Genomic DNA, 70,414 nt, shown 5'->3' with positions numbered 1-70,414 from the left:
AGCCTCCCAAAGGGCAGACAGGAGCAGTCAGGTAAGAGGCTCTTGTCCTTCCTCCCTTCTAGAAGAGGCTGCAGAGGGCCCCTTCCTCACCGTACTTCTTACCTTCACATCATGACAGCGCCGCAGTCATCACAGTCATCGGGAGTGATTACCTGCATCCAGATAATCACAATCACCATGTGATGAGTATTTTCAGTATGTCACATCCTCTACAGTTACCTCACCCACAGTATCATATTTAATCCCCTGATGATTCAGCAAGGTGGGCACCATTAACCCCATTTTATAGCTGCACCCCTGTATCAGTCAGGGTTCTCTAGTGCCACAGAGCTTAGAATATATGTTATAATATATATGTAACATATTATTATATATTATATATAATTGTATGTGTGTATATTACATATATGTGTATAAGATACATATGTGTATATGTACTTGGAATGACTTTCAAGCTATAGTCCCACAATAAATGGCTAGCTGTGAAATGGAAAACCCAAGAATCTGGTAGCTGCTCAGTCCCGCGAGGCTGAATGTCCCAGCTAGTCTTCTGTATATGTTAGAATCCCAAAGAAGTAGGCTCAGATGCCAGTGAATGAACGGGTGTGCTGGCAAAGGCAGGGCAAACAGGCAAAGGACAAACACACCCCTTCCTTCTTCCTGTGTCCTTCCAGCAGAAGGTGTGGCCCTGACGAAAGGTGAGCCTTCCAGCCTCAAGATCTCGATGGAAGACACGTGTCATCCAGCCTCAAGACCCGGATCAAAGGCCTGCTGCTTTCTTGCCTCAAGAGCTGGATCACAAGTCCGCCCTCCATTTCTGATTACAGTTCATTCCAGAGAGAGCCAAATTGACAACCTCTCTGGCCTCCTCTCACAGATGTCCTGACTCTGCTTCTTCTCCACCCCACCATTGTCCTCCCTCCCAGGAAGGAGATGAGACCCCTCCTCCCAAGACCCGACCCCACCCTGCTCACTACAAGCATTAATACTCAAAGGACAGACGGGAACACGGATAAGAGGTTCTTGCACTGTCTGACTTTCCAGAAGAGCTGGACACTTGACCCTGTTTTGCTTCCCTGCCCTGTTCTTCCTTGCAAGGCTCATCTCCTTTTTGCTCTTTGCAGAAAATGTCAGGATTCTGCTTGCAATTGCCCTGCCTTCAGATTTCAAAACGAATTCTTGTCAGCTGTATGAAGACGCTCCTTCCTGACTTGCTTTCTGCTCAATGCTCGCTACCCTTGAGTTGCTTTAGTTTAGCCTTAGTGACCCTGAGACTTGGGTTTTTCTCAGATCCCTTCATTCCATTCTCTTCACTTCATCAGCGCCAGGGAAAAAGCAGATGAGTTTTGTTCTGCTTGGTTTGTAGGAAGAATCACAGCTGGAGTGGGGTCAAGGGAACATGACAGAAGTGGTTTAGGACATTCATTACTTTATTACTGCTTGCCCCAAATACTCTCGCTTTGTCTCTCTGTCTTTGGATCTTTCTCTCTGTCTCTGTCTCTCTCCTTTCTCTCTCTCTCTCTCTCTCCCTCTCCCTCCCTCTCTCTCTCTCTCTCTCTCTCCCTCTCCCTCTCCCTCTCTCTCTCCCTCTCCCTCCCCCCCCCCCTCTCTCTCACACACACACACACACATTTCTCTTCTCTGGAAAATGCTTGTATTCAAGGTGGCGCAAAAAAGAAACTGTCGACATGACGGCTTCGTGCTATGGTTAAGGTTTTTATTGACGATATGACAGAGAGAACAGCCAGAAGCATCTGGAAGAGTCCAGAGCAAAGAGAGAAAAAGAAGTAGACTGGATGTGACCAGCAGACTGGGCAGAGCCAGGTCGGGAGACGTGAGAATGGGCAGAGGTGGTGAGGTAGGAAGAGATAGAGAACAGAAGGCGGCAGGAGAGAGTAGGGGAACAGTGTGAGTGAGAACCAGAATGTGTGGCTGGGAGGGAAGAAGGGGAAATTTAAAGTAGAGGAGATGATGATAACATGGGCTTTAATGTGGAACAGGTACTTGTGAGCAGGGACCGAAGGAGCCTGGAGACTTGCATGGGCTTCGATGTGCAGTCACAGATACATACCAACAGAGTCCAAAGTCCCTTCTGCAAGAGGTAAGGGAAATGACTCCTTCTGGCAGTTGAGAGCCAGTTTCACAAGTTCCTGAGGAAGGCTGGTTTTTATCCAATCCTCAGAAATCCCCCTACAGTCCGGCGTGAGCTCATTTCTGGATATTTGGACAGCCCGAGAGACCCAACAAATGCTTCTTCCCTGTCCCTGCTCATAAGGCAGAGAAGAAAAGTGTGGGATTCAGTATCGAGCTGAGTTGGAAGTGAATAAGCTGCCCCTTGGAGTTGGAAGTGAACAAGCTGCCCCTTGCCGTTTCTAAACTGGGAGTTTTGGCCCACCAATGGCAGGAATGCCATTAAGTCCATGCTGGCTCAGTCAAGCCCGGAGCCTGACGAGCAATGCATCAGTTGGGAAAGGAGAACTTTTCCCCACTGGTCCCCCTCAAGAGAACCTGCTTTGCAGTTCATCCACTCAGAAGGAAGCCTTTTCTTAACTCCAGCATGCTGCACAACCATGGTTCCTAATAACAAATTATTTCACCTTTTGGTTGGAAGCCAGGCCTTGTGCTGGGCTGGTGTTCCAGAAAGGAAGTGAAAAGGCCACAATTCCTACCCTAGGGCTGCTCAGAAAGGCGCTTGCAGATGGCTGCCTTCCGTCAACGGGTGGAAGGCACCCACCAGAGGTATTTATAGCAAAGCAGGTGGATGAATGAGCTTTAAATCTATGCTCCAAAATAGATGCTAAGGAGGCTGAGGGATGGCTCAGTTTGTAGGCTGCTTGCCTAGTATGTGTGAAACCCTGGGTTCCATCCTTAACGCTGAGTAAAACTGGACATGGGGGTGCGCGGTGCACACTTCCAGCAGGATGGAAATGGGAGGTTCAGAAGTTTAAGGTTATCTTCGGCAGCACATATCAGCCTGGGATATGGGGGGCCCTGTCTTAATAAAGGGGTGTGAAAAGGAAGAGCCTGAAGGACCTGGAGACGGGGGTTCGAGGTCAGAGGAATGAGTTTTAAAATTAAGATTACGGCTCTGCCTCGCCTGGGATCTGGGTTGAAAATGATTTGTGCTAACTGGTTTCTGATTGGCCAGTGGCTCTAATGTGTATTAGTGGGGGCATGGCAGGTCTTCTAGCTTCATTCTGCTATTGTAAAAAGTCCCATGATCAAAAGCAACTTAGGCGACAGGTGGATTTCAACTCTGGGTAGCACTTCACTGTTGAAGAAAGTCAAGGCAGAAAATCAAACAGGAATTTGAAGTAGGCTCCATGGGTGAATGTTTCTTGCTGGCTCACACTCAGCTTGCTTTCTTGTATGGCTTAGGAACACCTACCCGAAGAATGGTACCACCCACTGTGGGCTGGGACCCCCTAAGACTAATAGTCAAGAGAGTACATCACCTCCCCATAGACATGCCCACAGGCCAATCTGATCTGGACAAGACTTCAATTGAGAGTCCCTTTTCAGATGACTCTAGAAGTGTCCAGTTGACAGATAATGCTAACTAGGACACCAGCGTGGTGGCTCACATGTGTGATCTCAGCCACTGGGAGGCAGAGGCAGGAGGGATGCCCCAAGCTGGAGGCCAAGCTGGCTTCCATGAGGCCCTGTCCCAAAAAGTCATGACGAAGAAATAACCGAAGAAACAGCTTAACAGGTGTATGTCGAGTGGATGGGCCAAGGAAGCCGATGTGAAGCCTGGGGCTCAGTGTATGTCGAGTGGATGGGCCAAGGAAGCCGATGTGAAGCCTGGGGCTCATCAGTGCCTAGGTCTGCCCAGGATACCGTGTTGGAAGAAAATCTCTGAAGAGCCCTGTGAAGGGTTTTGCTTAAACCTGGGGTCCCAGGGCACTTCAGGGACTTTCTCCCCTTCCCTTCCCAGGGAAATGACTGGAGCTTAAGAAACCATTGTTGGGTCCAAGGAGTTGGGGGGGGGGTGTCACACAAAGATGAGGAAAGACCACCAAAGTCTACTAAACCAGAAGCAAACTTTATTCCAGGAAAAAGTTTAAAAATTAAAAGAAAATCTCCATGGGGCACAAAAAGCTTATCAGCTAGTTGAGACCACAGTCAGAGATGGATTTGTAAGGTTGTGGCAAAGGACCGCTTTCAAACGCTCCCTTTTTATATTAAGACGCAACAAGCATTAGGCAATAACAAAGGGATTTTTACAATCTTGAGGTGAAACTTAAGACACAAATTGCCCTTCTTTGCAATTTCCATTAACAGAGTTTTTCAGTGAAACTGGTGTTTGTATTTAGTCCATTGTTTTCCCCCGGCATTCCCTGATGGTGTTTACCAAGGCTCTGTCTCCCCCACCCCCACCCCCGCCACTGCCAGTTTCGCATGGCAGGGAGGGGTATGGGAAAAATATAAAACCAAAAAGTCAAAATGCATGCCCATCCCATCATTTAAAAGTTAACTCAGCTCACATCAACTGCTGGTCGTGAGTGACCAGGGAGTTATCTAAAAGCTGATCCTCGGTTTGCAGAACGACCCTGAGTTTGCAGAGCAACCCTAAGTTTGCAGAGGGCCGCTTCAGCCCCACCAATAGAGCTATGGGTTGTAAAGCAGAGTAACCCACTGTTAATCCTTAAGCTGCTGAGAAAGCTGCTGACAGCTTGCTCTTATTCTCCTATGCTTACTTTATATTTATTTATTTCTACTCATTTTGGAATTTACATTTTTATACTCTTATTCTTGGACTCTTCACCATGAGTGGGGAACAGAACTCAGGGTAAGGATAGCTCCTGTTGCTTGTGGAGTGAAGGGAAGAGGCTACCGGGGCAGGAGAGGCAGAGATCGGGGAGCATATAATAATCTCTGCCGCGGGGGAAAAGCTCTCTTCTGTGCAATGAGATTAGAGGTAATTGTAAGACACTGAAATTTGATAAGACCTAGAGAGGCTATCAGGTGAGGGCAGCCAGGACTGGCTGGCTGGTGGGCAGCTGTCCCTCCCCTTCAGCAATGGCAGTCACCTCTCTTATGAGGATTGAACAAATAGTCCTGTCTGGAGTAACATCAGTGCTGCCTATAATGGAGCAACGACGAGAGCTGAGGGATGGGGCGCTGATCTGGTCACCCATAAAACATGAAACTTTTCCCTACCCACTACCCCATCCCTAATGCAGGAGCCCCCAGAGCCTGGACCTGCTTTGGGGGCAGGAGGCTATCCAGAGTGGATAGACTAGAATTAACGTCCTCTCTGTCTATGGGCTGCAGGACCCCAGAGGCCCTGGGAGGATCCAGGAGACTCTATGACTCGGAGGGACAGGACATTTCCTTCAGATCTGCCCCCCCGACATCTTCATTTTCTCTTACCGAGGATATAGTTGTGAGCAACTTACACCATAAAACAGATGGAAACCCAGAAAGCGTTAGTTAAGAAGCACAGGACCATGTGAACACGCTGCGGGACAGCCCACTCAGTTGCAGCAAGTGTTCAAGAAGTGAGGTTGCCAATGGGTCTGATGTGCACTTGTGTGCGAGATAACAAGGGGACCTTAGGAGAGAAAGCACAAGATAATGAGCAGACAACTTCTAGAAAACGTAGCCGGCGCTGAGAGACAAATTTTGAAAGATGTCGCAGATGTGATTCTAGAACAGCTCAAGCAGAGGCATCACCAACAATCTGGGACTCACAGGTTTGGTTCCAAGGGGGTGGGACTATCGGCGCTAAATTCATAGTGTGACCGAAACATCTTACAGCGGGAAAAGGCACATTGAAGAGAAAACGAAGCCAACGGCGCTGAATTTTATTTTGTGTGTTTAGGGTGAGCCTAGTGACCAAGTGGAGCCCAGACTGTATACACATTGGGTCTAAAAAGGCTTTAACAAAAATGTATAGGAAGGCCTGTCACAGTGACATATGCCTATGATCCAAGCACTTGGAATATAGAAGGAGGAAGGGCAGGAGTTCAGGGTCATCCTGGACTACATAGCAAGTTGGAGGCCAGCCTGGGCTATGTGAAGCCTTGTCCCTAAAAATAACGACAAAACTGTATAGGGAGTGCCTTTCCCAACGGTCAGGAATAAGATCACTACCACAGTTTAAAGTCAAATTTGCAGCAAGCTTTAACTAAGTACTGGCCAGGTTGATGGACTCTATGGCCAGGTTCATTGTTAGCTTCCCAGAAAATGGCCCCAAATCAAGTTTTGCAGGTGCTTAAGAAGGCTAAACCAATAATCCGTTACATTTTCCATGAAGTCCAATCAGGGACAAGCACTCATCCTAATGTACTCTCTGCCTGTGCACCTCCTGCCTACGTCCAATCAGGGGCAAGGGTACATCCTGATGCATTTTCTGCCCACTTACCTCCTGTCCACACGTGACTAAGCACATCTGAGTATGTGGGTCAAACAAACTTGTTTAGGGAAGTGCAAATGCGTAGCTTGTTATCCTACATGAACAGCAGCCTCTAGCGTTTCAGGAACTATCCGTTCTCGGGCAAGGGACTTGCAGATCAGAGGCATTTTTGTTTCATGGACCTTTAAGGCATAGTAATTAAAACTTAAAATGTAATTTTGGCTCTCACAGAAGAAAACCAATTAACTTAAAAGCGTGACTGGACGTGGTGGGAAGCAGAGAACAGGGCATGTTGGTGCTCTGAAGCCTTTCTCCTTTCTCAATCTTAATCTATCTGGGCCACATTCAAGGAGGGTCTTCACCCTCTAAAAGCAGAGAAGATGCAGCTAGAGTCACGTCTCGCCAGTGAAAGGGTTTTGTAGCAAAAGAGTATCTTGGCAATTAGGGCCAAGGAATGCCACAAAAATCACGCCACACAGCTGACTTCACGCAAGAGATTTACTCGGGGTGGGAGAGCGCAAAATGGCCGCCTCTGAGAGGGGCTGGAAACAGTAGGCAGACCAGGTAGTGATGGTGGGGTTTAATGAGGGTCTGGAGCATGCGCACAGGGAGAACACAGAGGAAACATGTTGTATGGGTGCGGGCGTTGGCACTGAGTCATTGAAGGCGGGGTGGGAGAGCACCTGGTTCTGGAATGTGGGTAGCTGACCAACAGCTAGTCTCCTAGAGGTTTCTAAATCTGATTAAGTTGACAATGAAGGTAAAATATCACAGCAGGTCAAGGAAAGGAGGCAGTACATGGAGTGTGTGGGGCAGAGTCCATCAACCGTCTTAGCGAGCTTCCTTTAATGAGGTATCATAGGCAAGGTGACTTAAACTTATTTCTTATCATTTATTAACTTATTTCTCATAGTTTTGGAGGCTGGGAAATCTGAGCTCAAAATCAAGGCCAAGGTCCAGTTTGTGGCAGGGATCTGTGAGAGCCAAAATTAAATTCTAGGTTTTAATTACTATGCCTTAGAGATCCATGAAACAAAAATACCTCTGATCTGCAAGCCCCTTGTCCAGAGAGTTCCTGAAATGCTGGCGGCTCTTGTTTATGGGACACAACAAGCCACATGTTTTCACTTCCCTAAACAAGTTTGTTTGCCCCATCTGTATCGGATGTGCTTGATCCCTTGTAGGCAGGAGGTTCACAGGCAGGAAATACATCAGAATGTACCCTTGCCCCTGATTGGATGTAGGCTAGAGGTATATCAGGATGTAAGCTTGCCCTTAATTGGACCTGATGGAAAATGCAATGAATTATGAATTTTCCTTCTTAAGCCGCTGCAAACCGTGATTCCGGGCCATTTCCCAGGAACCTGGTCAAGGCCCATCCACCTGGCCAGTATTTAATTAAAGCTTGCTTCAAATTTGGCTTTAAACTGTGGTAGTGGTCTTATTCTCGATTGGTGGGATTAACAGATCGTCTTTCTGTTGTTAGATTATTCTTTAAAGGATAGCTGTAAAGAAAGAGAGAAGATGGAAAAAAAAAGGCTTGGTCTGACTTTAGGTGGGATTGTGTTTATCATAGCAAAGGGACATCTTCACCACCTGTGTGTGCAGATGACCAATGGGCAGAAAGTACTTCCATAGTCTACAAGGGAAGCTGGGAAGTGTAGTCGTTCAGGTAAAAATTATCAGCTACGACGGGCGGGGAGGGAATGGGTCAAGTTCTGTCTCTACTTACAAGGGTACAGCTACAATCCTGCAGGCCCTGCCTTTCTGCCTTTGGGGCCTAATTACCTCCAACTACCAGTGTATTGGACATTAAGGTCTAAGCAAATAGATATGGGAGGTCGTACAAATAATGCTTCACAGCTTGCGGGCCATAAAACGTCAGCAAGTTAGGGCACGGATCTCTTGATCGGTTATTACTGGTGGATAGAAGAGTGGGAGTCGCTTTCACTTGATAGATATCTGCCTGCACGTGTGCACTGATGCTTGCGTGCTTGTGAGCAGGGTACATGTGTGCTCCTGTGTGGACAGTCTCAGGAGCCAGCCACCCACCTTTTTTTTTTTTTTGAGGCAAAGTCCCACACTGGTCTGAAGCTCTCTCATGGGGCCAGGCTTGCTGGCTCCAGAGCCTTTGGTATCTCCCCGATTCTGCCTCCCCAGCACTGTGATTGCAAGCATCAGCACCATACTCAGTGTTGTTACAACTTATGGGGAGCATGCTTGTATGGCAAGTATTTTGCTGAATGAGCTATCTCCCTGATCCCAGATATTTCTGTCTTAAAATGAACGAATGAATGAATGCATAAATAAATAAATAAATAAATAAATAAATAAATAAATAAATAAGAATCTGCTGGGTGTGGTGGCACACACCTCTAATTCCAGCACTTGGGAAACAGAGGCAGGCAGATCTCTGTAATTCAAGGTCAGCCTGGTATATATAGTGAGTTCCAGGATAGCCAGGATTACAAAGGGCCGTGGTTCTCAACCTTTCTAGTGTTGTGACCCCCAGCCATGAAATTATTTCATTGCTACTTCATAACTGTAATTTTGCTACTGTTATGAATTTAATTAATTTTAATTAATGTATGAATTTCATGTAAATATCTGATATACAGGATATCTGATATGTGACCCCAGTGAAAGGGTTGTTCAATCCCCAAGAAGATTGTGACGCACAGGTTGAGAACTGCTGACATAGAGAGACACTGTCTCAAAAAAAAAAAATTAACGAAAAAATTTTACATGTATTTATTTGTTTGTTATGTGTATGAGGTTTTTTTGTTGTTGTTGTTTGCTCAAATGTGTGTGTATGCCCGCTGCCTGTGGAAGTTGGTCAGAAGAGGGTATGGGATTCCCTGAAATTGGAATTTCATGGTTGTGAGCCGCCATGTGGATACTGGAAACCAAACCGAGTCCTCTATGGCCAGTGCTCTTAATCACTGACCCATCTCTCCAGCCTCCAAATATTTATAGATATCCTGGGTGGGGGGAGGAGGTGAGCATGTTTTATTTCAATAATCAGTAAAATGATTACAGATATGCTCAGAATATTTCTAAACAGGAGAAGGATGCAGATTTGGAGAAACACTGAGTGGCCCCATATATGCTTCCTCTTTACCCTCAGGGCAATGCCGTCTGTGGACACGGTGTCTCAGCAAGGACAGGTCTTTGCTTTCTGTCTGCAGTTCAGGAACACTGTGTTAGACTAAGCATGGAGTCATCTGGCTAGGTATGATTACAGAGGTCGATGGGGGGAGGGTCACTGTAAGACCAAGAGGGCCCCACGTCAGTTGAACTGACATACAGGATAGGGAGGAGAATTTGCTTATAAAGAAATGTGTGTGAATGGTAGGAGATTGTCCTTGCTAGGACATGGGCTGTAGGCAGTGAAGGGATCTGAGGGGTAGGATCAGAGCTGGTCCCCCGGAAGAGCATTGTGGGGGCGGGGACCAGGAGAAACACTAAAAATAGGCAGAACATGTACTTCTTCTCCTTCGGGACTGCACCGTTAATGGAGAGGAGGGAGTCGAGGGTGTCCTGCGTCCTAGCCCACATTGGAAGCAGAGGGGTTCTGGAGGGAGGTATCCTAGCAACCTCTGCGATTGCCTAGCAGGCTTCCCTTAGGGCAGCAGGCAGGGAGCTGGCTGATTCATCCCATTCCTGGGTGCTGGAAAGAAATGGGTGCGAGGGTGGTGGTTCCCAATCTTGGCTGACCGAAGGACTCAACTGAAGAATTTTAAAAAATACTGAATCCTAGCTGGGACCATAGCACAGTGTTTACCATGTAGCCAAGCAGCATGGGCCTGCCTGAAGCATTAGGTTAGATCTCTAGTGTTATAATAAAGCCAAGGATGGTGGCAAATGTCTGTAATCCCAACACTCGGGAGGTGGAGGTAGGAGGATCACACTCAGCTACATACTGAATTTAAGAGCAGCCTGGCAGATGTGTGACTCCAACTCAAAAGGAAAACAGACAAATCAAAAAGGAGGGAGAGACAAGCACCGCAAGTCCTTGCTCCTACCCCAGGCCAGGGCAGACTGAAGAACTTTCCATGGCACCCCACGTGCAGCGTTTGAGCCACTGCCTTAGCATTCTGTCAAACACATCAAGATCTCAGGTGAGCTCCTCCACCTTTCCATGGGGTAGACAGCAGGTCATGGGTTGCTCTTTAGCTGACCCTGAGTTTGGAACGTTTTAGGGGAAGCGACAAGGTCTGCTGCAGCATCCGCAGCGGCCAGCTACTTCTGCCCAGCACTGCCCTGTACTTTCTGCCCTCTCTCCCTGTCCCCCCACCCCACCCCAACCACATCTACCTACTCCCTTTACCCTAGAACGAGAGTGGCAAAGGGGAAAGCATGTGTGTTCACGGTGTCACCTCACTAGGACCCCTTTTAGCAGTGGGGGCATTTGGGGTGCTGGGAAGGACTGTAACCCTGGGATTCATATGCAAAATGGAATGTCTGCATATGCAGAAAAGACATAATTTTTGGTATATCCACTAGAAAACTGGACTCTGTCCCAACACTGTTGGGTAGGCATGAATCATAGAGAGTTGATATTTGTGATAGGTATCCATTGGCTACAATAATTGGACCTGAAACACAGTCCCCCTCCTAAAAGTGAGGCCGCCTACAATTGCTCTCCTTTTCCATTCCATCCAACATCTTCGAGCAGCAACCAAAAAGGTAGAGGCCAGGTCTAACACACAAGAACGGAAGTTAAAGGACAGAAGTTTGGGGACACTAAAGCCGTCTGGTGTGGCTTTAATGAGATCCGTCACTCCGAAGACCCAGACAGGATCCTGTCATTTCTTCCCAGCCCCGTTTTCCTGCCAGCTTGTGAGGGTGGAGTTTAGGAGACCACCAGAGTTCTTCTAGAAACCAACTGGAGTGGGGGTGGGGTGGGGAAAGAGCGACAGTGAACAGTTGAGAGCCACCTGGATGGTCTCCTGCTCACTGGGCTGCTTGAAGAGCAGGGAAGAGGGGAAGGAGGAAGAGGGGGGCGCCTTCCCCCTTCACTAACCAGGATTGTCTGGGGGGCTGGGTCCCGCATGCATCTGATAAGGTTGTTATGTCAGCTGGCACACCTGCCTGGCCATCTGGCACTTCCATTCTGCAGGCAAACCACCCTGGGCCTCCTGTGCCCACCTTCTCAAAGGTCAGGGCTACAGGGGTCCCAAAACACCTGCTGGAGGAAAAAAAAAGAAGGTGCCTCTCGAAGCCCCGGTGTGCAAAGCAACCTTCTAGATCCCCAGGTAACACTTTGGAAATGACATTGTTTTGTCAGATGCGTGTCCCTAGCCGTGAAGTGGTGGGGCAGAGCCTCTCTAAGGCACCCTCCCCAACCCCCAGCAGTTTAAATGTGAGTTGATTCTGCCCTTGTTGAGATAACAGCGTGGGGCTGTAACCGGGAGAGTTTCAATAAGACTCCCCTCTCTCCTGCCCATATCAGATGGAATCAGAGCAGCAGCCCAGGAACCATTAATCATCTGGAAAGCTGGGCTTCTGTAGTTTATCTATGGTACAATCACCACATCCCCTCCTCTGCTGGGCTCTGGAAACCATAGCATTTAGGGAGAGAGCGTGGTACCCATGTTAGCAAATCATATTAGGTTCTGTCCTGCTGCGCATGAGCTGTTAATGTATACATTTAACTGTTTCAATAAAGAGCTAATTTTTCTTACAAAAATCAAGAGGGTCTGTTGTAAATGTGCTGTACCCCAGCTCTGCTGTACCCCAGCCCAGATAATGGCTCTATAGGTTTGTGAGCAGAGAGTTAGGGGGCAGCCACATCATCAGTGAGCAGCTGAGAACATTACAAACACTATATGTTTGTATGTAGTCTTTTTTTTTTTTCATTACTGAGGATCGAACCTCAGGCTTCATACGTGTGAGGCGAGCACTCCACCACTGAGCTCCATCCTCAGTCATTTGAACTGTATGATTAAGCACCCCCTCACCACTTGAGGTCATATGTAGCCCAGGCTGGCTCCAAACTTGCTGGGTAACCAAGGATAAGCCAAGCTTGACTTATCCCCCTTCCTCTACATCTCAAGCACTAGGATTACGGGTGTGTGCCCCCAGGGACAGTTTTATGTGGTGCTGCAGAGAGAATCCAAGGTTTCTAGCATGCAAGGCAAGCATTCTATCGAGGGAACTACATCCCCAGTGCCAGGCCAGAGAGAGCTCCCTTGACCCCTCTGCCATATAAGGAAACAGTGAAGAGGAAGTCGCCTAAGAATAGGAAGCAGCTCTCTCCAGACACCCGGGCAGCCAGCACTTGGATCATGGATTCCCTCACCTGAAGAACTGTGAGAAACAAATTTCTACCGTTGCTCAACCACCCAGTTTGGGGGTATTTCATTATACCTGCCCAAAGAGGCCAGGAGAGTAGGGCAGATCCTGTGCTCTCCCACAACTTATTCATGCCCATTCAGGAACGGAGCCCTGTCAGAAGTGAGGTATCCCGGACCCTTCAGCGCCCCCTCTTCTCAGGCTCACAGGCCTGTGCTGTGTGAACTTTGTAACCTCCACAAGACAGATACTTCCATTAGGAGCCACCAGCGTTTCCAAATACCCCTGGGCTGGGGTCATAGCTCACTTGATCGAGTGCTTGCCTAGTATGCACGAGGTCACTGGGTTCAATGCTCAGTGCCGCAGAAACTGGGCGTTATGAAATGTGATTGTAATCCCAGTGGTCAGGAGGTGGCAGGAGGCTCAAAAGTTCAAGGTCATCCCCAACTACGTGTAGAGTCCAAGGCCATCCTGGCCTATAAGAAACGTTTTGTAAAAAAAATAAAAATAAAATAAAAACACCATCCCTCTTTCCAAGCCTGCATTTCCTTCCTCCCAAATCTCCATGTTGCCCTTTTAATTTCCAAACACTTTAAGCCAATTGTGACTCTCAGCCTCACCAGGAGCCTTGAAAGTCATAGGCCCTTTTCATGGTCCTTCAACCGTGAGCCTCAAAAGCCCCCCTTGCTGGGCCCTGCACTACGTTCTAGCATGGAGGTAGTCTGAAGAGAATTCCAATTTCATCTGTGGGTGGTTTTATGCACAGGGCCTTAAAAAAAGCATGGCTATTATCATGCCAACTCCCAAGTGCCCATTTCAGGACCTTCCTCTGCTCTTCACACTCTTCTCACCCTTCTGCATCCCTCCCTCCACCGGCATTGATTCTGGTTCACACTAATTAGGCCCTCCTTGCACTGTAACAGGAAGAAGAGCTTTGCCATGTTCTTTAAAGAAACCTTGTGAGAGTCGGACCTGCTGGTGGTTGCCAGGCAACCTGGATGATCCTACGATAAAGACAAACTCTTGAGTCTATGTCACAGGGCCAAAAAGCCTAGATAGCAGCTATTGACTATGAGTCTCTACTTCACTAAGAGGTTCGAGAAAGTTCTGGATGGTATTGGCTGCCACTGCTCCACTGTCTTGTCTCTTTCTTTCTTTCTTTCTTTCTTTCTTTCTTTCTTTCTTTCTTCCTTCCTTCCTTCCTTCCTTCCTTCCTTTCTTTCTTTCTTTCTTTCTTTCTTTCCTTCTCTCTTTCTCCCTCCCTCCCTCCCTCTCCCTTCCTCCCTCCCTCTCTCTCCCTCCCTCCCTCCCTCTCTCTCTCTCTCTCTCTCTCTCTGTCCCTCCCTCCCTCTCTTCCTCCCTACCTCCATTCCCTCCTTCTTTTTTTTCTAAGACAGGTTCATGCAGCTCTAGCTGGACTTGAACTCCATATGTGAGATTACACTGTGTGTGACCACTCGGAGTTCCACTATCTTTTTGTATTAATTTTCCTTCGTGTGTGTGTGTGTGTTGAGGGGAAGCCAGCAGATAATCTCGGTATTGTTCCTCGGGAGCTGGCCATTTTGTTTGTTAGCTAAAACAGGGTCTCTCCCTGGCCTGGAGTTAGCTGAATAGGGTAGACTGGCTGGCGTGTGAGTCCCAGAGATTCTTCTGCCTCCCTCAAAACAGCGATTAAAAATACACATCTCCATACCCTGATTTCTTCATGGGTTCTGGGGATTAAACGTGGGTCTTCGAGCTAAGTACTTTACCAACTGAGCTATGCCCTCAGCAGTCTATCTTTTCAAGTGTGTGTGTGTGTGTGTGTGTGTGTGTGTGTGTGCTCCGTGGCATCCCTCTGACTTCGCCTATTCTCTCTATGTATCCCTTCCAGCCTGGCTATAGCCTGTTAAGCCACTGGCCAAAAACAACTTCTTTATTAACCCATAAAAGCAACACATATACAGAAGGACTTCCCACACCAGAGATCCTCCTGCCTCTGCCTCCTGAGTGCTGGGCACCGCCATCTCCTGCTGTCAAAATAATATTATCATTGATAGTAGCATTTGCACTTCTAGGAGACAGAGACTGCCATCCACCAGGATGGTCACATGTCTACTGTTTTACTCTGTGATGGTACAAGAATGATATCCATTCAACAGGAACCACACTTCAATACCCTGGGTGTGATAATTCATGTATGTAATCACAGCTCCTGGGAGGCAGGAGACTCAGGAGTTCAAAGTCATCCTCAGCTACACAGTGAGGGTGGGGCCAACCTGAGCTCTGTGAAATTCTGCCCACCCCCACCCCAAAGGACATCATACTCTGAGTTTTGGATTTTGATCTTTTCCTAGGCTGGTAACGAGAAATATAATCATTTCTTGTGATGCCGAGAAGCTGCAACAGGCCACATCTGCCAGTTAGCCTCCTGCAGACAGGCACAGGGAATCACGCCAAGTCCCCCACTGTGCGCTGTCCTGCTGAGCTAAAGTGGTCAGGAGGTCGGTTGTCTTAGGTGCTTTTTTGACCTATAACGTTTTCAACTTAAAGACAATTTTATCAGACTGTAATCTGTCACAGCCTAGGGGATCCGTGTAATGCATTGCCACACCACTGACACCAAGAGATGGAAATCTCACTGAACACCCACCAAAGGGAAGCTAAGAACTGACCCAGTGGGGTCTGTACTAGGAAAGGCTCTGCCACCATTAGACCCAGTGGAGAGATTCCCCATGTCTTAGCATGGAACAATCTCCTTGGTGTACTTTATAGCAAAGCATAAATCAAGGTATAGAACTATATGTTAGTCATGCTACCATTGGCATAGGAAAGAAAAATGTCAACAGTGGTTTTAGGTACAATAAATATTCCCAAATAATAGAATATATTCTGTTGTCTGCAGAGAGAACAAGTGACTTCTGAGGAACAGGAACTGGACGGAGACTTTTCCTGCTATATATAAAAATCAAAAGTTTAACCATCTATCCAAGACATTTATCACCTACAAAAGTGACAATGATTTTCCAGCAAAGAAATATTTCAGGACCACCTTAACCAAGTGTTCAAGGTGAACAATACCCAGACTAATAAGATGTCAAAATGATGGAGTCTCTGAAATGATGAGCAGAGGAGGGCACACTGTTCCTTCCCTTGTGTAGGACACAGATGTCTTCCATAGGACACACCATCTCTTCATGATAATATCTGTCACCAACTTCATCACAAACTCAAACAAAGAGATGCTGCACAAAATAACAGGCCAGCCCTTTCTCCTCCTTAGAAGTACCAACTGGAAGATAAACAAAGGAAGAATTACCATAGGTTAGAGATGAATGTAAGATCATGGAATAAATAAACGATATGGAAATGGAACATGAGGAAAATGGTGAGAGTGGTCTGGCTGTGAATATTGGCAGGTGGTTATGTTGACAATCTGGGAAGAGAAATAGACATTAATTCTTTATGTTATTCTTGCGATTATTATTTAACCATAAAACGACTTTCAAATAAATGAGAAATGGACCAAGAGAGAGTCAGCAGAAGAGACGTTAATGAAGAACTTTAAAGCAAGAAGAGTTGGGAAAGTCAAATTTGATAGTGCCTTCAGTGACCCTTGTTTGCTGAGCAATATCCTCACTCTGGGAAATGACCCAGCCACTTAAGGATCTTATGCTATTGAGCAGATAGATGTCCAGGTTACCTGGTGTTGACTTCTTCAAAGAAAACTACAGGTCTCTCTCAAAACTTGCTCAACAATCACCTGGGCCTGTACATAGGAAGAATGCATGCTAACTAGCCCTCCACGTACAATCTCTTTGGAAGAATTCTTGTTCATGAATACACATTTTATTTATTTCTTTCTTTCATATGTTTTTGGTTTATGTGGTAGGGTCCTGTCACCCAGGCTGGCCTCAGACATGCTCCATACTTGAGGATGATCTTGAATCCCTGTCCCTCCCCCACTCCACTTCCATTTCCCAAGTGTTGGGACCATAGGCACACACCACCATGCCTGGCTCACAAACACACACTGACAACAGCATCTAGCAGCTTAGTCATTGTGAGGCTGCGTCTGAGATCTGTGGGGCTCTGAATCCGCCTTCACTAACACTGTGGCTGTGCTCCTGGGGAGGGTTTGACAGAGCTCCCGCCTTGCTCATCCAACAGCGAGCAAACATCTGTCAACAGGACTGCATACCGAGTATGACCGTGGGCTGGTAACACGCTGAACAAAGAAGACAGAGTCCCCAGATCATCTGGGGAACAGACAGAGAATCAGAAATTAAACACCACATGATCCTCTTAAGGAAAATACCATGGCACTAACACCACCATGGCACCATGGGCACAGGTGGCAAGAAGACCTAACTTTGACAGAAGGCAAGCCAACCTTACCATATACTTTCCTTCTCTCTCTCTCTCTCTCTCTCTCTCTCTCTCTCTCTCTCTCTCTCTCTCCCTTCCTTCCTTCCTTCCTTCCTTCCTTCCTTTCTTTCTTTCTTCCTTCCTTCCTTTCTTCCTTCCTTCCTTCCTTCCTCCCTTCCTCTCTCCCTCCCTCCCTTCCTCTCTCTCTCCCTCCCGTCTTTCCTTTCCCTTCCTCCCTCTCTCCTTCCCTCTCTTTCTTTGTGTATGTTTAGCATACTGAGGCATTTCTCAACCTCCATATCAAATATTTACATTATGATTAATAACAGCAGCAATATCACAGCCTCAGAAGTTGTCGTTGATGCTCTGAGTGACGAGATGCTGGGAATGACAAACAAGGTTTTCCCATAAAGCGAAGCATTTGACCCACAGCAGAGTGCATGTGCTTTTGAGTAAGAAAATTCTTGCTATAGGCCAAAGAGAACTGGGGAGAGGAATTACCAGTCTGTTTGGGGATACACTGTGGATGTCAGAGTGTTCTTGTCTTGGTTATTGTTAAAAAATGAGAGAAGGATATGTCTGGACCAACAGATACTACTGTGCCTCAGCATTAGGACCAGAAAGAGCTGCAGAGTCTGAAGACTTTTCGGTCTCTCTAAAGAAGATGTTTGCCAATATGCTGTCAGAAAGTCCTTAAACGAAGAAGCTAAGAAGTCCAGAACAAAAGCAACCAAGATTCAGGGTCCTGTTATTCCATGTGTCCTGCCACACAATCACTGAAGAAACAACGCAATAAGAAAAATGAGGAGGCTGCTGAGCTGCTAAACTTCTGACCAAGAGGATTAGGGAAGTCAAAGAAAATCATGAGGAACAGAAAACAAGAGACATAGGCTGTGAGACCTCTACTTCGAGGTCTGAGTTCAGCCAGTAAGAGTCGTTAAGAGTAGCAAGTAACAGTGTGGTGCACGCCTGTAGTCCCAGCACTCGGGAGGCAGAGGCAGGCAGATCTCTGTGAGTTGGAGCCCAGCCTGATCTACACAGTGAGTTCCAGGATAGTCAGTCAGAGCTGTATAGAGAGATCCTGTCTCAGGAACACCAAGCAAGTAAACAGATAAAACTGGAAAACTAAATAAATGATTAAACCTTTTCTTCCAAAATTAATTTATTTCGGACGGGTCTCTTTACTTCCTGTCTTCCATCGTCCAGTTATGAGGAAGATTTGCTTTATAACTAAATCAGTGAAACTGAAATGCATTCTGTACTGAGCTATGGGAAGCCAGAAGACCCTAGTGTGCTCCAGTCACATTATTACGGTAAGTGTTTACGGAGAAACCAGTTAAAATGACACACGCCCCTACTTTGTCCTAACGATTAGTATGAGGAGGATGTCATCAGAGTAAATTATGCAAACCTGTATTTGGTTGGAAACTGCAAAAGTAGTTCTGAAAAATACCTACACACGTGTATTAAACAAACATCACCACGGTGTGCAAAAACAACACAAAAGAGTAAGTACGTCGAATGTTTTCTTAGAAATGCATTGCTTTAACTCATACAGTGAGTTGGAAGAGCCTGAGTTCCTCTCCCCGCCCGCCGCCTTCTTCGATGTTAAGAAAATGTGACCTTATTGGAAAGCATGGCGCCCGTTGACTGCCATAGTACTTACACTCAATATTGAAAGAGAGATGAATCTTTGTTTGACATGCTTTGCCTTCGTGTGTTCAGGCCTTGGTGATTCCAGACCATGACAGCGCCATGTTTAGATGCCTATGCTCCTCAGGCAAGCAATAAGTCTGGTTGTTTGGGGATCAATTTTGTTCACTTGGTAATGGATGGGACTTGTTGTAAAGAAAACACTCTTCCTCGCAGTGATGCTTATGCAAATGCAGTTTCCCTTGTCTGTGTGAACAAACCCCGCCCCCTCAGCATATCCTGACCCCCAAACAGGCAGAGGAATGAGCCACTCTGCACCATTTCTTGGCTTGCTGGAAAGCTGTCTTGGGATTTAACAAAATAATAATAATAATAAATCATTTTTATTTAAAAATATTTAATTTGATCCAATGTAATTTAAGTTTCTCTCTCCTGGTGTTTTTGCCTGCATTCATGTCTGTGTACCATGTGTGTGTGTGTGTGTGTGTGTGTGTGTGTGTGTGTGTGTGTGCCTGGTACCCTCAGGCCAGAAGAAAGCAAACTGGCCAAACCTTGATTAGAGCCTGAAAGAAGAAAAGAAGGAAGGAAGGAAAGAAGGAAGGAAGGGAGGAGGGAGGAAGGGAGAAAGGAGAAAGGAGGGAGGGAAAGAAGGCAGGAAGGGAGAAAGGGAAGAAAGAAGGAAGGAGGGAAGGAATGGTAGATAGGTGCCTTCTTAACATTTTTTTTCCTTTCTTTCCTTCTTTCTTTTTCTTTTTTCTTTCTTTCTTTTTTTTTAAAGGCAGGATCTCAGTTATTTAAGGCTGTCCAAAAACTCATCAAGTAGCTGAAAATGACCTTAAGTTTTGTAACCTCCTGTCTGTATCTCTCAGATGCTGAGTCACCCACTTAGCCCACGCTTGCTAGATAAGTCCTGTTCCAACTGAGTCATAGACTTCGCACCTATTTTATGTTTTTCTTTTTTTCTTTATTTATTTTGATTTTTCGGGACCATGTTTCTCTGTAGCTTTGGAGCCTGTCCTGGAATTAGCTCTTATAGACCAGGCTGACCTTGAACTCACAGAGATCCACCTGTCTCTGCCTCTCAATTGCTGGAATAAAAGGTGTGTACCACCATCACCTGGCCCTATTTTATGTATTTTAAATATCTTCAAAAGGTTTAACAATTAATTTTAATTTTTATTATTTTTATTAACGTGCATATGCATGTGTGTGTGTGCATGTGTGTGTGTGATGTGCACTTGCCATGGTACATATGCAGAGGTCAGAAGATAGTTTGTGAGATTCCCAGTTCTCTCCTTCCACCCTGCGGGTTCCAGGGATCAAGCTCAGGTTATCAGGCTTGGTGGCAGGTTCATCTCATCAGCCCTAATAATAACTCATCTTTAAAAGGCAGACGCAGTCTCTGCACAAGACGGTTTGGTGGTGGAAACTGGCGTTTAGCCTTGGGGAGCCCTTTCTCCTTGGTCTTACAGGTTCTCTTCACTCTAAAGGGAATGGTGACCCTTCATTTTCTATGCAGTAGGGCCTTGGTGACAATCAAATATATACAGAGAGGGAGCGGGGAGCTAGTGCACACTTGGACCATAAATTCTGCCTAATGCCTGATGCTATTGTTATCGCATGAAATGAAATGGCAAAACCATAATGAGCAGACAACTCAATCTGAGATTTATAACCGCAATCATTCTAATTTTGAATTAGATTATAGAGAGAAGAAGGAACTTAATTTTCCTTTGTGCTCCCCAGGGTGTTCCAATAGTGCAGATAAAAGCTGCCTGCCCAGGGATGAGTGCCAGCATAAATCAGTCCCAGCAGCCCAGGGTACTGTCCGTCACCACAGTCTTTTCCTAGAAACGGATAGAGGCAGCAACCCAGCTCAGCTTATAGGAGTTGTGCTGAGGTAAATCATTCTAGAAGGGGTGAGGGTGAGCTGTTGACATTTCAGAGACAGGGAGGCCACGGGACTCCCCCTCTAAGCAGTTCAGTGTTGCCTGCCCTTCAGAAGGTAACTGGGGGTCCCCATTTCCATACCCCACCACTGCCTCGGGTCTCAAGTGTTCATCAGGTGACCTCAGCCTGTCTGGAAGAAACCAGTTCCTGGTTAGGGAAAGTCTCAGTAGAACCAGTGTTCTCCCATCTTCAGTGGGGAAATCTAACTAATTATTCTAAGAACCTTTCTTTATAGGGTAATGGCCCACCATCCCAATAGCTTTGGCCAGGATTTCATTCTGAAATAATTTTTCCTTTCTGTACAGAATGACTCGTTGCCCCAGGTTCTGAGGCTGTGGCCTCTGTGCATTGCTTAGCAGCTGACTAAGTCTGCTATAAACATGTGTATGGGCTCTATGTGGATTCAGGCACATGGCGACTGGCTCAGGTGCTAAGCGTGATGGATAGAGGCTTTTCAGTTTAACCACATTTAGAGTTGCCATGGAAACGCACCTTTGGATATGTCTGTGAGGGTGATTCCAGAAAGATTAAATAAGTAGGGAAGACCCACCCTGAATGTGGAAAACATTGTCCGACAGGCTGGCATCCGGGGCTGAACAGAAATAAGAAAGCTAGCTGGAGAGCGTCTTCCGTCCCATGTGTCTCCTGATTGCAAAAGCAATGTGATCAGCTGCCTCACGCTCCTGGCACCATGAGGGACCCAAAATCCTTAAGCCACAAACAGCTCTCCCTGCCTTAGGTCGCTTTCCTTATGTCACAGCAAGGAGAGAAGAAATACGAAAGAATATGTTTAGATCTGTAAGAAACTACAAAGCTTCTTCCATGCCGTAATATCTGCATTTCTACCAGCCACAGGCTGCTTCTGGCCCACATCTCACCAAACACGGTGTTACCAGTATTCCAGATGTTAGTCACTTGAATAGGCACACTGTGGTATTTTGATGTTTTAATTGATGTTTTCCAAGTCTATGGTATGAATCCTGTTGACTTTATGGATCTCTGCTTTGGTGAGGTGTCTCTTGTGGCCCCGTCTCAGTGTTAAATTCAGCTATTTTCTTTCAAGAGTTTCCTGTACAATGGGTCACTATGAAATACATCTTTTGTGTGTATGTCTCCCAATTTGTGGCTTGTCTTCTCAATCTCTTCCTTGAATTAAATAGTACAAAAATTTATCATTTTGATTAAGTCTAGTTTATCAGTGATTTTTTTCTTGAATTATTCCTTTAATGTTTGGTTAGCTCAGCAGGTAAAAAGCACTTCCTGAGCAGGTCTGGTGACCTGCATTCCATCCCCAGATCTCACCAGCTCCTGAACGTTGATCTCTGGCTCCCACATGCACACCATGACACTTTTGTGCCCACATCATGCACACATATCACACACAGACACACACAGAGAGACAGATACACACATAGGCACACACAGATAGATACACATACAGACACACACACAGATACACACAGACACAAACATACACACACAGACACACACATTCACACAGAGACACATACACAGATACTGACACACACATATTCAGATACACACACACACACACACACACACACACACACACACATACACACACACTTAATTTGTAAAAAGTCACTACCGTGTCCAAAGTCGTCTAGGTTTGTTCGGGTGTCCCTCCCTTCAGTTGCTCTGTCAGGCTACTTTGTCACAGACAGGAGTGAAGTGACTACGCTGCCTGTTTCCAAAATCAGCAAGGGACGTACTGTTGTTCCCCATCCTTATCACTTCAGCTCTGGAGGGAAGTGTGGTCAGAAACAGAAGCAAGCTTAATGGAGGAGATGCTGGGGCCAGCTGTGTACCTGAGTTAACCAAACAACCAAATGTCCCTTATCAGCCTTTTTTGTTGATAAACCCAAGCTACGTCGTGGTCACTGAATACCCCAGGCAAGATCTGAAGCAACCTCCCCAGGTCCCTACATCTGTCCCAGTTATGCCCATCTGGACCAGGGCTAGATAGGTGACAGAGACTCCCTGTCTCTGTTATAGTACATTTTAACTATAGAAATTGCACAATCCTTTTTTTTTTTTCAGAAAATTTGGGAAACGGTATAAAAAGAAAAAAACTTTCTGTGATCTTTTCACTATAGTATAAATGGCCATATGAGATGTGCCTCTTTTCTATTGTTTAATGTATGCATGCTGCTTTTATTTTTTTTATTGGTTTTATTGAGCTATATATTTTTCTTCACTCCCCTTCTGTCCTCTCCCATGGTCCCCATACTCCCAATTTACTCAGGAGATCTTGTCTTTTTCTACTTCCCATGTAGATTAGATCTATGTATGTCTCTCTTAGGGTCCTCATTGTTGTCTAGGTTCTCTGGGATTATGAATTGTAGACTGGTTTTTCTTTGCTTTATGTCTAAAAGCCACTTATGAATGAGTAGATATGATATTTGTTTTTCTGGGTCTGGGTTACCCCACTATGATGTTTTCTTCTGCTATGTAGTACTCCATTGTGTAAATGTACCATATTTTCCTTACCCATTCTTCAGTCGAGGGGCCTTTAGGTTGTTTCCAGGTTCTGGCTATGCCAAACAATGTTGCTATGAACATAGTTGAGCACATGTCCTTGTGGCACAATTGAGAATCCTTTGGGTATATACCCAAAAGTGGTATTTCTGGGTCTTGAGGAAGGTTGTTTTCTAATTTTCTGAGAAATCATCATAATGATATTCAAAGAGGCAGTACCAGTTTGCATTCCCACCAACAATGGGAGAATGTTCCCTTTATCCCACATTTTTTTCCAGCATGCTGCTTTTAAATGCTGCAGGAAAAACACAGAGCCTTGTGCTTTGCTATTGGAGAGAGGAAGCTAAAGTCCTGGAACATCAAGGTAGAGTCAAAGGATTTGAGGCTTCCCAAGGTCGAATTCTTGGCAAGGGCCATTATGGTGATCCACAGAGTCAAGCTATTTACAATAAACATCTTGTCCCTATGCCATACAGCAGACCATCAAGCAGTCCAGGCAAGAGTAGTTTCTTGCCCAAGTGGCTAGCCTTGTCACACTGAAGGCAAGTTTCATAACGAGTTTCTTCGATGACCATCAACTTCTCTGAAGAATTGGTGCTTCCAGAAGTAGGCATGTCTCACTACTGAAAAAAGTCTAAGTTCTTAAAATATTTAAATGCCATATTTTGCAAGTCTTTGAAAGTCTTTGAAGAATACCTATCTAACTGAACTCTATCTCCATATATTTTTGTATATCTAGAAAACCAAACTAACACAAATAAAAGTTTGATTATTATAGATAACTATCTATTAATCTGTATTTCTTAATTATACATTACATTTTTAAATGGGCTGCACAAACACAATACCTTAAACAAGAGCAGAAATGCATACAGTGTAACAAAATCAAACTTTAAATTTGTATCAATAGACCAAGATCCGTACCAATACAAAGTATTCCTCTCTATATCACTTTGCTACCACTGAACAAGCATTAAAGAGCCCTATGTGTGTAGCTCGGTGTCGTTATTTTCATTATGACTAGGGCTTGGCATGTAGATCGAGGTAGAACTTGCAAGGCTCAATGTTCAATGTTCCCAGTACCGCACACACACAGTGGAAGAATTTGAATCATTGTTGAGCAAGCAAGTCTACTGTTTACTCATTTCCTTCCACAGCTTTCTAGCATGAATATTTTATTTGGTTATTTCAATATAAACATAGATTTTATTTTATTTATGGGGGGGTTACTGTAGAAAGGAAATGTGTTCATGTCACAGCACCATCATTAAGATCAGAGGACAGCTTACAGGAATTGGTTCTCTTCTTCCACCATGTGGGTTCTGGGGACAAAACTCAGGTTGCCAGATGTGGCAGCAACTACCTTTACCCACTGAGCCATCTTGCCAACCCAAAACATAGATTTTAGAGTTGGTAGACTACTTCATCCATTCAACCACTGATATAATGTCACTTAATGTTGAATATTTGTGCTGTTTCATCTTGTAAAATCATTAAGCAGTGCCACAAGGTACACTGTGATGCTTAATACTGATTTTCAACTTGACAAGAGCCAGCATCACCAAGGAGGCTGACTGCTGGGTATATCTGTTGGGGAGTTTCTAGGTTGGGTTAGTGGAGGTGGGTAGCTCCATCCTGAAGTCGGGTGGCCCCATTCCATGAACTGCGGTTCTGGACTGAACATGAAGAGAACAAACTGAACATCTCTCTCTCTCTCTCTCTCTCTCTCTCTCTCTCTCTCTCTCTCTCCTTCCTGGCTGTGGATGTAAGATGATCAACTGTCTCAGATTCCTGCTATCACGATTGGTTGCACCCTTGAACCGCAGCCAAAACAAATTTCTCCTCCTTAAGATGCTGTTGTCAGACATTTTCTCAAAGCTAATACATACCCTTTTGTGTATTTAGCATTTCCTGCATTTGACATTGCTTCATTAGAATACTCAAAACTAGCCCAAGAGGCGTGAGTGAATTTCTAGTTTTTGATACAAAATGTAAAATTATCTCCCAATGAATTCAACTAACCAATTTACAACATCCACAAGGCACGAGTCCTCATTCCACCATACCAGCTCTAGCACTGGGAGGTAAATTAAAAATAAAGCAGGAAATGAAAATGTTTATGTTTCAGGGGCTTGGTGGGTTGCCCATTTCAGAGCCTACCAACTGAGCTAAATCCTAGCCCACATCCTTAACTATTTAGTCAATGATGTGATAACTCATACAGAGGAGACAACTTGTCTTTTCAGTAGAAATAGCTGTAGTTACTGTGGGTGAAATAGTCTATGATCTGTCTTTTTATATACAGAACAAACAGCCTGAATTCTGTGAAAAGATGCTGGTCACCTACCCACCAAATGCTCTGTGAAACTGTGGCTGAGCTATCCAGGGCTCCAAGACGAGGCTGAGTGGATTAACGTTGAGTGTCCTTAGACTCACGAGTGCAGTATCTTTAAGAGACCGGAGCTAAGGAACAAACCAAACCAAACAAAAAGAGCTGGAAGAGTCTACTTACTGCCAGAGGACTAGAACAATCCAGCTGAGAAGGATGGGCTGCAGCAAATCCACACTGGAATTGATCTAGGGTAAAATTACCTCGGTGTGCACTCAAAACTTACAGATATTTAAATAGGAGAACAAATCCATAGAAATAAAAACCTGCTTGTCCTTAGGGTGATTACACTGCTAGGGAAAGAAGGTAATTTCCTCCCACACGGGTACACGTACTTAAAATGTCCATTAAAACCAGTTTGTAGGTGAAGGGACAGAACAAGACACTTCATGCAAACAGAATCCAGGAGAAAATAAAAACAATGCTGTACTTACATCAAATAAAATAGACAAAATGAAAAAAAAAAACAGTGTGTAGGAGCTGGGGAAATGGCTCAGTGGTTGAGAGCCTATGTCCTTACCTATTTAATAAATGGTTTAATAACGCATACAAAAGAGACAACTGGTCTTTTAGTTGCCACCTGGATGTGCCCCTTCACACAGCTTCAGGAGATCTAGCACCCTCTTTTGGCCTCCTTGGGTACCCGCCCACACACGACATTCATTCACACAGACACCCATTCACATGGATAAAAATGACAAAGATAAATCTTAAAAACAAAAACAGCGATGTTCTGGAGCCCATTAACAACCCAACACATTGGGGAGGGGCTCATGAGGCCCGCCCCTAGCTGAGGAACTGTTGTTCTAATGGCTGAAAGGGAACGGTGGTGGTGGTGGGGGGGGGGGGTCTTCAGTGGCGTCATCTGCTGGTAAATTGGTCGTACTTCAGTAGATAATCCCACACTCATGCTCATGCAAGTAGACCTGAGTCAATTCGGTGGGTCATGAAAAGAAAATACATGCAGGTAGGAAAGATGGGGACTTGATAAGAAGAAGGGGTCCAGAGGGAGTAGGGGAGGGAGAAGAGAGGAAAGCAGGCATGGTCACGATGAAAGTGCACTAAGTGCACATTTGAAATCATCAAAAAAAATTAGTTAAAATATTTAAAAGGGATGGGATGTGCTGATCCCAGCTCTTGGGAAGCCGAGGCAGGAGTTCCCAGGCAGCCTAGACCGCATGACAAGACTTTGTCTCCAACAGAATTATTAATGACGGACCACGTGTGAGAGGACATGATGCGCACAGCGGTCTTTGTTATTGGGAGGCTGTTTGTGTATTTGTGTGTATAGAGATGGATTGCATTCATGACAATGGCTTTTACAGCTGCATTTCATCTGCCAAGCAGAAAATGTAAATATTACCATGCTGTGTAAGGACCAGTGAGACTGGGGGGGCCTGGTGCTTTCTTCTTCCTATTTTTTCATCTATTTAGGAATACCATGTTTACTATTCCTTAAACAAGCTAAAGGATGTTCTTTCTATAGATGTGAGCTGCAATGCCCAGCACTGCAAAAGAATGTTCTATGTGATCAGATCCCTCAGTGATAGAAGAAAACCACAATTCTTAAGGGTTTCCAAGCACCTGAATATTTGACCTTGAACTTACGGTCCTACCTCTTCAGCATCCCGAGTGCTGGGACATGAGGCCGACACAGCCATTCCTGGTTTGCGATCTTTTAAAATAGAAAGAGGAAAGGGCCGTCCCTACACACACACACACACACACACACACACACACACACACACACACACCTAGCAGGAGAAGTCTCGCTGCTTGTGTTGTCAAGATGGAGACTGCTGTGTTACCGTGCGGTTGGTCCAGTGTCGGGGCTGCAGGGCACTCCCCAGTGTGAAGCAGGAACTGGCCCTGAAGAAAGCTGCCATTGGCTTCTGAGCAGTGTGGGTCAGGAAATTCCCATGCCTCCAAGACCCCGCTAGGGACATCAGTGAAGTGAAGCAGATGAGGATGAAGCACAAGTCACTCCCCCCCCCAACTCTAAAGGAAATATATGTGAATGATAGGATGGTAACAAAATAGCCTTGGTAACCCTGCCAATAACGAGAGGCAGGCCTTGAACCCCAGCCCCTTCAACAAGGGAAGCAGGCATTACATCAAGCCTCCATTGAAGAGGAAAATCCAGATTTCCTTATGAAATTCTCCAGTCTTTCTGACCAAGGAGAGGGTTAGGAGTGCGTTGATACCTAAGATCCTAGGAGGGTTTGCTATTTCCTGGTTTGGTTGGCTGCTTCTGGAGCCCTGGGCGAGCATCCAGGCCAGGTATGAGGAAAGAGACAGGTGGTTCTGCGTGGGCGCCGCCTCGTGGGGGGAGCTCAGGAGCGCTGGTCGAGGGAAAGGGAGTGAGAACCTTGAGCTGTCAAGTCCCCCGAATTAAAGAAAATCGCTGTGTGTGGTCAGGTGAGCCGGATCTCACCGGCTGGGCGAGGGTGGGGTAGAAGGCTAAAAGTGCAGGATTCTGCTAGGTAACCTCTGGGAGCCTATGGGCAGCTGATTTCAGGCTCTCACCAGCCTGGGCAAGGACTGCGAGGAGGACCCTACACTGACTGCCTCGCCAGGTGCAAGCAAGGCTAAATTCAGGACTCCTGCATCCGCACTAAGGGGCCCTTAGGGGAGAGAGAGAGACTCCGGGCAGGCGCTGTACCCCTTCGCCTCTCCTCCGAAGCTGTTGCCATGGCCACAGGGGACTTTTGATGTGAAGCGCAATGACCCCCTCCTCTTCCTCCCTCCTCCTGCCCCCCTAAGCTCGCCTTGAAGATGACGTCACAGACGTCCGTCTCCCTGACAGGCCACCTGTAGGCTGGTCTCGGCTTTAAAGCTGCTGTGCCCCTGTCCCCCCGAAGTCCAGAGAGCGACCGCCATATCCACGCTTGGGAGAATGCTGCGACTCCAGACCTACCTACCTCCCCTCAGTGTGAACACTGCGGCGGACAGGACAGACGACCCGAGTCAGGCAAGTACCCACCGAAGTCTCCACCACCGAGCATCCTCCGCACCCACCCAGTCCCCGTGCCCACGCTTTGACTCCGGGATGAAGGGGGTTTCTTCCAGACGGAAGCAGAGAGCAGAGGCTTTCCCCTGCGGCCGTCTCAGTCCCAGCCAGTTCTCCTGTCCAGTCCCTTCACCTGGTCAAGGGTTGAGACTGGAGGAGAAGCCAACCCCAAGTCCCAACCGGATTCGCGAGGTCGAGCTCCCCGGGCTGCCCTGGAGGGGAGGGGAGGGGGCGGCTCTGCCATAGGTACAGCGTCTCTCTTCCTCCAAAACGGAGGGCTGGGAAAGCGGCTCCGGAGCTCTCACTGAGCTCTCCGGCCACCCGGAGTAAAAGGGTTGTGTGAGGGCGAAGCCCCGCGCTGCCGCCGGGTCTCCCGCGCCTTTCCATCAGACTGTAGGTGTAGCCGACCTGTTGCCTGCGGGAAAGCATCCCACAAGATCCGAGCACCAGGAGTCCACGCGGGAGTCAGCGGTGATTCTGCTGGGGAGCAACCCGAGAGCCCAGCGCCCATAGAAGGAAAACGTGTACAGTGCCGGGAAAAGCAGCGGGTAACCATCCCAGTGCAGCCAACCCCACTTCCTACCCTTTAGCCCCGAGGAAGGGAAGGGAGAGGCTTCGAGGGACTGTGGGGGCCGGGGAAGCATGTCCTGAAAAGGTGAAAACGGGGCAGATATAACCCAGTCTCGCCTTCCCACTTTCAGGGTCCCTGTCTGGAGGTCAGGATTCGACTATTTAAGATCCCTGTGGCCTCTCCGTGAGGATCCCGGCTTCAGCACCAGAAACTGGACAGCACACGGTCCACACAGCGCCAAGGGTCGGTTCCCACGCTCTGCTCAACCTGTCGGGCACATGCCCACACTCCCACAGAAGTCCACTCAGACGAGGCCAGGAGGTGAGACGCAGTTTGTAGAGGAAGTGTGTGTGGGGGGGGGGGTGGTCGGCTTTCTCATTTCTCCAAGGGTTTGAGTGCCTAGGGAATTCTATGTCGCCTTCACCACCTAAAGCAGAGGGGAAATAGAGATGAACCCACAGGGTCTGGTGGGGTCCCCGGGCACTAGTATTCTATGAAAAATCACCACATTTGAGTCTGTCTTCTCCCTAAACCTTACTGGGAGTAAATGAAACGGAAAAAACCATGAAGTTGGAGAGAAAAGATATTGAGACTATGGTAGGAAATATAGAACATAGTACATTGTGTCTGGTGCCAACCTTTGAGGGTAGATGATGTCGGCCCAAAATGAACATCCAGGTACACATTTTTTTTTTCAATCTGAAGAAGCCCTAAGGGCCTTTGTAGAGGAGCACAGATGATTGTTTTGCCAGGGAGGAAAAAGCCAGGGAGGGGGAGAGGCTGTCACAAAAGGGCTAATGGAGGTGGGGGAGGAGAAGAGCAGAGCGGACAGGACGCCAGCTCGAGTGTGGTTACCAAGCAACCACCCGCAGCCCCTGCTTCCTGTTTCCTTGGTAACAGTGAATGGAGGGGCTTTGGCTACTGTTTATCTGTGAGCACCTTGATTCTCTAAATTAAATATCTCCTGGTAGCCCCGCCTCAGCCTGGACTGCGTGGGAGTCAATGCCATTCCCATGTACTGCTCGCTGTAATTACCAGTGAGGACGGCCTAGACGGTGATTTCCCCCCTTAAGTCAAGGAGGTAAGACCCATGAAATCCTTCCTGCCTGTACCCAAACCCACTTCAGAGATGTCATAAGAACCTGCCCAGCCATTTTCTTGGGACATGCATTTTAGGGTCCTCTCATTTATCCCTTTATACTAGAGGAACTGATCTCCTCTAATCTGTGCCCCCCCCCACTTCCTTTCCCCTTTAAATGATGAACAGGAGAGATGCAAGGATATTGTTTAAGTGCATCTGCAGCAGATGCAATTGGTTCGGCAGCCCCCTCCCATTCTTTCCATGGGAGACGGGTCTGGTTTGCCTCACCCCTGAACTTCACACGGAGTGTAGCGAGGTAGACAGGCCTCTCTCTTAACATTCAGCCTCCTGTACAGCAGCACTGGATTCTTCAAAAGTCTTCCCTGCTTTTTTTCCTCCTCTGCATTGGCTTCCTTAAAGCCCACACTTGCAGACTCGGTCCTCGGGCCCTTTCCCCGTCTCTGGACCGGCAAACACTGACTGCTTTCCACCCTCCTCAACATCACACTTGTCTGCCTTCATCTGCAACACGTGGGTGAGAAATCATCCTACCCACAGACTCTCAAAGGTGACTGTAGCCTTCTCGGGGCCCGAAGGGAAAAAGGAATTGCCTAGGAAGGCGCCCGAGGGACCTGTGTAGGCCTTGTTTCATCTGGAGGTTCTCAGTCAGAGCAGAGTACTTGCTGCTTCTGAAACGGAGTCGTTTTCACACTGCTGTTACCTGGTGACACAGATGGAGGGGAGCCCTCCCGTTTCAGGCAGTAACTCCCAGGATGCCTCAAACCAACAAATGCAATACTTTCACATCCCCCCCCCCATATTGCTCATACAGTTTTATAAAGAGCCATTCTAAGTCCAGTCTATGTTTTAGTCTTCACTCCCCCAAAAGCCCATTTAGATACAGCATAGGTGGGCATTTACATCAAAATGCCTTTTTCTCCCATGTGACTATAGAAATTTTCTTTTACACCAAACCAGACAACTGGTCTGCTTTTTTTTTTCAGTTTTCTGCTCAGGGAACTGTCTTTCCTTTACTAGTTCTCTGGGCCAGCTATCACTGCTCACATCAGTGATGTCCCATGGCAACAATAGTCTTTTTACTTAAAAATAATTATTATTCTTTTTTTCTTATTTCTTTATGGACAAAGGGTTTACTTTCCTTTCAAGAAGATAACTTAGACCTTATTGGCCAGAAAGGAAAGCCAGGCTCTCATTGGTTGGTATGTATCACTTTGTCGACCAATAAGAGGATGCCATTTATCCTTTACTGACTAGCTGAGAGGGCAGGATACCCAGAATGACTGAATCTGCCTTAGTTTTACCCAGGAGCAAGGGACGGGTTCTGAATTCTGGAACCCGGGATCCAGGTTTTGCTTTCCCCGATTCAGACTGCACTTGATTCACACGAATTAAGTTTCCCACTTAGCTACTGGTGGCTCACTCGAACATATAACAGAATACATTGTTCTGTATTTTCCCGTTTTGTGATGCATCATAAATCTATTTCCAAGCCAGTAGAGGTTATTTCTAGCATCGGTACACCAGGGGCACAAGGATCTGAGATCTCTAGGAATACAGATTCGGTCCTTAAGGGTGAGGTATTTGTGAAAATTTGGAGGGAACAGGATGGAGAAGAAGAGGCAGAATGCCACCTCACCTGCGATGGGCAGGCATCTCTGCGTTTTGGACTCACTCTGCTCAGCCTTGTGCTCCGGGTTGATTTTGCTTTTGCACTTTGGCAACTTCTGAGCTTCCCTTTGGGTGTGAGAACCGGGAGGAATGGCGACAACGACTCCAGTATGGTAGAAGAACGAACCGACCACTGCCCAGGAAGGCTCCTGGCAGGTAGGTGGTGAGGGCCCCTGGAACTGTCCTTGGCAGGTCAGCTTCTCTGTCCATGTTTTCTTCTTCTCTGCTCCAAGCCCTGAAATGCTGATGCAGACTTGCATTTCTCAGGGAAAAAAGGCGACCAGAAGAGCCCACTGAAGGTCCCCTTCATCTTGGACAAGCACCCCGATGACAGCTCGGAGGATGCCTGAATGTGAGTACTGGCTCAGTTTGTCTCTCCTTGGTTCTTGGGAGTCGTCAGACACCTGACCAGGATTTTGCCATCAAGGGGCACCTCCTTTGCCCCCGCCCCATCCTGAATTCAACTGGGATCATGCGCTCCAGTGCAAATTAGAGACTCCGATTCCTCAGAGGTTAGCTGTGCTCGAAGCAGAGGCTCAAGACTCAATCTTTCAGGACAGTATCGAGAAAAGCCCCCTGACTTCTCTGTGAGAATGGTAGTTCAAGTCCTGTACCCACCCCCACCTCGGGCTCTTCCTCCATATCTAAAGCTTCATAGTCTCCAGCCTGCTTCACAAAAGATACATGAAGGCTCAATTAATTGTTACCATGGTTACATGGAGTGGCCATACTGAGGATTCCTATCACCCATTACTGTCATGAGGTAAAAGAGAGGAGGGGTTTGGGGATCGTTGTCATGGAGGAAACCATGGAAACCAGGGTTGCTAAGGGGACAGCTCTAAATTCAGAGGAAAGAAATGAGAAGTGGGGAGTGACAGTGGACTCAAGGGCAGGTCACTTTTCCAAGACGCAATCCTCTCAGACTATGGCAATGGTTTGGGTACCTCGCATCTTCCTCCAACTCAGAGAGAGGTTGGAGTTTAAGAATTTCAGAGAACCTGAACTACTATCAGGCCACCCATTCTCACCGGATCTAGCAGGAGAAAGGTAATAGCAATGGGTTGGTCCCACTCACAGTTCTGCTGCCTCTGGACTCTGCCTCTTTGCCACTGTTTCGCCAGACTGGTTAGTAAGAGCCACCACTCCCTTGGGGAGCTTAGGGTAGGGCAGTGACTCAGTTGGTGGCTTTTGAGTCTGGGGTTCTCAAATCCAGGTCTGCCAAGTGGTATACAGATTGTTTCTCTCTGAAGTTTCCTGTCCTTTCCTTTAGCAGATCTCTTATCACCTGGAGGTCATTCAGAAGGTCCCGAAGAAAGTTCCACATCCTCCAGAGATACTGTAAGTATCAACCTTTCCTACTACCTGCTCATTGCTCAGCAACTCAGTTAGACTTGTTTGCTCTTTAGCGTGCACTGAGGTCTCCGAACCTCAGAGCAGTCCTGCATTAGGACTGGGGTCAAGCCTCGCATCTTCCACAAGGAATGCCTTGGGGTTCAGTCAGGTTTGTGTAGATCTGTGCCTTGTCCCAAGCTCTGGACTCTGAAGGGATTGATGGAAAGGCCTTCTCTAAGCATTCCCACCCCGTCTGTCACTGAATTTCTCCATGTCCAGGCAAGCCCTTCCCCAGGCTAGATGAACAGAACAAATCAAAGAGTGGAGGAGGGGTGGGGCGAAAAGGAAGAGCTAGCAATTAAAAGGCAAAAGAATTAAAAGCACCAATCAGGAAGGGTAATAATCCTTCAGCTGCTGCAGAAATACAATTAGGGCTGTGCGCTTTTGGAGTTGCCAGGATATTGTGGCTTTTCCTAATTAAGGAGCGGATATGCCCTGCCCATGCAATTAGAGGCTGGCTCAGCAGTGGAGGCCTCTCCTACTTTCTATCAGCAAGAGAAATTAACCAAGCATACAGCCTACGTCCCCTGCCCACTAGCCCCACTTCACTCTGAGCTGTGGCTTATGAGCACAGGGATGATGTTCATCTTGGGCTCTTGGGAAACCTTGGGAAGAGGGGAAGAAGCCTGGGGTGGGCACTACTTGGAGCTCTTTCTTTTCTCCTTTCTCTGCACAGGCTCTTGTGATACTTGAAGAAAATATAGAGACAAGCTGCCCACCTGCATCCCGTGAGACATAAGCTTTCCCTATGATTAGAGGAAGCGTCTTCACTGTGGAAAATAGGGCACTCCAGAGGGAGAAAAAAAGTAGAGAAATTATTTTTTTCCCGTTTGGAGCTAGAGATTCTGGGGAGTTCTGGGAGCGGGGGCGGTACGTCTAGGGAGATAGGCAGTGTTGTGGAGAACATAGGGATTGTGGGAGCGGAGGGAAAAAAAAGCTGGCCTTCGCTACAGGAGTGTCCAGCTGCTGATGGCAGGTGGTGGGGTCAAGGCCCAGAGGAGGTGGTCAGCAAGGCCATCCATGGACTGGCCAGCCCCGTATGGAAGACTAGTGATTTTGTTGTTGTGTCTCTATACCCAACAACAAGTCCCAGTCTACCACATGGTGCTGGTCCTCTCGGCAGCTGTGGGGAGGCAGGGGAGTACCGTTCCTGGATGTATTTTCTCTGCCTCCTTCGTTCCCTAGCAAACACCTCCAGAAACCACCGAAATATTCCTCTAATGCCACGACTGGTGACACCACAGAGGGACACCTCCAGAAACAAGAACATGGTCTCTAGAGTGGGACAGGGGACAGGATGCCTGTCCTCGGAGGATGGTGAGCTGCTCTGCATCCACAAACCCTCCTATGGGCTTCTTCATTCACCTTATAAACTCCATGTTGGTGAGAGGCACCACGGGGCCAACACACAGGGCTCGCAGAGGGCAGATGGCCGTGTATACCAGCACAAGCGCGTGCGCTCCTAACCTAGGAGTCCAGGGGATTATTCCCTTGTGGGCAAGTGTGCCACGCAATCCTGGCTGGTCCAGGATGTCTGTGCCTGCCTGTGGGAAGCGATGATACAGGATGAACCTTTTCAATGCCAATAAACAGAATTTTGGAAGCCCTGTCTCCCGCCTGTGCTTGGAGGCCACCTTAATGTCAAAAGTAGTAGTTTTCCCAAGAACGTGGTGGCACATGCCTTTGATTCCAGCTCGTGGGAAGGCAGAGATTAGCCTGGGCTACACAGTAAACATCTATCTCCGAAGGAAATAAATAAGTGAAGGACCAAAGAAAGCCTTCCCTGTCCTCCATCTTCTTTCTGGGTGTCTCGTAGCCCAGGCTGGCCTTCAATTACCTTGGTAGCTGAGGATGATCTTGAACTCCTGATCCTCCTGCTTCTTCCCCCTGAGTGCTAGAATCACAGGCGTGTGCTACCATGCTTGGTTTATGCAGTGTTGGGGCACAAACCCGGGGCTTCACACAAGAGAAGCAAGCACTCTACCCATACTTTGATTCTTTCACCCTTTTTCTTTGCTTTCTCTTCTTTTCCTCCTCTCCCGTCTTTGCCCTCCTTGCTTCTCCCTCCCTCCTTCCTGACCTTCACTCATTCATTCTTTTGCTGTACTAGAGACAGAACCTAGGGTCCCTGTGCATGTTAAGCAAATGCTGTACCCCTGTGCTACACCCCAGCTCCTCCCTTTCTTGATGCCCCTGTCAGGAGGCCACCTTGCCCTAAGGTGGGCACCAAGTCCTGATGTTGACACCCTCGGTGGAAATAAGTTTCTCAGCAACAAGCTCGAGTCCCTTCCACGCCGAGTTGGACTGTCGTCCCCAACCCGTGAAGCGGAGTGGGGTACAGCACCTTACATTGAGAGTGGCCAGTCACCTTTAGAAATCATGACCTGTAACCTTTGGCTAAGCGCAGCTCAACAGGGCAGTCTACCACTTGGAAGCCGTTGTGACCTTTGAAAAAGGCACTTAGCCTCTCTGAACCACGTCACTTCACCCCCGTTGCCACCGCCCCTCCTCCAAGTGGCTCTTTCTAATTTTCAGCCTCTCGAGTTTCTCCTTGCTCCAACCCTGCCAGTAGGCAGCCAGTCCTATTGAAAATCTCATTCACACTCAAGAAGGCTACAAATTGGGTCACTCAGCAGGTGTCCGTCCTGCTAGCAGCGGGCGGTGCGGGACCTGCTTGCACCGGGGAGTGTTAAAAGAGAGGGCATGCGGAGTTGACAAGACGAAAGGAGGGGGTGGAGCCTCTCCTCATATGCCCTCCGCATCCAGGGGTGGCACGGGGATGAGGATTCAATCTTGTGTTCACAGAAGCCAAACTTTAGGAAGGGGAAGAAAGTGAGGTATATCTCTCGTCTGAGAGCTGGATAAGACTCACCCTATGGGTGTGAAGCACAGCCCTAGCTCTGAAATCAAACTCCTCCAGTTCAAGCCTCCTTCCTCTGCTTTCATGCTGTGTGACTTCGAGATAGGCACTTGCCATCTCCGAGCTTCAGATGTAACTGATCCCATCTACCTATCTGGGTGGTTATGATAATTAGGCAAGGGGTGGGGTTCCATACAACGGGATGGCATTTGGGTTTTTCTCTTCACCAGCCTCAGTCAGTGGTCTTTTACTTTGAAGCCGGAATAAGTGAGAACCACATCTTTCTACGAGCCTCCTTGCCATGTAGTTTTATCAGTTCATTTAATATTAATCTTCCCCATCCCTAAGGCAACATCTTGTCTGTTTCAAGCCAATCGATACATAATAAAAACATTCATATATAATGTTTGATCAAACCTCTCATTTTAAGAACACAAATCAAGGTTTAGACAGGTGACAACTTGCCTCTTAAGTTACTTGGCAAAATAGACAATTCTTTACTAAGATAAGGTGACGTTTTAGGAGCTCTACAACACAAAGGGGTCAGAACCTCTGGTAAGATCACCGACCGGACGTTTGCTTTAATACACAGGGCTGCAGCGCCCTCTGCTGGTCTCTGGGTACAAGCTCTTCAGCGGCCGTTCTCGGTGGTCTAGGTCAAAGACTCCAGGCCAAGCTTGATAAGTCAAACTACCAAATGTCGGTAGTTTTCCAAGCTCTCCAGGATCACACGGAACTGAGGACTACTGATTTAAGGATTAATTTTATATGTGAAGAAGATGTGGCTTAGCAAGCAACAATGGGGAAGAAAATTCTCCAGATGGAAACCCCCCAGTCTTGCATAATCAAAAGTAAAGTGCAGTATTAACCCAGGCCTGAGCGCTGCACCTTCGCAGGAGCTGGGAGAATATAATGGCACCACAAATGTCTAGGTCCAAAGTCCGGCTCAGCCACCGTTGAGTTTGAAGTGCTGTTGGAAGGGGAAGCCCTGTGAGCAACGTCAGTGAATGATTTGCATGAGCACCCTTGAACTTGGTGCGGCTGCTGCATCACTAAGCGGCCTGTTAGCTTGGAGACAGGTTGCCGGGCTGGGTGTGTGGCTCAGTGGTGAAGGTAATATGTGCTAAGGCCCCGTGTTCTATCCATGGCGACACTCACAAATTGCTAGGTCCCACCCCCTTGTTTCTCATTCGGTGAGTCCAACCACTTCCCAGGTAATGCCCGGGGCGTGTAAAGAACCACCACCCTGAAAGCCTATCAATCAGATGAGCATCCCCTTTCAGAGCTGCACCCAGTTCAGCACCAAGGGCATCCCCACGGCACCTGCAGCTGTCCTCAGAATGGGGACACATGGCAGGCAGGACAGCACATTGTGCATAAGAATTTGCAAAAGCAAAGTATCAATTCTCGACAGGTGGGGATAGCCCCACGCCTTTAATCCCAGCACTCGGGAGGCAGAGGCCGGCAGAACTATAGTTCCAGGACAGTCAGGGTTACACAGAGAAACAGTTTTAATGGAAAATAAACAAACCAAAACAACAACAACAACAACAACAACAATCAAGTCTTACATCCCAAATGCTTCCCTTCACCCACTTGCACAAAACAAAAACGGTAACCTTGAACTTCTGATCCTCCTGCCTCCACCTCCCAAGTGCTGTGACAGCAGAGGTTCACCACCGCACCTGGTTTACGTGGTGTGGCAATCAAACTGTGCTTCCTGATTGAAAGGATGGAGAGGGAGGGGTCCCTAGCAGTGGGATTTGAGCAGAGCCCAACTCACAAAGTTTCTGTTCTGGAAAAGCCCCGATCCTTTTGGATGGAGCAGATGTTTTCATTCCAGGGTTGGGAAAGTGAACGCAGAGGCCTCCCTTGGGAAGTGAGGATGAGTCCTGCCATCCACAGTCAAAACCACAACTGTCCCGAATGTCTGGAACCTCCATTTTTTCTGTTTGCTAATATTTCTGTCATAAACCTAAGTAGTTACAAAGGATGTACAGAAATATTGACATCTTAAAAACAATTTTAGGCCAGCATGATTGCTCCGCTGGTAAACGAGTTTGATGACATACGTGACAACCCAAGTTCAACACCCAGGACCCTCATGATAGAAGGAGACCTAAATGCACACACGCACACACGGCACGTGCACACACGTGCGAACACACACCATAAAATACGGGTGTTGGAGATAGAGCAGGTTGGTAGAGTACTTGCATACAGGAAGTTATGGGTCCCACCCCCTGTACCTTACACCTGAGTGTGGTAGTACATGCTTATAATTTTAGCACTTGGAAGGTGGAGATAAATTCAACGTCGACCGGGCAATGGTGGTGCACACTTTTAATTCCAGCACTCCAGAGGCAGAGACAGGTGGATTCCCGTGACTCCAAAGCCAGCCTGGTCTACACAGGGAGTTCCAGGACAGGCTCCAAAGCTACAGAGAAACCCTGTCTCGAAACACAAAGACAACAAAGAAGTTCAAGGTCATTCTTGGCTACACAGCAAGTTGGAGGCCAACCTGGGCTACATGAGACTCTTAAAAATATGGTCTGGTGAGATGGTTCAGAGGGTAAAGGTGCTTGCTGCAGAAGTTGGGTCCCCAGAACGCACCTGGAGGAGGAGAGAACCATGTCCCGCAGGCTGTCTTCTGACGTCCACACCCACTGCGTGGCAGGTGCATACCTACATAGATACAGAATAAATATATTGAAAACAAAAGGCAAAATATTTTCCCCAATCAACAAAACCCAGCATTGACATGTAAGTGCAAACAAACCTTCATAGTATAGCCATCTTGATTTTAACTTTGCCAGTTGTGTTTTTGTTTTGTTTTTGAGACGGCTCCCTTGTAACCCCGGTGTTTTCCAACTTGCTATGTAGCCCAGGATGACCTTGTACCCCTCAACCTTTGCCCTTGCCTCCCAAGTGTTGGGGTTACAGGCATGTGCCACCACTACCCAGCACTTGATCTTTGGAGACAGTGCCTCGGTGTGTAGGCCGAGCTGGCTTTCCTGCCCATCACATCCTCCATTTTTAGAAACACATGAAAAGACTCTTGGAAAGGTAAGCTGGGTGTGGGGGCAAGCGGTTGGAATTCTAACACTGGAATGTCGAAGACAAAAGGATCAGAAGTTCAAATTCATCCTCGGCTACACAGAAAATGCGGGGACATTTAATCAACCTGATGCAAGGGGAAAAAGAAAATGTGGGGGCAGCCTGGGCTACATGAGACCCTGTCTCAAAAAAATCAAATCAAATAAATATTGAAATTGAAAGATAAGTGAATTGGAAAATCAGTGCAGAAGAAGTAAACCTGATTTTTCAAGTTTATCATATACTGTATATTATTATTAAAGTATATTATTTTTTTAAAAGATTTATTTATTTATTTACAATGTATACAGTGTTCTGCCTGCATATATGCCTGCAGGCCAGAAGAGGGCACTACATCTCATTATAGATGGTTGTGAGCCACCTTGTGGTTGCTAGGAATTGAACTCAGAACCTCTGGAAGAGCAGTCTATTTTATTATATTATTTTATATTTTATTTTGGGGTGTGTGTGTGTGGGGGGGGTCATGCCAGGGTTTCTCTGTGTAGCCCTGGCTGTTCTGGAACTAGATCTGTGGGCCAGGCTGGCCTGGAACTCACAGAGATCCTCCTGCCTCTGCCTCCCGAGTGCTCAGATTAAAGGCGTGCGCCATCACCGCCCTGTGTACACTGTTATTTCACCGGATTCTCAGAACCCAGAGGCGGGACGGGCTGCAGGTCCCCCTAGGCAGACGTGGGTGTGCTGCGTGTGTCACTAGATCTTAAAAGGCTGAATATCACTGGGCATCAGATCAGAAACCGGACGCCTTCACGGGCGTCAGTGGCAAAGAGCGCCTGTGTCATTCGGTCTCTGGCAAACCTCCGAACATGGCCCTCTCCCGGCACAAGCCACGCCCCCGTCTATAGCTCCTCCCCTTCTGATCTAGCACACCCACTCAAGAAAGACCAATCAGAAGAGGCCTTAGGCGGGCGCTACGGCCCAGCGAACCAATAGACAGACAGCAGAAGCCGGGCTTGTCCGGGCAAGCAGCCGGCTCAGCCGGCAGGGTTTCCACGTGTAGGCCGGGAAACGCGGCCCGGTCTTCAGGTGAGCTGGGGGTTGGCCGTGGGGGCTTCTGGGCCGCCGGTTCCTGTCGCCAGTCGCCTGCCGCTCTCAGGGCGGGGCGGAGCGGTCGGTGTGCAGCCAGCAGCCAGGCCGTCGTGCTGCCGGCCTCACGCGATCCCGGCCTGGCTTGGGGGCTGTGGGCCTGCGGAGGGGGCGGTGCTGGCGAGGAGCGTAAACCGGACGGCACAACCGCTGGGGAGCTCGGGGCTCTCCTCGCACTTTTCCTTCCTTTCTTCCTAACTTCCTTCCTTCCTTCCTTCCTTCCTTCCTTCCTTTCTTTCTTTCTTTTTTTTTTTTTTTTTCTTGATCTGGTAAGCTTTTGGATAGCCCCGGGAACCTTATTGCGCCAGACTTTCCCAAACCGGGGTGATTGATTATCACTATCGTGACTTGAGGATAGGGGCTCGGGTCCTTTGCCTTCTAACTGTTCCAAGCTCGCGGTTAGTGGTTAAGGGACAGTTGACTTCCCTAGGTCATCTGGTTAGTTCGTGCTGGAGCAGGGTCTCTCCCGTCCCCTCTGATAGACACCTGGTCTGCCAGCAGGCATGTGGCCCTTAGACTTTGCAGTTCCTTGGAGTCCTTTTGGACCAGGGACCGTCACCGCAAAGCCGAGTGCCTATCATATTGACTCTTGAGCAGAGTTAAGGTGAGAAAACTTGGTGCGTGCCCTTGCCGACAGAGCTGTGGCCTCTACTTCACTCCAGCTAAATTGAGCTCCATTCAGGGGCTGCCAGCCACTGAAGTGGGTTCCCTTGGTAATTGTTGGTTCCCACATGTCCATAGGGCCAGAGAGGCAGAAGATGACTGCTCTTATCTCTTCAAATACAAGGCCACACAGACGACTTCTCGAGGGACCCTAATTTTAGCTTCTTTCAAACCGTGCCAGCAGGGAAAGTCTGCCCTCCCCCAAAGTCCATGATCAGCAGGGACTTGTAGGCCGGTTTTCCTCCCACTGCTGGGCCAAGGCAAATTGAGATGCAGTTAAGTTTGTGGATAGGAGAGAGTTGCTGACGACCTCTTTTGGAAAGAGGGGGTGCTCTTTCGGAGACTGGAGGAGCAGGCTGAGAGCAGGTGAGTCAGCAAGAGTCACTGAGTCTCCCCCTGGCTAAGTGGGTCAGTACTCCTCTTGCAGATGCTGGCATCAGCAAACAGCGCTTTTGCTTCCTACCCCTGTGCCACTCCTACCCAGGCTGCCAGTCTGACCTCATCCTCCCTCCAGCAAGGTAGCTGTGACGTCCTCTAAAGCCCTCCCGGGACTCCCTCTCCTTGTCTTACTGAACTCTGCCTGTGTCCCTTTCAGTGGCTCACCGTGCCCACCCACCTGTCTCATTTTCCCCTGATACCTCGCTGCTCACAGGCTGCACCCGACTCTTGGCCCTCTCTCCCCTGCTCTTGGCTTTGTGCCTGTCGCTTCTCTTTTCTGAGCAGCCCGTCCCTCCCTGGGCTGCCTGGGAAATCCATCTGCAATCCTGCAGCATCCCCGCTAATTGCCAGGCTCTCCTTAACTCTGTGCTTCTTCCTGTTTGGGTGCCTGCCTAGCTTCTCAGTTTCCCTTCCCGTCAGTCCCTTTGCTCTGTGGTTCCAAGGACGTTGAGCTCTGTGGGACTCCCAGACCAGACACTGGGAGACCCAGCTTGGGCTTCTGAAGAGAGTCTTCTGTCAGAGAGGGGGAGCAGACATAGGAGGGCTCTGCAGCTTGCTGCCATGAGGGAGCTCTGAGGAGGACCACCCGTTGCCTGAGGAGCATAAACCTCAATGTGTCACAGCACACAGGGTGAATTTCTTTGCTCCCCTGATAGACATTTAACATCCTGGGTCAGTGCTACTTGTCCAGTTGTTACTAGTCCAGTGGGTGTCTCCGGCCTCCCTCACCTGACCAACAGATGCTGAGGACACCAGCCTGGGGTGAGGGTGGTTTATGAAAGATCACAAAGGTCAGCGGCAGAAGATGAAGTGGTACAAAGGAAGCTATAATCCATCTTACACTTTATAGTGTGACCTGGTGACCTCAGGTGACCCCTCTGCCCCAGCACCAGGTTACTCCTCTGACAGGCTTTCATCCTTGGTGTCTCCACGGCCCCCTCCCCCTTCTCTGCGGGGTTACTGGTCCCTGTGTACACGGAAGTGACTTCTAGGAACCATCCGCAGGCCCTTCCTTAGTCTTGTTTCACCTTGTGCTTCTAGCCAGCTCTCTGCATCTCTGTGTTTCCAGGCAGACTAGGCTTCTCGGCCCAGGATCCGGCACAGTTGGGACCCCAGAGAACCTCCTGGCGACACTGGGCGATGCAGGGGTTCCAGAGCTGCAGCTGGGTCGGCATGCCTTGGAGGGGTGTCTGTTGCGAGGGGCAGTGAGTCCAGATGGAGGCGGCTCCGACCTAAGAATAGTTGGCTGCCCAATGTGGGACGGAGAATCAGCCTCGCTAGAGAAGGGGGCAGAGAGCTGGCTATGGAGCCTTACTGTGTGTGTGTGTGGGGGGGTGTATGCCAGACCTGGGGGGTGGGGCACAGCAGTTTATAGAGACCTAGGTTAAGCCTTGCTCTGCAAATTTCAGCTTTGGGGATTTCAGATGAGCAATGTTCAGCTGAAATCGGTCACTGCAACCTTTGCTTTCCTGTAACTATCCTCCTAACAGTCTGGTAAACTACCGCTTTTAGAGGCGAGCTTCAGCGTGGACTCTAGATTCCCATCAGCCTTTAACCAAGTTCCTCAGCTTCTGGGCCTCATTTCTAGTGTGCAAAATAAGGGCGATGGTACTTGCTGATGTCAGTGGGAGGTGGAATGACTCTGCATGGCATTTGCAGAAGGCATGTATGGTATGTGTGGTGTTCATGTGCAGTTCTTAGTAAAGGTGTCTGAGTTTCCGTCAGGTGCTTGAGCTGCAAATACCACAAGATGAGAGGCAGTGTGGCCTGGCATTCTCCTCCCAGCCCCTCTTCCTATGTGATCTCTCTCCAGCACACTGCCCCGTTGGAAGATAGCCTCCGGGGCTCCTCTTGCTTCTAGCTGTGAACTGCCTGGCATGGTGCTGGGAGAAGCCCCTGAGTCTGCTCAGTGTCCATCCCTCACTGGCCTGAATACCAAGGATGTGGTTCGGAAAAGGCACAAGAGAAGAAGCCGGCAGCACCAGCGGTTCATGGCCCGCAAAGCCTTGCTCCAGGAGCAGGAGCTGTCAAGCATGGCCCCAGGGCCAGGATCCTGCCCTCCGCCCTCCCCATCACAGACACCAGCAGACACAGAGGCTTCGGGCAGCAGGCGGCAGCGTGCCAAGGCCAGGTCTAGCGGTGGTGGCTCAGGCGGCAAAAGGCCTATCCCCAGAGAAGCCCCAGGGCCTGGGCCCAGCAAGTGTGTCGCCGTTGACTGTGAGATGGTGGGGACAGGCCCCCACGGGCGTGTGAGCGAGCTGGCCCGCTGCTCCGTGGTGAGTTACAACGGGGACGTTCTCTACGACAAGTACGTCCGGCCTGAGATGCCCATTGTGGACTACCGCACCCGCTGGAGTGGCATCACCCGCCAGCACATGCGTAAGGCCATCCCCTTCCAGGTGGCCCAGAAAGAGGTGAGGACCAGAATGGCAGGTTGGGGAGAGAAGCCCTGGTTTAAGTCGCCACCTGGGAGTGTGGGGCCTTGAGAAGCCGCCTCAGCAAACACGCAGTTCCTTTTCCAGACACAGGGTTATTAAAATGCAGGTGCTGCCTCTGTAGGCCTGCCCGGCTAGGCGGGGAGCAGCTGGTAGAATGGCTTTGGGAAAGGGAAAGGCCCAACAACTCACAAAATGTTTGGAGGCTGTAAAATTTGCCTACAGTCCGGTCACATTCAAGGGCCGCCGTTTTTGCCCATCTCCTTATGACTTCTCAGTGCTTGGAAAAATGATTACTAGGCAGGGGATCCCACTAGTATACTAGAAATCTGCAAAGGCACGTGACCTCAGGAAACGTTGGAGCCTTGTAAGTAGACTAGGATCCTTGCCCCAGGGTCTTTTATGAAGACTGTTCCCTTCTCTAAGACTCTGACAAGGTTGTCTAAAAATCATAGCTAAGATGGGCGCAGTGACACACACCTTTAATCTCAGCCCTAGGGAGGCAGAGGCAGGCTGGTCTCTGTGAGTTCAAGGCCAGCCTTGGTGTCCAAAGTTCGAGGAACAGCTAGGGCTACACAGAGAAATTCTGTCTTAAAAAAAACAAAAACACAAAAATTTATGCTAAGCAAGCTTGCCCCATAAGTAAGCCACAGGGTTAATTAATCAACAGAACCATGCCTGGTACTGGTAAAATTAGTATCAGAGGTTGCAGGCTCTGTCTTCAGGACACTGCTCCCTTACTCATCTGGATATTGACTCCAGACCCTCCATACTGTCCTATGTCATGGAAATGCTAGTCAGGCATAATACTGAATTTAAGTGTGTGTGCGTGCTTGTGTGTGTATGTGTGTGTGTGTGTTTATAAGGATTATAATATGCCATATTATAATTATTAATACGATATATATTATGTAATATATACTAAACATTAATTATTTGATAAGTATAATATTAATGGTTGATGTAATTATATGCAAATATATTATAAATAATACATATATTAATGTATAATGTATTAAAGATATATTTATAAGGCACAATGCTCAGACTTGGTGCTGCCACAGAAACAAAGAGAGACCTAATTAAAATGGCACTGCAGCTTTGCCTATGGTTAGAAAATAAAGGGGACACCAGTAATGCCCGTGACTGGGAAAGGCCTGAAGCTTGCTTGTGGCAGCAAGGGCAGGAGGAGGCTGGGGCTGTGGGACGTGGGGGTGGAGGTCCTGAGCCTGACACTCTAGACTGCTGTGGCTCAGCACCAGGCAAACAGACAATTGCTGGCAGATGTTTGAGATCTGTAGTGCTGTGTGCTCTTGGTTCTACTCAGCTGGCAGCAGCTTTCTGCATTCATGTAGTGTTTCTTCAGGGGTAAAATTATGGAGAAACAAAAGTGAAATTCATACCCTCGAGTAGTACCCTGTCACAGTTGTATTAGAACAAATACATTTTCAAAGCAAGCATTAGAACAGAACTACTTTTTATTGGGATTAGGATGGTTCGGGAAATACTGATAAACCTCATCTCGTGACCTTTGTCACAGTGTGCTGACTACTTTTGTTAGCTTGACATAAGCAAAGTCATTTGGGAAGCATGACCTGAAATTGAGAAAATGCCCCCATCAGATTGGCCTGTGAGCAAGCCTGTGCTATGTTTTCTTGATTGTTAATTGGTGTGGGAGGGCCCAGCCCACTGTGGGCAGTGCTACCCTTGGGCTTGTGGTCCTGGGTGTATAAGACAGCAAGCTGAATAAACCAGTAAGCAGCACAACTCTGCAGCAGTTCCTGCCTCCAGGTTCCTGCCGTTGAGTTCCTGTCCTGACCTCCCTCAGTGATGGACTGCGGCATGGAGCTGAAAGATGAAATAAACCCTTTCCTTCCCGAGTTGTTGTGGTGTTTTATCACAGCAATAGAAACCCTAAGTTAGATACGTTCCATGATGCCCTAAGCGTTGCTTTGGAAAGACTTGATCATGAATAGAAGCAGTAGGAACGTAAGTCCATGTGAGCCCTCCATCCCTGATCCCTGCCGTCCAGGTTTGTAGTTGGTGGTGATCCCCAGATCCATTTGGGATAGGTTTGATCTCTGTCCCACTTGATGAGACTGGGGGTGATCCCAACCAAAAACTTAAATGTTTCTTACTCATCTGCCACAAAAACTGGGTCCCATGCTAACAGGGGTGAGCTGTGGAAGGCTAACAGCTGGTGATAGGAGTTAGCAGGCCTGTAGCCCTGTTTCCCTGAGCGTGAGGAAGGTGCTGGGCAGGGAGGAACAGGATGTGCCCAGACAGAGCTGCAGAGCAGGTTTAGAGGGTACGGAGGAGGAGCCAGTGCCCACAGGAACAAGGACATGGGCTTCTGCTTCACTGTGTTATCTACCAGTGCTGGGCACGGTTCTGTTGGTTTCATTCAACAGGTCTTTATTCAGGAAATAAGTTGGCTAGGAGGACTGATGTTGTAGCTTGAACTGCAGAGTGAGAGCCTTGTCTCCAAAGGACCGGCCCAACCAACAGAAGCAAATCAGTAAATGCTGTGCTCCGGTGAGCAGCACTGGTCAAGTCAAATGGAGCCAACTGCAGGGGCAGATGGGGAGGGGGACCCAGACTAGATCATACCAAGGGCTAACTGTAAAAGCCAGATCCGTACTTAGAAAGTGTAGATAGCTTAAAAGAAGGACCAGGGCTCCTAGGTAGATGAGAATCATGGGAGCCCCTCCAAGGAAGACTGATGAGCTTCTGAGGGGGTGAGAAGACCTTGCAGCCAGGAAGCGCCTGTGCCAGTTTAAGCTGCTGGGGTCTCTCAACTTGAAGGCTGGCTCACATCCATGGCTTCCTTTGACCCTCAAAACTGTCCCCTGGAATGCTGGGATAGTATCCCTTTTGCAGGTGCTAAGGTACATTGGTATTCAAACTTGGGTCATCACGGTCCACTGGGGCGCCTAGACTTCTCCCCTCCCCCACTGCTGCCTCCCTCTAGAGTGGCCCATGCCCAGTGCCACGGGAGCTCAGGCGTGTCTCCTTCCTGACAAGGGCCTTCCTGCTTCCTCTCACAGATCCTCAAGCTCTTGAAGGGCAAGGTGGTGGTGGGGCACGCGCTGCACAATGACTTCCAAGCCCTCAAGTACGTTCATCCTCGGAGCCAGACCCGGGATACCACGTACGTCCCAAACCTGCTCAGTCACCCCGGCTCCCACACCCGAGCTCGGGTCTCCCTTAAGGACCTGGCCCTGCACCTGCTCCACAAGAAGATCCAGGTATGTGGTGCCGAATCTCCTGGGAGAGGAGGAGGCTCATCTGACTGCCATAGCTGCTAAAGTGGGGATGGGATTGTGGACTGTCGCTCACATACAAGCCACACTGGTGTAGCCCCTTCCTTTCCTGTGTGAATTCCCTAGTGATCGTCAGGTTTTTCTAGGCTCATCTCTCTAAGTCTTAGCCCACCTGACTCCTGGCTAGCCTGTATCCCCATAGGATGTGTTCTGACTCGCACTTAGCTCAAGGGGCCTGGGACTCTGTTGTGTTTTGATATCCATCTTCTAACTTAATGAGCAGGATTTTTTTTTTTAATGTGTATTGGTATTTGGCCTGCATGTGACTCTCTATGCCCCACACACGTGGCTTGCTTTTGGGGGTTAGAAGAGAGCATCAGATCCTCTGCGACTGGAGTTATCAACAGTTGTGAGCTGCCATATAGGTGCTAGGAATTGGGCCTCGGTTCTAGGGATGAGCAGCCAACCCCAACATAAAAAGAGGGTTATTTTGGTTCATGGTTTACCCGGGTCCACGTGCTAAGGCAGAACCTCATGGTGGTGGGAGCATGTGCGGTTATATACCCCACAGTGACTAGCAAACAGAGGAATAGGGACCGAATACTCCCACGGTCGTTCTCCGGTGATCTGTTTCCTTAAGCCAAGACCCACCTCAGAGTTTCTAATGTCTTTCAGAATAGAACTGTCAGCTGGGGAACACGCCCACAACACAGGAGCCTTTGGGATATAGTTCGTTTCTAAATCGTAATAGCTTCCATTCTGGGATATGTGTTCTTGACCCTTCGAAGCTGGCTTCGCTTCTGCATTGGTGGTCAGGCCCACTTCAGCACCTAGTGATGCCTTCTGCTCCTGTCCACAGGTGGGACATCAGGGACACTCGTCTGTGGAAGATGCCATGACAGCCATGGAGCTCTACAAGCTGGTAGAGGTGCAGTGGGAACAGCAAGAGGCCGACAATGCCAAGGCCCACCCCGAGGACAGGGCACCCGACAGCAGCACTGACGTGGAGCAATACATGGAGGACCAGTACTGGCCTGATGAGCTGGCCCCGAGCACCAGTGGAGACATAAGGGAGGCCCAGGCTGGCAGGGAGTGAGAGGAAGGAGCCTGCGGGTGGCAGATGGGGCAGGAAGCCAGGAGTGGTCTCTCTAGGCAGACCTGGGGGACGGGGTCAGGGCACTCACCTGTCCACGTGCAGGCTCACAGCACCTCGTGTCTAAGGGATGCTTTTCTTCAATCCTGTGGTTTTGCAAAGGACACTAGCGTCGTGCCCAGGAGGTACAGAGAAAGTGCCACAGGACTGTCCAAGGCTGTCCCTGGCTCCCTGAGCCAAGTCTTCTGGGCTCACTGCTCTGCTGCTCTGGGATAAAGCATCTCCCTGGGGGTGCTGGGTGCTGTGGGTGGCAGGGTGAAGTTCTGCTGCTGTTGCCACCTCTCCCCTGCAGATACATTCAGGATCACAGTAACTTAAATTGTTAAGAAAGCCCTTTAAAGAAGACACTGTTCCCTGTCCCTTACTTTCTTAGATGTCTTATGTCCTAAGGGTAACTTTAGGAGTCTAATAAACAAGGGTTCCGATCACACCGTTCCCTGACAAAGCCTCATCGTTAGGCAAGCCTGTGGCTTCCCCGTTGAGCCTGTTTCCCCCCCATAAAGTGGAGGAGAGCGTTAGAACCTACCTCGTGGGTATTGAGGTGCTTCGTGTGCATCCTCGTGATGAAAGAGAATGGTCTCTATTCCAGCCACCGCCTGACTTCCTAGCTGCTGTGGCCCAGGCAGGATTCTGGCTTGGCTTTTCCAGCAGGTGAGGTGGAGCCAGGGCCTGGCTCTGCAGGAGAGTTCAGAGTTGTCTGCAGGTCTTGCTTCATAGCAGCATCCTACCCGCTGTGGTATTTGGGAAAGTGACAACAGTCACCCAGACAGGGTCAGAAGGGAAGGGACACTACTGAGACCACATTTGACTGCTGTCAGCCAAGGCCCTGATTGCACAAAACCTTAGTCATGGATTGTTTGCTGGCCGGCTCCTCCCTGCCAGGGGAAGAGGGAGCTGACCGAATCATCACCACTTCTGTCTGGCCTGGCGCCAGGGGCAAGCTCTGGTTTCCTTAAAAAGCAGCAACTTGTGCCAACCTCGCTGCTGGGTGAATCTTGATGGCTTCATTTGCGGGTTGAAGGGTGGTGGGATTGATAGCCTGTGTACCGGGAGAAGCCTTGCTCATGTAGGATCTTTAATGCGGGAATAAAGTTCGATTGGACAAGTGGCTGAACTGTCCTCTCTAAGAGTCAGGCTGGGCTGAAGGGGGGTTGGCTGAGGGGTGGGGAGGGTTAGAGCACCAAGTTTTGCGGGGTGCCCGTCTTAAGGTGGCGTCTTTCAGGAGGGTACACGTTAGATCTAAAACAGCTTCCGGCTTCCTTTTGGAGTTGCCCTGTTACACAGCACATGATCTAATTTGATCTCTCCCCAAAGCTATGTTCTCACATTAAAAATTGGGGAATTTTTGTTTGCTGTTGGAAAAGGATCTCCTGATGGAGCCCACGCTGCCTATGACTCCATGCGGAGCTCAGGCAGTCCTCCAGCCTCAGCCCATGCAGTCAGTGCTGGCGCTGTAAGCAAGAGTTGCCATTCCTGCTGGACTTGGCCCTTTAGGAGTAAGATTTCTTTGTGTGTGTATAATATAAAGTCCACCTGGCCCTGCACATTTGCGCAGTCATTTCCCCCTTGGCCAGCGCGAATAAAGCAGCTGTAAGCATGACATACAGACATCACTCATATCCTGCTTTCAAATATTTGGATAGATTCCCAGTAAGGGAACTGCTGGGTCATGTGGTAATTCTCTGTTTAGTTGTGTGGGCAGCTCACTCTTCGCAGCAGCTGCAGCGTTTATATTCCCAACGACAGCTCACAAGAGCTTCAATTGAATTGAAGAAGGGTCTCACCGTATGACCGAGGTGGACTTGGAGCTTGTGGAGACCCTCTTGCCTCCACCTCGAATCAAGACAGTTGAGCTTATTAGGGCAGGCTGCCTCTGATGCAATCAATTGTCTTAGCCTGTTTTGTAGTATATAATAAAAGACCTGAGGCTGGGACTTGGTGAAGACTTAAATAAAGGGTTGGGGTGCAGGGCTCTGCTGATGGCCCTGTGGTAGATGACGTGATCGTGGAAGCACACGTGGAAAGGACCCCACGGTGAGACAGGAGGTGGGAGAGGGCTTGCTCACACAGTGAAACCACTCTAAGCCCACGTGTACCATGGCAAATACAGTTCACGAAGGCCTAGAACTCCCAAGAGACTATTAATCCGTTGGTGAAGATGGCGTGTGTGTGTGTGTGTGTGTGTGTGTGTGTGTGTGTGTGTGTGTGTGTGTGTGTTGTGCACCATCACTTTCCTCCTGCCTCTTCGTGACTCACTGCGGGAAAGTAGCTCTCCAGGATGCTGAGCAGGTAGGTGGTGTGGAGCCTAGTTCCTTAAGCAAAACAGATGAGCTGCACCTGCCTACGGGTTACGCTTCTTGACGATTGATACTCCCTCGGGGAGGGGCTAGAGGGAGTCTCGGGACCCACAGCTGAGATTTCAGCTGCTCCCCCAACCATCAGTATGCACTTCCGCCCTAATCCCATGGGGCCTGGGGTACTGGGCAGTGGTAAAGTACTCTGAGCTGGGGAAGACTGCAGTGCCAGCGATGCAGCGACAGGAAACCATCGTCCATACAGGGTGAAGCCTTAACCAATGTGTTTTGATGTCCTCCCAGGCTCCTGTGAGTAGCCTCTCGCCCTTGCTCCCTAAGTAAGCCCCATGAATTCAACAGTTTCCCGAGACTGTGCCTTGATGGAATTGTTCTTTGACTTGTTGGGGCCTTTCAAAGGGGAAGTAGTAGACACTGTTTTCCCGAAAAGCAGTTTTTGAAAGGGCAGCAAATGCCAGACCCTGAGATATGAGCATGCCGGAAAGTACCCTCATAGTCCTGCCATGGGGCTCCCACCTAGAGTGAGTCTGCCAGCCCAATGTTTCTCAGCCTGTGGGTCGCAACCCCTTTTGGGGTCCAATGACCCTTTCGCGGGAGTCACAGATAGCTGGCATATCAGATAGTTACATTACAGTTCTTAACAGTAGCAAAATTACAGCTATGGAGTAGTGACAAAAATAATATTCTGGTTGGGGGGTCACCACAGCATGAGGAATTTCATTAAGGGTCGCCGCATTAGGAAAGCTGAGACAATAAAGTCTAATCACTGGTGCTGGCACTGGGGAGACAGTTGGTGGTGTCTGAAGGAAGCGTGTGAGACCTGTGGGCCTGGGAAGAGTGGCTGCACGAAGCTCAGGTTTAAACTAGAAGAGGCCATGGTTCGGAGGGTACGAAAGACTGGAAGGGGCAGTGGGACAGATGGACAGACGCCTGACAGATGAACAAATGGGAGATTTGTTCTAAGGCAGGGTCCAGATTGGTCTTGAACTTGCTCTGTAATTGAGGATGACTTTGAATTCCTGATCTCCCTACGCCTGTCTGCCAAGTGTTGGGATTACATGCGATACCCCTACACCTGGCCAATGCTGAACATCGAACCCAGGGCCTGTTGTGTGCTAAGCACACACTCTACCACACTGAACTACACTCCCGACTCCAGCATTTGACTTTTGAAGTCTGTTAAAGTCGGACATCTAGCTTGGCAAAGAAACCACAGATCTGGGCAAGTTCCTTTTCAAACCGCAAATCTTCGTGGCATCGTATCAGGCTGAGGGCTGTTACTGTATGTAGATCTGGGCAGGGAGGCCGCCAGGCTTCTCCTTTATTGGACTGTCACCCCAGCGCACAGTGGAAGAATGCCCAGTCTGGTTTTGATCCAGGTGTACCTCGTTTGTTTATGAAACGAATACTGGGCATTCCCTTCATGACAGGTACAGGCAGAGAGCTCAGTAAAGAAGCCGCTGAAGCAGGGGTTTTTATTGTAGCTATGAGACAACAGCCAGAGGCGTCCAGAAGCATCCAGAGAAGAGAAGAAGAAAAAAAAAAAGCAGACGGGCCAGGGCCAAGAGAAGAGAATAAGGCAGGAGAATTGGGGGAGTGGGGAGCTGGGGCAGCCTGGGAACTAGCATAGTGGAGAGGTGGGGGAGGTAAGAAAGGCCAGAAGGCTGGCATGGTCTTTACAATGCTGCGTGCATGGCAGGTACATTTGAATAGGTACGGAAGGAGTCTGGGTATGTAGCCGCCGTCATAGGCTGTGCTATGTAACCCCCAGGTGTGTTCTGGCAGGCAGAAACCTAACAGGTTTCTGAGGAACGCTACGTGTGAACTTTGGTCTATACACCAGAAATCCTATAGTTCAGCTTGAGCTGAGCCTAGGCGGTCACCATGCACAACGTCAGTGAGCCTGCCCCTTTTGGGGCTTCTTGGAATTTCTCTCTTTGGACCTAATAATAGGGACCACTCTTAAGAATTCTAAGTTCCAGTCCTATAGCCCATAGCCCGGCTTGAGGTCCTGTCAAGGTCTGCCATTGTTTGTCAAATTATCCCAGGTAAAGACTGGGCCCTACTGACCTGAGGGCACTACTGACTGAGGCACTACTGACCTGGTAGAAGTCACCAATGGTACCCCCGGCCACGCCCACAGCCTCCATTGCCTTCTCTGGGGCAGAGGCCAGGGACCTGCCCCCTCCTATCCAACCACTCTCCTACCCTTCCCAGTTAATAACCCACTGTTTCAGAACGGCTTGCTCTGCCCTCAGAAGACCTCAACAGGTTATCCCGCTGACAGCAGATCCCAGAAGTTGTAGGACATTCCTCGGGCTCCCATCCCGGGGATGTTTATTCTCTGGGTGGAGGGTGACAAAGAAAGATGTTGCAATCCACTCCATCCACGTCAGACACAGACACGTCATCTGAAAGGGAGGAGGGCAGGGCCAGAGGAGGGACACCCTGAGGCAACCCAGCCCTGAACTTAGCCTGCTGGCTGGCCCCCCACCTGCTTAGCCTGAGGAGATGGAGCAGCCCAGCCTATGCGACCTGCCCTCCCTCCCCGACTTCCCTTGATAACAAAGCAGAAACTGAAACTAAAACAGGCTCAAGTTAGAGATGAGTCACTTCCCAAAGTAACTGCGGTAACCGAGCGGTGACAACAGAAAGGCAGAAGAGAACCCAGGACACGGGAGCAAACAGGTGAGACCAGGAGTCACACAGCAGCCCAGCCTGGGAAACTGACGGGGGTAGGGGTGGCTGCTTGTTGGTGGGACAGCCAGACAGGACCAGCAGAGTCTGGGACCTAAGCACCGAGAAGCTGAAGGGTGATACGAGGCCAGCGTCCCCTGTTGCCAGGTGCCATTGGGGACAGAGGATAGGGCTGAGGGTGTAGTCTGGCAGGGTGGTGGCCCAGGATGCCTGGAGGCCTGTGGGTACTTGAATGACACCCTGGTTCCCAACCCCCATCCTCCAGGACTTTCTGAGGGTCGCCAAGGAACATGGCAGGCAGCCCAGAGGTGGTGGCCATGGATTGCGAGATGGTGGGCGTAGGGCCCCTAATGGTGAGTGGCCTGGCCCGCTGCAGCATCGTGAACCTCCATGGCATGGTTCTGTACGACAAATACATCCGGCCAGAGGGCGAGATCACCGATTACAGAACCAGAGTCAGCGGGATCACACCTCATCACATGATGAGGGCTACACCTTTTGGTGAAGCCAAGCAAGAGGTAAGTGAAGGACCAGGAGTCAAGCCAACAGGAGTTGCAGGGACCCTGTCCTTCCTCCTCAGCGCCTTCCCTAGGGTCTGTGGTCTGTGACTCCACCATAACAAATTCCTCACATTTCTGAGAAATGAACCCTGGGCCTTGTTATCACAGCTCCCAATGAGAGGACCTTAGGCTCCCATCTGGGGCTGCTTCCAGAGCATCTATATGGTCTAATTTTCGGCTCTTGTGATGGGGAAGTTGAATTCCAGCTGATGTCTCTCTCTCTCTCTTAGACCACACTGCCCTGGTGAGCCTGGGAAATGAGGCTCCGAGGCCGAGCAGGCTTGAGTTCAGAGGCCAGAGATTCCTGGACTGGAGGTCTTGTTCCCTAACCAAATGCTCTGGGCTGTAGCAGGCTCCCTCTTGAGCTTGAAGACCAAGGTTTTTACCCTTTAGCCTGTGGCCACGTCTCCCAGATACTTTCTGTTTCTTTGTATGACTGAAGGGAAATAAAAACTCAAGTGGAAATTTCCCCAGGGTTCATCACCTCTGGGCAGGTTCAGCAGGAGCTTGGGGAAGTTCAAGATCACAGGAACTGTGGTTGGTCTCCACGGACATGCCCAGTGTGTACCAGAGCACTGAAGGCTGGACATAAAAATCCCAGCAGTGCTATTATTTACTAGGTAGTGGGGTATTCTCTTTCTCTCTCTCTTTCTCTCTTTCACTCTCCCTCCCTCTCTCCCTCCCTCTATCTCTCTCCCTCTTTTTCTCTCTCCCTCTTTCTCTCTCCCCCCTCCCTCCCTCTCTCTCTCCCTTTCTTTCTCTCTCCCTCTCTTTCTCTCTCCCTCTTTCTCTCTCTCCTCTGTCCCTCCCTTCCTCCCTCCCTCCCTCCCTCCCTCCCTCTCTCTCTCTCTCTTTCTCTCCCCTCCCTTCTTCTCTCCCTCCCTTTCTCTCTCCCTCTCTTTCTCCTTCCCTATCTCTCCCTCCCTCCCTTCCTCTCTTTCTCTCTCCCTTCCTCCCTCCCTCCCTCCCTCTCTCCCTCTCTTTCTCTCTCCCTTTCTCTCTCTTTCTCCCCCTCTCCCTCCTCCCCCACTCCTCTTCTTGCTCTTCCCCTTCTCCCTCCCTCCTTTCTTAGCCCCCCCCCCATGCTCATTCACCCTTCCTGAGCTCATTTCCACCCCAGCCCAGCCCACGTGGTACTCAGGAATTAACTGTCTCACTGGGAAGCAGACACTCTTGAGTCATGGCTCCCTGCTGCTCCAGTGCACACTTCATCTGTATCTACCAAGGACATGCTGCTTAGAGTTTGGAAGGTGCCCTGGGGATGTCTGTGGGATGAGAGCAGACCTGAGTTTTCAGCGACGAAGTTGCCTCTATTCCACCATCCACCCTTTCGTGAGCTGCAGTGGACATACTCAGGCAGCCTGGGGAAGGGGCCAAGAGCAAGCATGTTGTCCCGGGATCCATTCCCAGCTCTGCCACCTGCCTGCTCTGTGTCCTCAGGCTTGATGGCCACCCTTTCTGAGCTCTCTCATCAAGGCTCTGTGATATGAGGATGATACACCAATATAAATGTATCCAGTGCCATGCTCCAGATCCTATCCTAGGCAAAGCCACACCATGTTCTTCACTCTGTGGCAGCAGCAAGAATGAGGTGGCCAGTCTCATCGCTTCCGCTTTTCAGATGAGGAGACCAAGGCGCAAGGTCGGTGGTACCTCGGGAGGTGGAGCGGAGCTCATTCTGACTCAGGGCTGGAGCTGTAACGTTCTCTTCCAACATTCCGCATCAGTGTCCGGTATAAGGGACAGTGGCCGGCACAGCACACTCCATTCACCGCAGCCCAGGCTACTTGAGCCCTTGACTGAAGCTAACCTAACCCTGACCATAACCTTTCCCAGCCTTCTAGAACAGGAGCCTAGTACGGCATCTCACATCTCACCCCGCTCCACCACTTCCCAATGAAGTAGCCCAGCCAGAACCTGGTCCTTATGAGACTGCCTGCGTACGAGGTGCCCAAGCACTGAGCTATCCTTGACTTTCAGGAACGTGGGATCAACTAAGATCCCCAAAGAAGCTGTGCCACGACCTGCATGACTTTGGGATTGACCTGGCTAGAGTAATGAGGAATGAAGACACACAGAAAACGTGGGGTGGGGTGAACCCTTGACTCCGATAGAGATGCACCATAGTCGGGGTCTCAGACTCCTTCAAGGCCCAGCTAAGGCACTGCAACCAGCAAAGGAAATTAACTAAGAAGATCTGAGGGAGAAAAAAAGATTAACTCACATATTTTTTCCCTCAGCATGTCTCTTTATTCTTTTTCTGCTGCAAATACTCCCAGTTAATACACTCTTACAACTAGCAATTTCCCAGCCTGGGGCTGTTCAGGACTAGAATTTTTTTTTATTATTATTGATTTTTATTGAGTTCTACATTTTTCTCTGCTCCCCTCCCTGCCTCTCCCCTCCCCCTTCAACCCTCCCCCAAGGTCCCCATGCTCCTAATTTACTCAGGAGATCTTGTTTTTTTCTACTTCCCATGTAGATTAGATCTATGTATGTCTCTCTTAGGGTCCTCATTGTTGTCTAGGTTCTCTGGGATTGTGATTTGTGGGCTGGTTTTCTTTGCTTTATGTTTAAAAACCACTTATGAGTGAGTACATGTGATAATTGTCTTTCTGGGTCTGGGTTGCCTCACTCAAAATGATGTTTTCTAGCTCCATCCATTTGCCTGCAAAATTCAAGATGTCGTTATTTTTTTCTTCTGTGTAGTACTCCATTGTGTAAATGTACCACATTTTTCTAATCCATTCTTCAGTCGAGGGGCATTTAGGTTGTTTCCAGGTTCTGGCTATGACAAACAATGCTGCTATGAACATAGTTGAGCACATGTCCTTGTGGCACGATTGAGCATCCTTTGGATATATACCCAAAAGTGGTATTGCTGGGTCTTGAAGAAGGTTGTTTGTTAGTTTTCTGAGAAATCACCACACTGACATCCAAAGGAGTTGTACCAGCTTGCATTCCCACCAGCAATGCAGAAGTGTTCCCTTTTCCCCACATCCTCTCCATAAGTTGTCATCAGTGTTTTTGATCTTGGCCATTCTTACAGATGTAAGATGGAATCTCAGAGTTGTTTTGATTTGCATTTCTCTGATGACTAAGGATGTTGAACATTTCCTTAAGTGTCTTTCAGCCATTTTAGATTCCTCTGTTGAGAGTTCTCTGTTTAGGTCTGTACTCCTTTTTTTTTTTTTGATTATGTGATCTTTTGGCATCCAATTTCTTGAGTTCTTTGTATATTTTGGAGATCAGACCTTTGTCTGATGTGGGGTTAGTGAAGATCTTTTTCCATTCTGTAGGCTGTCGTTTTGTCTTGTTGACCATGTTCCTTGTTTTACAGAAGTTTTTCAGTTTCAGGAGGTCCCATTTATTAATTGTTTCTCTCAGTGTCTGTGCTGCTGGGATTCTATTTAGGAAGTGGTTCCCTGTGCCAATGAGTTCAAGTGTACTTCCCACTTTCTCTTCTATAAGGTTCAGTGTGACTGGCTTTATGATGAGGTCTTTGATCCATTTGGACTTGAGTTTTGTGCATGGTGATAGATATGGGTCTATTTTCATTTTTCTACATGTTTATATCTAGTTATGCCATCACCACTTGTTAAATATGTTTTCTTTGATATCCGGGTCTTCTGTTTGGTTCCATTGGTCCTCCTGTCTGTTCTTATGCCAGTACCAGGCTGTTTTCAGTACTGTAGCTCTGTAGTAGAGTTTGAAGTCAGGGATTGTGATGCCTCTAGAAGTTCTTTTATTGCCCAGGATTGTTTTGGCTATTCTGGGTTTTTTTTGCTTTTCCAAATGAAGTTGAGTACTGTTCTTTGGAGGTCTTTGAAAAATTTTGCTGGGATTTTGATGGGCGGATATCTGGAAATGTCTTAATAGAATGCTTTTGTCTGGACTCTAAACACTGCCCAAATGCCTGTCAATAAAGATAATTGCAGGAAGCCAGATCCCTGTGTTTACATAGGAGAGAGGAACTAAAGCCTGGTAGTGGAAACTGTTTTCACACATGGCTGGGGAATGTAATCAGTAAACCCCAAATGCATAGGGAAAATTGTGCCCAGTAAATGATCAAATGGTGCCTGATTGTGGGAGATAAATCTCAAATTTGTAACAGATGGGAGTAATCTACAGCAAGAAAACAGCCATTTTATTCCCAAGGCAATAAGTCACCATCAGCTCAGAAACCAAGGAGGCAGGTTAGCTAATCTTGGTTGGGCGTCTCTGTAGCGGATTGGTCTTAAGCCATAGTCATCCAGGGGGTTGAAGCTGTGGCCAATTATTTCTGTACATACTACTTTTTATCTAAAGGTTAACCGTTCATCAACAACTGTCAGACCAGGGGAGGCTTTACTATTCTCCTGAGCCAGTCCTGGGCAAAGCCTCTCTGTCCCCATGAGTCTGCAGCCTTTTTATCCTTGGCATGGCCAGGCTCATGTCATGAATGCTGTAAGAGAGGGTGCAGGGAAACCACCAAAGTGAATCACTCCACGGGTGAAAACCGAAATTGTGTTCAGACTGTCATGCTGTCTCTGGGGTGCAGGAGGAAAGAACCTTGGCAGGGTGGCTTTGGGATGTAGGTAGGTACGTGCTGGTAGAGACTGGGGAGCTTGGAAGATCGCACTGACTTTGTATGGAATGGAATTTACGGGTATATGTCCGTAGAGAACTCTATGTCCCCTTTGCCAGAGGCAAGGGAAGATATAGAAGTGGCTCCTTCTGGCAGACAGAAACCCTTTTCACAGGTTCCTGAAGATTGCTGTGTAGGCGCTTCAACCTATCACTTGCAATCCTTTTGTTTCTCCTCCAGCCAGAGCCCTCACTGTCATCCTGGACCTAGTCAGTGGGCCTGCTCATTTGCCAGGAGAGGAGTTTGGATCTGGCAAATGCTTATTTACACAGAGTGCGCTGGTTCCCCACACAGCTGGTTCTCACTCACTAACCACAGTATTTTGTTACTTGTTTTTGTGGCGCTGGGATTGAACCGGGCTCTTGCACATGCCAGGAAAGAGTTACACCAACTGAGTCACACCCCCAGCTTTTTTTTTTTAATATATACTTTTTGAGATACAGTCTCACTAAGCTTCCCAGGTTGACCTTGAACTCACTAACCAGGCAGGTTTTGAACTTTTGGTCCTTCTGCCTCAGCTTCCTGTGTAGCTGGGGGTACAGACATGCTCTTCCAAATGCATTCTCCTTAATTGTGTGTGTGTGTGTGTGTGTGTGTGTGTGTGTGTGTGTGTGTGTAGCCTGTGTGCACTTGTTTGTGTATACATGTGTGGGTACAGGTGTACATGTGTGTGGAGGCCAAGGTCCATCAGTGTAAGTTGTCTGTCTTGATTTCTTTCTGCCTTATTTTTGCTACCCTGACACACATTGTTTTGGAAAGGATAACTTATGACCAGCCAAAGAATTTCAGGGATCTCCTTGTCTCCACCTGGCCCCCAGCATGAGGCATATAGACATGTATCTACACACCCAGTTTTTAAGTGGGTGCTGGGGATCCAAACCTAGGTCCTTAATGCTTGTGTATCTGGCTCTTTGCTGACTGAACTGTTGTTTCCCCAGCCTTATCTATGTTTTACTTCTAAAGGCAGAAAATACACGTGGGCCCCAAAATGTACTGAAGACCCCCAGAAGAAAGAAGCTGCTAGCCTTTTCTCAGATCCACAGGCAGTGGAACCTTCCAGAGGCATCTAGGGTTCGCCAGAACTGAGTTCTGGGCAGGTTTTCTGTTCAAAGCTCTTCAACCCCAGGTTAAAGGGACGGTGAGTAGGCCCAACTCACGGCATGTAGTAAGCCAGCCTGTGGTAGCCAGGAGTGCTGTAGGCTAGCCTGAGCCCTCTGACTCTGCCCAGGAATGTTAGATCACTGACACTAGCTCCATTTTCTTTGTATAAGGCAGGGCCTCATGTAGCCCAGGCTGTCCTCAAACTCACTATGTACGCCAGGGTAGCCTTGGACTTCTCCTCCTGGGTTTACAGATGTGCTGTCTTCTTGCCCCCCGCCACTTTTATTAGTTTGGAATGTGATACTATTGCTTTCACAGGGTTCTATATCTTCCTACATCCCTCGATCTGCCAATCATCTGGAACACTGGTTCTGAATGAGATGGGAATTTGCGCGCGCGCACACACACACACACACACACACACACACACACATCCCCTGCCAGAGACATTTGTGGCTGTCACTGTGGCAGGAGCAGGGCTGCCAGTAGCAGCATGTAGACATGTGGACGTGCTGTTCAGTAGCCTCCTCCCCTATCCTGTTCCACAAGAAAGACACAATGGGTGGGCCTCGGCCTCAGATGCCTGTAGAGCTCCAGTGGAGAAACGCGGGTTTATAGAGACTCTGACAAATCACAAACAAGGAGCCCAAGAAGGGCAGTGACGCGCTGAAGACACAGGCAGGTGACTACATGTCAACCGTTAGGCTCAGGGCTCCTTCCTGGCAGCTTCGCGTCGCTCTACTTCCGGGAATCGAAGAGAGGTTACTTATAGCTGATCTCTTGCTTTCAGCTGGGACCTGCCCCGTGGCTTCGCTAGGGTCACAGTGTGCTGCTGGGGCTCTGCCTCCCGCGGAGCTTAGCGGGTCCGGAGGCAACCCGCTGCTCTTTTAATCCAGGATAGCAGTGCGAGCCAGGGGCGGAGTAACCCGCCGAGCCTGGCAAGAGACAAGAGGATGCGGGGGAAACTGGGGCCATTCCTGATGACAGGAAGACCCTTGATCCTATGGGAAGAAAAGGGTCCTCTCCAGTCTCCTACTTCCAGCCACCTCTGCTGGTCACCAGCAGTGAATAGCCAGATATAGGAAGCAGTGGAGGGTTGAGGGTGTGGAAGAGACAAAAGTAACGGGCTCCTAGAAGCTGCTAGGGTCCAGGCAGACTTCCCAAACTGATCAGCGAAGTGTAACCAGGGGGAGGGTTGCCAAGGGCCCGCTCCAGGTCCTTTGATCCTGTGCCTCTGCAGCTGGTCCCAGTGCTCTGAATTAGATTCATCTGGGAAATGCTAGGACATGGGATCAAGGAGCCCGTGAACAGGGGGCAACAGCACCTGGTCTTCTGACTCAAGACCTGGGCCTCCTTTTGCATCTGGGCTCCAGTTAGCCAGATAATGGGACAAGCCCCCACCTCAAGCTTCTTGACTAAGTGTCAACACAAGCCCAGAGAGGCCCTTTGATGTCCCCAGGAGAAGCAGGCGGTGGAGCAGTGTTAGGCAGGCAGGAAGCTTTTTATATGATGCAGGTTAAGGTGCTTGGTTGTGGACAGAGAAAGCTGAAGGCAGGCAGAGCTGTCTTGAAGCCACAGCCAAGGCCAGACACCCTGTTTTGTTTTCAGATGCCTCTTTCTAGCCAAGTTAAAGAATGTTGCTGTGCTGTGTGCCAGGGTATGGGAGAGAGGCCAAGGAGAGGCTTAAAAGTCCATGTAAGACATGAGGCTGAACGCTCCAAGGGTTGCCCATTCTCTCACTGGGCTGTTAGATGTCTGGATCCACCTTGCTCATCCAGCTGTGTGACAAGCAGATGCTCTGAAGCCAGACCCTGTCACTACCTCTCTGTGTGGGGAATCCCAGCATTCCGATGTTTAGCACACCATCCCCCAAAATGGCCCAAACGCTGGCAGGTAGCATTTGTCATTCCTGTGTATCTGTGGTCCTGCAGGCCTAGGTAGTAGGGGCAGTGTGGCAGGGCCAGCAGGCAGGAGTTATGTGTAAGGTTGCCTGCTGCTGTAGTAGATTTTCTCAGCTTGTTTCTATATAGGGACCTTTCTCCAGGGTTTCCCCAGCCAGGGGAAGTCCATTCCTCCTCGTTTGTTTGCTTAGGGTCCCACGTAGCTCAGACTGACTTTGATCTCACTGTGAACTGATCCTCCTGACTCCAACCTCCAAAGTCTTAGATTACAGGTATGTGCCGACATGCCAGCTTTATATGAGATAGAACCTAGGTTCTCCCATAAAAAGTTTTTACACCCTGATAAATCTCTCTGTTGACACAGTAATCCAAATCAGACCAAATCAAACCGAATTAGAAAAAAAACCCCAGGTTTTATGGATGTCAGTGCTCCCCGGTGACCTTCCAGGCCCTTAGAGAGGAGACGGGAAAGGAAGCCCAGAAAATCCTGTGTTTATTCTCTGGGGGTCAGTTTAAATACGCTGTGGGTGTGGTCTTGAGCCTCTATGGGGAGGGATCACCATTTGATGGGTTTTGTCGGAGGTGGAGTCTGGACTGAGGCAACTCCCAGAGGAGGGGGCTTAGGATGGAACTTTCCCCCCAAATATTCCAGACTTTTTTTAGGACACATGGATGCCAGGGGCTGGGGTGATGCTTCCAACCAAACATCCCATGCTAGGCAAGTACTCTACCAGTTGACCCACACCCCAGCCTGCAGCACAAATTCTAATCAGTCTCATTAATAAAAACCCAGAGTCAGATATCAGGGCAAATGTTGAAAAATCAGAGAAGTAAAGGAACCACTAGAGAGACTTTTTAACCTCTACGAAATCCTCAGACCAAAGCAGGCAAGATCTTGTCTCCATGAGTCCCCAGACTGAATGGCCTGAACTCCTGTTTCCCTCACCTTAGGTTCCTCTTTCTGCCCAACCATATCCCTTCCTGTCTCCATCTTTCTAGTGCTGGGATTAAAGGTATGAGCCATCACCGCTGGCTCTGTTTATTTTTTAGATTTGGTCAATCTCGGGCTGCCCAGGGTGGCCTTGAACTCACAGAGATCCACTTACCTCTGCCTCTGGAATTAAAGGTGTGCGCCACCACTGCCTGGCCTCTATGGCTAACTAGTGGCTTGCTCCACACTCTGGTCCTCAGGCAAGCTTTATTTATTATAGGACGAACAAAATATCACCGCACCAGCCCTAATTATTATGTTTTTAAAGAGCACTATGAAGGAATTAGCAACCATTTAAAATGGTCGGAGCCACTTCAGGAAAATGATTTCATTCCTCTGTGTTTTCGGTTACCGTTGTTTTCTTTTGTAGAATTCTGTTAAACCTGGGCCTCCCTCCTAACTGGGCTAGCTTTTGTAGCTGCTGAACCGAGCCAGCAACTTCAAGCTTTGAGACAATATGAATTTGTAATCTTAACGTCGTTCTTTTCAGAAGTCCAACCTGGGCCTTTTGGGAACCAAAGCTAAGGCATTTGCAAGACTGATTTCTTATCCCTTGCCAGGTTCTGGAGGCAGCTTGAACACCATAGCCTTGGTCCTTCCTCCTGTTCAAAACTACCAACAGTCCACAAATTATCCTCAAAAAAAAAAAAAAAATCCATGCCCTTCAGAACTAAGGGTCCTTGATAATGGGGGTCTATTCTGGAACTCTCATTCTCTGGCTTGTCTTAGGGATTGGATCTAATGACTTTCCCACTGAGCCACAATCCCAGCAAAAGCTTCCCTATTTTAAGATCAATATCTGGCTAATAGTTTAAGTTCCACATGCACTTACACACACACACACACACACACACACACACACACACCGCTGCCCAGGTATGTCTTCACAGATTCCCTCAGAGGGGTGTGGACACCTCTGGGAGGTCATTTCTTGCCCTGTTGTAACAGCAGGGTTGCTCAGCAGGTTAAAGGACATAGTCTATGTGCTGTGTGTCCATGCAAGCCCTTCCCATGAGCCTCGGGAGCAGCCCAGGGTAGGGGTCCTCACAGAGTTAGACTGCTTTGAGAAGGACTCTGAACCTGTATCCCTCCAGTGAGGGAAAGCGATTTGCTCAGGGTCCCATAGCAGCTCCAAGAGTGGCCACTGCCCATCTAGCTCCATGACTCTGGGGAGGGGGGCACCCCACCTGGAGCACCCAGGGTGGACATGCATGGGGACACCTGTCTTCCTGAACAGATCCTGCAGCTTCTGAAAGGCAAGCTGGTGGTAGGCCACGACCTGAAGCATGACTTCAATGCGTTGAAGGAGGACATGAACAACTACGCCATCTACGACACGTCCACAGACTTGCTGCTGAGTCATGAGGCCAAGGTGGGCCATTACAAACGGGTGTCCCTGCGGGTGCTGAGTGAGCGTCTTCTAAACAAGCGCATCCAGGTGAGGAACCCCCCCCCCCTCCATTACCCTCCCGCTTCTCTCTTCTCCCTCTTCTCTCTACTCTCTCCTCCCCCTCAAATGAAGAATAGCCTACTCTTCCTCTTCCCGCTGCTTTCTCTCCTCCTCCAATCAAGGAGTTCCCTTCCTACTTTCTCCTTAGTCTTCTCCCTCTCTCCTAAAAGTGAGGCTCCTCCTCCTTTTCTTTCCCACTCCTCCCCTCCCTAGCCCCCCCACCCCCATGCCTCCAGGTAAGGAGCCTCTGCAGCCTGCTGGGCCTAGGCCAATCCTCCAGAACTCCCCACTACCACCTCAGGAGCTCTGGTGCAGACATGCAACCCCAAGATCCTTCCCTCCACTCCTGAGAGGCTGTATGTTTGTGTGTGAGGTGTCTTTGGCTTCAGGAGACCAGAGTCAAGGAAGGGAATACAGAAAGCCCCTTTGCGAGGTGATCCCAGGAGCACAGGCAGGGAAGGAGAGGGGAAAGCCCCTGGTAAAGGGTTCTTGCCTTAAATCATGTGAACCATGGGTCTTTTACCACTGCAACCCCAGGGAAATGGTAGGAAGCCTGCACCTCCAGTGTGCCATAGTGGGACCTGAGAGCTGGGGTCCCTGTGTGCTGGGGACTAGCCTCAGCAGAGAAGTGGGTCTCGAATCTGGGATGTCTGGAAGGCGAAATGAGTACAGGAACACAGGATTCTGATGCAAGCTGACAGGCTATCAGCTGCAGGGAAAGTTCCTCTTCCTCCTCTTCCTCTTCTTCTTCTTCCTCCTCTTCCTCTTCTTCTTCCTTCTTTCTCCTCCTTCCTCCTCCTCCTCCTCCTCCTTCTTTTTCTTCTCCTCCTTCTTCCTCCTCCTCTTCCTCTTCTTCTTCCTTCTTTCTCCTCCTTCCTTCCTTCTTCTTCTTCTTCTTCTTCTTCTTCTTCTTCTTCTTCTTCTTCTTCCTCTTCTTCTCCTTCTTCCTCCTCCTCTTCCTCTTCTTCTTCCTTCTTTCTCCTCCTTCCTCCTCCTCCTCCTCTTCTTCTTCCTCCTCTTCCTCCTCCTCCTCTTCCTCTTTTTCTTTCTTCTTTCTCCTCCTTCCTCCTTCTTCTCCTCCTTCTCCTTCTTCCTTCTCCTCCTCCTCCTCCTCCTTCTTTCCACCCTGAACTTCAAACCCCAGTCTTTTATTGTAAAGTTTACACATGGAAAATTATTCTTTTTTTTCCCTTGCCACAGGTTAATCATTACCTGGGCAAAGCAGTTCACAGAAAGTATAAAGATTCTTTGAAATCAGAACATCATCATTCATTATGATGTTTCCCCAGTTCCCAAGCCCCATGCCAGCCACTATATTCTTAATTCTTGGCTGAGTTAATCATAGACCAACTTCTGAGGCTTCCACCTCCCTGGCTAACTACTTGCAGTTACAGAAGCATAGTTCAGTGGGTTTTACTCCATTGTCATACCTTTCCCACGTTGTCCCCTCACAATTCCAATTTTGATTTATAAGGCCATAGGCAGTCAGCCCTAAAGCCCTAGGTTCCTCAGAAACTTTATTCATCATAGCCAAGTTCTTTTCTGTTTCAGTATAATTCTTTTGCCAAGTTTTACCAGGCAAACAACAATTTCTGCATTTTCCCCAAATTTCCTCAATTCTTTCATCAGTCAGGTTTTTTTTTTCCCTTGACCTACTTTAAAGCTTCGATGCCTGCCCACTCTGTCAGATCAGGAAGGCTCATATTATCAGACAGCACATCCATATTTTCAGAAGCCACTGGCGTGGAAGGAGAAAAAGAACACGAAGAGCGAGTACACTAGTAGAATTGCTATAACCAGAATCATCTGCAACATCGCCAAGTGCGTATGCAGACGCCATAGAAGCGGTCCTGGGGGCGTAGGAGTTTCCTCCCTGGCCCTCAAGTTTAGCCGCTGGGCTGCCTGGAGGGAATTGCTTCCCGCATCTCAGGAACCACATGTGGAGGGGGCCGTCTCCGGCACCTATGCACCAGTTCCTGTTGTATATTCAGTGCTGCTCCAAGGTGCTCCCTCCTCAGTTTGTGGGGGTGGGACTCAACCCTCCTTTGTGAGAAGAGCTTTAGGTAGGGGGCCCACCCTAACAGCCAAATACTACACAGGGACCCTCCTGGTCAACAGTTTTGTTTTGTTTTTTTGAGACGAGGCTTCTCTGTGTATCCTTGGCTGTCCTGGAACTCTGAGACCAGACTGACCTCAGACCCAGAAATCTGCCTGCCTCTGCCTTGAGAGTCCTGGGACTAAAGGCATGTACCACCAGTGCTCAACTAGGGTGGTGTGTGTGTGTGGGGGGGTTGTTTGTTGTTTGTTTTTGCTTTTTTTTTCAAATTTTTTTAACATTGGGGAACAGACCCAGGGACTTGAACATAACATGCTAAACAAGCATCAGCCTTTGTTTTCTTAAAGCAGGGTCTGGCTGTGCAGCCCATATTCCCAACTCTGACTCCGCCTTGTAAATGCTGGCATTGTAGGTATATGAGCAGCTTCAATAGTGCTTCACAGAGCTCCTTACTCTGTGTGTTAGATGCTGAAAGTGAAGGTGCCACACCCCTGCCTGGGAGAAGCTCTCGGTTGAATGGGAGGCAGCCCAGGAGCAGGCATTGTTGGGGAGAGATAGTTCAGTGGGTAGAATGCTTTCCTAGCATGCACCACAGAGACCAAGCACGGTGCACACGTGCAACGCTAACCCTTAGGAAGTAGAATAGGAAGGTCAGAAGTCCAAGGTCTTCCTCAACTTCATAGCAAGTTGGAGGCTAGCCTGGACTATAGGAGCCAGGAGGGCAGTATCCTGGGAATGGGAAGAATGGTGGTCTGCCCGCTAGGAGAGCAAATCCCAGTATGACTTTCAGGGCCAGAGTTACAGCCGTCTGAAGAGAAGGAGGAGCCAGTTGGAGAGGGTCCGTGAGCCAGCGCCTGTAGGGTGTGGATGACTTGTCTTGAGTGACTGATGGTATGGACCCCTACCCCACACCTCTGGGAATTGTTTTGGAAGCAGGAGTGGGTCTGAATCTGGTTGGCCTCTGTCAGTCCCCTGACCCATGAGAATGGTCTGGCTTTTCTTTATACCCTGGATGCATGCAGTGATCTTCTATGCCTGCACCAGGAGCATGTGTCTTCACAGCTGCCCTTCTGCTGCCCTCTGTGGCTCTCAGCTCAGGCCTTGTCCTGGGGACCTTGAGCCTGCTCTGCAGAACTGTTAGGCTGTGTTCCTCAACCTTGGTTATTCCAGGGACCCTGTTTACCCTCCTCACTGGCCCCTACCTGCACTGATGTCCTCAGAACCCGGCCTCTGGCTCCTGACTGAGGACTTTGCTGATCACCTCAACAGGAGATGAGCCAGATTTGTCACAGTCAGAGGTGCTGATCCCTCCCTTTACGGGCATGAACCCCACAGGGAAGGAAAGTTCCTGGTGTACTTAGCCCTTGGGCATGCTGGGAACTGATAATACTTTGATTCCTTATAAGGCAGGTGTGTCAGGAAAGAGGAAAAAAAAAAGCCCAAGGCCATGAGGCCCTAGGGAGCTAGAACTGGGACCAAGGCCAGGGCTGTCCACCTCTCCAGGCTGACTGGTAGAGGATGCTTCGGCCACCGGCTACCACTGCCGCAGATAGTGAGGCAGTGTCCTCAGTTTCCTCACCTGTCAAGCGAGGGTGGTGGCGCCTAGAACAGTAGCACTTGGGATGTAGGCGTCACTGCGGACACCCGCTTATTAATAACACAGAACGGGATGTGGCAGCCTGTCTGAGCTGGGCCTCCCCGCCGATGTCTGTAGCACCCAGTCTGAAGAGTAGTAAAGGAGCCCTTGGACAGGCAGGCTGCCCTAGCAGAGGGACAGACGAGAAACAGCCGAGCCCCCACATCGGGTTGCAGGTAAGGCTTGAGGCCAGGCGGTCAAAGATGGCGCAGGGAGTTGGCCTGGCTCTTGGATGTGAGCCCCCACTCTCTAATGTTTGTCGTGTTGAACCTCAGTTGCACATCCAGTAAAATTGGGGATAGCCAGATCTAGCTCCTGGGGTTTGGGAAGGTTCCATGGGCCAAGGGATTAGCATGGAGGTGGCGGATGGCAGTCATTTCTTCTTCAACAGAAAATCTAGAACCTGGCTCTACCCCATGCTCTGGCCCCCGCTTCAAAGAGCTTCTGGTGTAGTGGCACGCCCTTCTCTGTCTCTCAAGTACTCTCAGTCTCTCAGGGGACCGGGCTAGGCACCGATATCCACCCAGCCTACCCTCATTGTAGGAGATGGGTAGAGTTGCTGGTCTCCAACTTGGTCACCCTGCCTGCCCTTCACTGGGGTTCCCTGCCTCCCCTTGTAAGCTGCCTCGTTCAACTCCAGCCACCCGCTGATTTCCTGCTCAAATCCCAGTGGAGACCTCACGGACACTCTCACCTACTGACCCACTCCAGGACTGGGGAGGCCAGGGTGTCTCCAGATGCAGCTCCCTTAGCTCTCGCTCTCCCTTGTGTCTACAGAACAACTGGCTGGGCCATAGCTCTGTGGAAGACGCCAGGGCCACGATGGAGCTCTACAAAATCTCTCAGCGACTCAGAGCCAGAGGCCGCCTGGGGGCATCATACTGAAGGTCATCCTCTTCCAGGGACCAGAAGCTTCCACTCCTTAAGGACAGTAATTTTCCACAGATGAGACCCTTTTCTAATAACAAAAGCAAAAGCAAAGACAAGAACACTCCTCCATGACAGGATTTCTCTTGCTTTTGGGGAAAACAAACAAACAAATAGAAAAAAAAAAAAAAAAACTTTAGTTAATAAATGACTGTATTTTATCTAATCAACCATTGGAACTTGTCTTTTGTCTTCCTTGGTGACAGAATGGAGATTTATGCCCAGGAAGTTAGCAAGTGCCTCTCCCTCCACCCCTTTCTCCTCCACTCCTCTCCCCCCTTTTCTTCCCTCTTCCCCTTTTCCTCCTCCTCTACTTCCCCCAGGTCTGTTTTTTTACATTGCAAGGAGAGCACTGGGCACAGTAGTAAAAGGAAAACTTGCTTTTTTATTCTTCTTGAGCCCAGGCCCACCTTGAGCTCGTGACTGGCCCGACTCAGCCTACTGAGTGTGAGCATTATAGGAGTGCAGGACCTCAGCCAGCTTAGCTACGTAGAGACCTTTGCTGATGCGTTCTTTCATATACTTCAGGAGCTTGAACCTAGGCTCTCCTCTATGTTAGGCAAGTGCTCTACCACTGAGCCACACCCCCAGCCCTCCCTCTCCCTCACTCAACCTTTTGCCATTAATTACTTTTATTTTTGAATTTTAAACCTTATTATAAAAAGTCACAAGAAAAAAAAATCACGCACCAAAATTAGATTCCAAGACTGTACAACTCAACGACCATCTGCATAGTTAGAGTAGCCGTTTGGGACGAAAGCTGTGGAGCATCAATTAGATTTTTTTGTGTTTTGTAAAAATATTTATTTATTTATTTATTATGTATACAATATTCTGTCTACATGTATGCCTTCAGGCCAGAAGAGGACACCAGACCTCATTACAGATGGTTGTGAGCCACCATGTGGGTGCTGGGAATTGAACTCAGGACCTTTGGAAGAGCAGGCAATGCTCTCAAGCTCTGAGCCATCTCTCCAGCCCCATCAATTAGATTTTATGCTTTCACAACGTATTTTTAGGCACTGTCCATCACCAAAACCAAAACAACAACAACAACAAAACACCAAAAAATAAAAACCAAAAAAACCACGACAGAGGGAGAACTAGAAGAAACAGTTTGCTTTATATCTTCCTTCCTGACCCGTTGATGCCCGAACTTCCGCCTCCCCTCTCTTCTTCTCTCTCTCCCCCCTTTCCTTTCTCCCCTTCCTTTCTCCTCACTGCTTCCTCCCTTCCCACTTCCCTTCCCCCTACCGTGTGTATGAATGCAGGCCACTGTGGCCCATGTGTGGAGGTCAGAGAACAACCCTTGGGAGTTAGTTAGTTCTCTCCTCCTATCACATGGGTCCCAAGGATTAAGCTCAGGTCATGAGGCTTAGTGACCAGTGCCTTTACCTTCTCCTCCCTGTCTCCCTCCCTCCCTCCCTCCCTCCCTTTTCTTTAGTACTGAGGAGTGAACCCAGGGTCTTGTACATGCTAGGTACTTTATCCCTGGGCTATACCCCCCTCCTTTTTTTTTTTTTAAACTTTGGAAAGGGTCCTCACTAAGTTGCCCAGGTTGGCCCTAAATTTGCAATCCCTATGCCCCGCCCTGGCTACTAGTGTGATTATAGGCTTATGCCCCTGGCCTTTCTCATGAACTTGAATCCTGTGTATCCAAGGAAAACACTTTGGAATCTTTGTCTTAAGGCCCCTCTGTTCTTGCTGAATTTACATCAAGGGGCATTGTTTCCTAGGTTTCCTGCTTGGGGGTCAACCCACCCCATCTTAAGACTGGCGCTTTGAAGCAGAGGCCCTGGAAGTGTCTTGGAGCCACTGCCCTCTCTTCTTCATAAAATGAGAAAGTCAGCCGGGCGGTGGTGGCGCACACCTCTAATTCCAGCACTCGGGAGGCAGGGACAGGCG

The 70,414-nt window shown here is 48.7% G+C and overlaps 2 protein-coding genes across 3 annotated transcripts; both read left to right on the top strand.

The window, feature by feature from the left end:
* Positions 1–40,098: 40,098 nt before the first annotated feature.
* Aen (apoptosis enhancing nuclease) lies at positions 40,099–49,359 on the top strand. The gene is made up of 4 exons (XM_048434864.3): positions 40,099–40,239; positions 43,214–43,814; positions 46,883–47,083; positions 47,958–49,359. Exons 2-4 carry the CDS (start codon positions 43,278–43,280, stop codon positions 48,192–48,194), a joined length of 975 nt encoding a protein of 324 aa, XP_048290821.1. The 5' UTR covers positions 40,099–40,239; positions 43,214–43,277; the 3' UTR covers positions 48,195–49,359.
* Positions 49,360–53,003: 3,644 nt separating this feature from the next.
* On the top strand, positions 53,004–68,679 carry Isg20 (interferon stimulated exonuclease gene 20). Of its 2 annotated transcripts, none has more exons than XM_087901273.1 (4): positions 53,004–53,251; positions 53,526–53,778; positions 63,678–63,878; positions 68,360–68,679. In XM_087901273.1, the coding sequence occupies exons 2-4, from the start codon at positions 53,551–53,553 to the stop codon at positions 68,465–68,467; spliced, it is 537 nt and encodes a 178-aa protein (XP_087757399.1). In that variant the 5' UTR covers positions 53,004–53,251; positions 53,526–53,550; the 3' UTR covers positions 68,468–68,679. The 2 variants fall into 2 exon arrangements, with proteins under 2 accessions (XP_087757399.1, XP_087757400.1); XM_087901274.1 differs by lacking the exon at positions 53,004–53,251 and adding an exon at positions 53,267–53,407.
* Positions 68,680–70,414: the final 1,735 nt, after the last annotated feature.

The sequence above is a fragment of the Myodes glareolus genome, chromosome 24, assembly GCF_982192425.1.
Source record: "Myodes glareolus chromosome 24, mMyoGla1.1, whole genome shotgun sequence".
Classification (NCBI taxonomy): domain Eukaryota; kingdom Metazoa; phylum Chordata; class Mammalia; order Rodentia; family Cricetidae; genus Myodes; species Myodes glareolus.
Note: the sequence above shows the minus strand (reverse complement) of the source record. Positions and strands in the feature narration are given on the sequence as shown.

Excerpts from the sequence above, each read along its gene's own strand:
- Aen (XM_048434864.3), top strand. The coding sequence starts at position 43,278 with ATGGTGCTGGGAGAAGCCCCTGAGTCTGCTCAGTGTCCATCCCTCACT. Across the intron at positions 43,815-46,882 it reads TCCAGGTGGCCCAGAAAGAG|ATCCTCAAGCTCTTGAAGGG; the intron begins GTGAGGACCAGA and ends TTCCTCTCACAG. Across the intron at positions 47,084-47,957 it reads TGCTCCACAAGAAGATCCAG|GTGGGACATCAGGGACACTC; the intron begins GTATGTGGTGCC and ends TCCTGTCCACAG.
- Isg20 (XM_087901273.1), top strand. The coding sequence starts at position 53,551 with ATGGCAGGCAGCCCAGAGGTGGTGGCCATGGATTGCGAGATGGTGGGC. Across the intron at positions 53,779-63,677 it reads TTGGTGAAGCCAAGCAAGAG|ATCCTGCAGCTTCTGAAAGG; the intron begins GTAAGTGAAGGA and ends CTTCCTGAACAG. Across the intron at positions 63,879-68,359 it reads TTCTAAACAAGCGCATCCAG|AACAACTGGCTGGGCCATAG; the intron begins GTGAGGAACCCC and ends TTGTGTCTACAG.